Source organism: Oryx dammah, unplaced genomic scaffold, assembly GCF_014754425.2.
Source record: "Oryx dammah isolate SB20612 unplaced genomic scaffold, SCBI_Odam_1.1 HiC_scaffold_2, whole genome shotgun sequence".
In the NCBI taxonomy this organism is placed as follows: domain Eukaryota; kingdom Metazoa; phylum Chordata; class Mammalia; order Artiodactyla; family Bovidae; genus Oryx; species Oryx dammah.
Genome location: NW_024070186.1, coordinates 121,827,649 through 121,899,737, shown reverse-complemented (window position 1 = coordinate 121,899,737; position 72,089 = coordinate 121,827,649).

The window sequence follows — 72,089 nt, the reverse complement described above, 5'->3', positions numbered from 1 at the left end:
GGCCATCCCTACACCACAGAAAGAGATTGGACAGCTCATAGGAACTCAATAACTATTTTAGATGACTATGAATGTAATCATCTCATCTCATTTTAGATGAGAGTGTTAGACTTTGTCTCCATTTGTCAACTTCAGTTAAGATTGTCATGCTGTTTTCAATTTTAGCACTAGAATAGCTATCTGCTTACTATGACTTTAAACATTTTTAATTAAAATATTTTCCATTTTTAGGTAATCAAATATTTTTGTTTTTAGAACTACAACAATGCAAAGGAAGCATGAGATGCTGAGCATGAAGACTTTAAAGTCTTCAGGCAGTTTGCCCAGTAACTAGTTTACATTCCTCCCTTCCAACACCATTTAAAACCTGAGGAGTTTGTATCTAAATCATCCACCTCATTAAGTAGAGGTGCAACTCCTTCTGCCAGTTTCTAAAGGGTTGCTCGAATTGTTTTTGTGTTCTGCTACACTTTGTCTCCACTTCCTCTCCTAATCTATTTTTCAGGGAAATCTAATTTCTTTTCTAAATTGGAGTTGTGTCCTGCCAGGTTTGATATTTTACTATCCACATTCTCATCAGTGCTATCATCTCTAAACTTCGGATTCAAAAGCATCACAAAAGAGAACTGTTTGGGAATATATATTTTGATTGAAGTACCATCTTATTTAAACATATCAGAATTAATTGTTCTTCTCCTAAAAATGCCTGTGTGTGTCTTAGCATATTAGATTGTCATATATGCTGCCAAGAATTATAAACTGTCTACTTAATAAATCATGGAATTTGGTCTGACTTGAAAAATATAACTATTTTTCTTATCAGCAAAACTGTTATGCATACTTCTCAAAGATATTGATTTTTATTTCATACTCCTTGGTGGCTGATGTGGACACAACTGAGTAGCTAACATTTTCAAGCTTTTAAAATTAATATCCCATCATTTTAGAGTATGACATTTCATGGTTTTATACAATAATCATTTAATATATGTTAACTCTCAAAGATTTCTTTATTAGATACAGCCTTCAAATGAGAATATATTAATTATTTTTAATATAAATTTATTTATTTTAATTGGAGGCTAATTACTTTGCAGTATTATATTGGTTTTGCCATACATCAATATGAATCAACCACAGGTGTGCACATTGTTCCCCATCCTGAACCCCCCTCCCTCCTCCCTCCCCATACAATCCCTCTGGGTCATCCCAATGCAACAGCCCCGAGAATTCTGTATCGTGCATTGAACCTGGACTGGCGATTCATTACAATATGATATTATACCTGTTTCAATGCCATTCTCCCAAATCATCCCACCCTCACCCTCTCCCACAGAGTCCAAAAGATGTTCTATACATCTGTGTCTCTTTTGCTGTCTTGCATACAGTGTTATCATTACCATCTTTCTAAATTCCATATATATGCATTAGTATACTGTATTGGTGTTTTTCCTTCTGGCTTACTTCACTCTGTATAATAGGCTCCAGTTTCAACCACCTCAGTAGAACTGATTTAAATGCATTCTTTTAATTGCTGAGTAGTACTCCATTGAGTATATGTACCACAGCTTTCTTATCCATTCACCTACTGATGGACATCTAGGTTGCTTCCATGTCCTGGCTATTATAAACAGCGCTGCGATGAACATTGGGGTACACGTGTCTCTTTCGATTCTTATTTCCTTGGTGTGTATGCCCAGTAGTGGGATTGCTGGGTCATATGGCAGTTCTATTTCCAGTTTTTTAAGGAATCTCCACACTGTTCTCCATAGTGGCTGTACTAGTTTGCATTCCCACCAACAGTGAAGGAGTGTTCCCTTCTCTCCACACCCTCTCCAGCATTTATTATTTGTAGACTTTTGGATAGCAGCCATTCTGACCGTTGTGAGATGGTAACTCATTGTGGTTTTGATTTGCATTTCTCTGATAATGAGTGAAGTTGAGCATCTTTTCATGTGTTTGTTAGCCATCTGTATGTCTTCTTTGGAGAAATGTCTATTTAGTTCTTTGGCCCATTTTTTGATTGGGTCATTTATTTTTTTGGAATTGAACTGCAGGAGTTGCTTGTATATTTTTGAGATTAGTTGTTTGTCAGTTGCTTCATTTGCTATTATTTTCTCCCATTCTGAAGGCTGTCTTTTCACCTTGCTTATAGTTTCCTTTGTTGTGCAGAAGCTTTTTATTTTAATTAGGTCCCATTTGTTTCTTTTTGCTTTTATTTCCAATATTCTGGGAGGTGGGTCATAGAGGATCCTGCTTTGATTTATGTCAGAGAGTGTTTTGCCTACATTCTCCTCTAGGAGTTTTATAGTTTCTGGTCTTAGATTTAGATCTTTAATCCATTTTGAGTTTATTTTTGTGTATGGTGTCAGAAAGTGTTCTAGTTTCATTCTTTTACAAGTGACTGACCAGTTTTCCCAGCACCACTTGTTAAAGAGATTGCCTTTTCTCCATTGTATATTCTTGCCTCCTTTGTCAAAGATAAGGTGTCCATAGGTGTGTGGATTTATCTCTGGGCTTTCTATTTTGTTCCATTGATCTATATTTCTGTCTTTGTTCCAGTACCATACTGTCTTGATGACTGTGGCTTTGTAGTAGAGCCTGAAGTCAGGCAGATTGATTCTTCCAGTTCCATTCTTTCTCAAGATTGCTTTGGCTATTTGAGGTTTCTTTTTTTTTTTTTTTTTTTTTGTATTTCCATACACATTGTGAAATTATTTGTTCTAGCTCTGTGAAAAATACCATGGGTAGCTTGATAGGGATTGCATTGAATCTATAGATTGCTTTGGGTTGTATACTCATTTTCTCTATACTGATTCTTCTGATCCATGAACACAGTATATTTCTCCTTCTATTAATGTCCTCTTTGATTTCTGTCACCAGTGTTTTATAGTTTTCTATATATAGGTCTTTTGATTCTATAGGTAGATATATTTCTAAGTATTTTATTCTTTTCATTGCAATGGTGAATGGAACCGTTTCCTCAATATCTCTTAGTATATTCCCATTATTAATGTATAGGAATGCAAAGGATTTCTGTGTGTTGATTTTATACCCTGCAACTTTACTATATTCGTTGATTAGCTCTAGTAATTTTCTGGTGGAAGCTTTAGGGTTTTCTATGTAGAGGATCATGTCATCTGCAAACAGTAAGAGTTTTACTTCTTCTTTTCCAATTTGGATTCCTTTTATTTATTTTTCTGCTCTGATTGCTGGGGCCAAAAATTCTAGAACTATGTTGAATAGTTTGAGCATTCTTTTGCATTGCCTTTCTTTGGAATTGGAATGAAAACTGACCTTTTCCAGTCCTGTGGCCACTGCTGAGTTTTCCAAATTTGCTGGCATATTGAGTGCAGCACTTTCACAGCATCATCTTTCAGGATTTGAAACAGCTCCACTGGAATTCCATCACTTCCTCTAGCTTTGTTCATAGTGATGCTTTCTAAGGCCCAATTGACATTCCAAGATGTCTGGCTCTAGATTAGTGATCACATCATCATGATTATCTGGGTCGTGAAGATCTTTTTTGTACAGTTCTTCCATGTATTCTTGCCATCTCTTCTTAATATCTTCTGCTTCTGTTAGGTCCGTAACATTTCTGTCCTTTATCGAGCCTATCTTTGCATGACATGTTCCCTTGGTTTCTCTAATTTTCTTGAAGAGATCTCTAGTCTTTCCCATTCTGTTGTTTTCCTCTATTTCTTTGCATTGATCACTGAAGAAGGCTTTCTTATCTCTTCTTGCTCTTCTCTGGAACTCTGCATTCAGATGCTTATATCTTTCCTTTTCTCCTTTGCTTTTCACCTCTCTTCTTTCCACAGCTATTTGTAAGGCCTCCCCAGACAGCCATTTTGCTTTTTTGCATCTCTTTTCATGGGGATGGTCTTGATCCCTGTCACCTGTACAATGTCACGAACCTCATTCCATAGTTCATCAGGCACTCTATCTATCAGATCTAGGCCCTTAAATCTATTTCTTACCTCCACTGTATAATCATAAGAGATTTGACTTGGCCATACCTAAATGGTCTAGTAGTTTTCCCTATTTTCTTCAATTTGAGTATGAATTTGGTAATAAGGAGTTCATGATCTGAGCCACAGTCAGATCCTGGTCTAGTGTTTGTTGATTGTATAGAGCTTCTCCATCTTTGGCTGCAAAGGATATAATCATTCTGATTTTGGTGTTGACCATCTGGTGATGTCCATGTGTAGAGTCTTCTGTTGTGGTGTTGGATGAGGGTGTTTGCTATGACCAGTGCATTTTCTTGGCAAAACTCTATTAGTCTTTGCCCTGCTTCATTCTGCATTCCAAGGCCATATTTGCCTGTTACTCCAGGTGTTTCTTGCCTTCCTACTTTTGCATTCCAGTTTCCTATAATGAAAAGGACATCTTTTTTGGGTGTTAGTTCTAAAAGGTCTTGTAGGTCTTCATGAAACCGTTCAACTTCAGTTTCTTCAGCATTACTGGTTGGGGCATAGACTTGGATAACTGTGATATTGAATGGTTTGCTTTGGAGACGAACAGAGTCATTCTGTCATTTTTGAAATTGCATCCAAGTACTGCATTTTGGACTCTTTTGTTGACCATGATGGCTACTCCATTTCTTCTGAGGGATTCCTGCCCGCAGTAGTAGAGATAATGGTCATCTGAGTTAAATTCACCCATTCCAATCCATTTTAGTTCACTGATTCCTAGAATGTCGACGTTCACCCTTGCCATCTCTTGTTTGACCACTTCCAATTTGCCTTGATTCATAGACCTGACATTCCAGGTTCCTATGCAATATTGCTCTTTACCACATCAGATTTTGTTTCTATCACCAGTCACATCCAAAACTGGGTATTGTTTTTGCTTTGGCTCCATCCCTTCATTCTTTCTGGAGTTATTTCTCCACTGATCTCCAGTAGCATTTTGGGCACCTAATGACCTGGGGAGTTCCTTTTTCAGTATCCTATCATTTTGCCTTTTCATACTGTTCATGGGGTCCTTAAGGCAAGAATACTGAAGTGGCTTGCCATTCCCTTCTCCAGTGGACCACATTCTGTCAGTAAAGTAATGCTCAAAATTCTCCCAGCCAGGCTTCAGCAATACATGAACTGTGAACTCCCTGATGTTAAAGCTGGTTTTAGGAAAGGCAGAAGAACCAGAGATCAAATTGCCAACATCCACTGGATCATGGAAAAAGCAAGAGAGTTCCAGAAAAATATCTATTTCTGCTGTATTGACTATGCCAAAGCCTTTGACTGTGTGGATCACAATAAACTGTGGAAAATTCTGAAAAAGCTGGGAATACCAGACCACCTGACCTGCCTCTTGAGAAATCTGTATGCAGTTCAGGAAGCAACAGTTAGAACTGAACATGGAACAACAGACTGGTTCCAAATAGGAAAAGGAGTGCATCAAGGCTGTCTATTGTCACCCTGCTTATTTAACTTATATGCAGAGTACATCATGAGAAATGCTGAGCTGGAAGAAGCACAAGCTGGAATCAAGATTGCTGGGAGAAATATCAATAACCTTAGATATGCAGATGACACCACCCTTACGGCAGAAAGTGAAGAGGAACTAAAAAGCCTCTTGATGAAAGTAAAAGGAGAGTGAAAAAGTTGGCTTAAAGCTCAACATTCAGAAAACGAAGATCATGGCATCCGGTCCCATCACTTCATGGGAAATAGATGGGGAAACAGTGGAAGCAGTGTCAGACTTTATTTGGGGGGCTCCAAAATCACTGCAGATGGTGATTGCAACCATGAAATTAAAAGACGCTTACTCCTTGGAAGAAAAGTTATGACCAACCTAGATAGTATATTCAATAGCAGAGACATTACTTTGCCGACTAAGGTCCATCTAGTCAAGGCTATGGTTTTTCCTGTGGTCATATATGGATGTGAGAGTTGGACTGTGAAGAAGGCTGAGTGCCGAAGAATTGATGTGTTTGAACTGTGGTGTTGGAGAAAACTCTTGAGAGTCCCTTGGACTGCAAGGAGATCCAACCAGTCCATTCTGAAGGAGATCAGCCTTGGGATTTCTTTGGAGGGAATGATGCTAAAGCTGAAACTCCAGTACTTTGGCCACCTCATGCGAAGAGTTGACTCATTGGAAAAGACTCTGATGCTGGGAGGGATTGGGGGCAGGAGGAGAAGGTGACGTTAGAGGATGAGATGGCTGGATGGCATCACAAACTCAATGAACGTGAATCTCAGTGAACTCTGGGAGATGGTGATGGACAGGGAGGCCTGGCATGCTGCGATTCATGGGGTCGCGAAGAATCGGACATGTTGAGAGACTGAACTGAACTGCTGTTGAATAGTAGTGGTGGGAGTGGGCACACATGTCTTGTTCCTGACTTTAGGGGAAATGCTTTCAATTTTTCACCATTGAGGATAATGTTTGAAGCGGTTTTGTCATATATAACTTTTATTATGTTGAGTTATGTTCCTTCTATTCCTGCTTTTGGAGATTTTTATTATAAATGGATGTTGAATTTTGTCAAAGGCTTTCTCCTCATCTATTGAGATAATCGTATGGCTTTTATTTTTCAATTTGTTAATATGGTGTATTACATTGATTGATTTGTGGATATTGAAGAATCCTTGCATCCTTGGGATAAAGTCCACTTGGTCACAATGTATCTTCTTTTTAATGTGTTTGTAGTTGGATTCTGAATGCTAGAATTTTATTAAGGATTTTTGCATCTATGTTCATCAGTGATATTGGCCTGTAGTTTTCTTTTTTTGTGGCATCTTTGTCAGGTTTCGGTATTAGGGTGATGGAGGCCTCATAGAATGAGTTTGAAAGTTTACCTTCCTCTGCAATTTTCTGGAAGAGTTTGAGTAGGATAGGTGTTAGCTCTTCTCTAAATTTTTGGTAGAATTCAGCTGTGAAGCCATCTGGACCTGGGTTTTTGTTTGCTGGAAGATTTCTGATGACAGTTTCAATTTCTGTGCTTGTGATGGGTCTGTTAAGATTTTCTATTTCTTCCTGGTTCAGTTTTGGAAATTTGTACTTTTCTAAGTCTTCGTCCATTTCTTCCTAGTTGTCCATTTTTTTGGCATATAATTGCTGATAGCGGTCTTTTATGATTTTTTTTCTGTGTTGCCTGTTGTGATCGCTCCATTTTCATTTCTAATTTTATTAATTTGATTTCTCTCCCTTTCTTGATGAGTCTGGCTAATGGCTTGTCAATTTTATTTATCCTCTCAAAGAACCAGCTTTTGGCTTTGTTGGTTTTTGCTATTGTCTCTTTCGTTTCTTTGCATTTATTTCTGCCCTAATTTTTAAGATTTATTTCCTTCTACTAACTCTGGTGTTTTTCATTTCTTCCTTTTCTAGTTGCTTTAGGTGTAGAGTTAGGCTATTTATTTGACTTTCTTCTTGCTTCTTGAGGTATGCCTGTATTGCTATGAACCTTCCTTTTAGCACTGCTTTTACAGTGTTCCACAGGTTTTAGGTTGTTTTGTTTTCATTTTCATTTGTTTCTATGCATATTTTGATTTCTTTTTTGATTTCTTCTGTGATTTGTTGGTTATTCAGAAGCATGTTGTTCAGCCTACATATGTTGGAATTTTTAATAGTTTTTCTCCCATAATTGAGATCTAATCTTAATGCATTATGGTCAGAAAAGATGCTTGGAATGATTTCAATTTTTTTGAATTTATCAAGGTTAGATTTATGACCCAGGATGTGATCTATACTGGAAAAGGTTCTGTGTGTGCTTGAGAAAAAGGTGAAATTCATTGTTTTGGGGTGAAATGTCCTATAGATATCAATTAGGTCTGACTGGCCTATTGTATCATTTAAAATTTGTGTTTCCTTGTTAATTTTCTGTTTAGTTGATCTGTCCATAGATGTGAGTGGGGTATTAAAGTCTCCCACTATTATTGTGTTATTGTTAATTTTCCCTTTCATACTTGTTAGCATTTGTCTTACATATTGTGGTGCTCCTATGTTGAGTGCATATATATTTATAATTGTTATATCTTCTTCTTGGATTGATTCTTTGATCATTATGTAGTGTCTTTCTTTGTCTCTTTTCACAGCCTTTGTTTAAAAGTTTATTTTATCTGATATGAGTATTGCTACTCCTGCTTTCTTTTGGTCTCTGTTTGCATGGAATATCTTTTTCCAGCCCTTCACTTTCAGTCTGTATGTGTCCCTTGTTTTGAGGTGGGTCTCTTGTAGACAACATATATAGGGGTCTTGTTTTTGTATCTATTCAGCCAGTCTTTGTCTATTAATTGTGGCATTCAACCCATTTACGTTTAAGGTAATAATTGATAAGAATGATCCCATTGCCATTTACTTTATTGTTTTGGATTTGATTTTTTATATGTCCTTTTTGTGTTGCCTGTCTAGAGAAAATCCTTTAGCATTTGTTGGAGAGCTGGTTTGCTGGTGCTGGATTCTCTCAGCTTTTACTTGCCTGTAAAGCTTTTGATTTCTCCTTCATATTTGAATGAGATCCTTGCTGGGTACAGTAATCTGGGCTGTAGGTTATTTTCTTTCATCACTTTAAGTATGTCCTGCCATTCCCTCCTGGCCTGAAGAGTTTCTATTGAAAGATCAGCTGTTATCCTTATAGGAATCCCCTTGTGTGTTATTTGTTGTTTTTCCCTTGCTGCTTTTAATATTTTTTCTTTAATATTTGATCTTTGTTAATTTGATTAATATGTGTCTTGGGGTGTTTTGCCTTGGATTTATCCTGTTTGGGACTCTCTGGATTTCTTGGACTTGGGTGATTATTTCCTTCCCCATTTTAGGGACGTTTTCAACTATTGTCTCCTCAAGTTTTTTCTCATGGTCTTTCTTTTTGTCTTCTTCTTATTCTGGGACTCCTATGATTCAAATGTTGGGGCGTTTAACGTTGTCCCAGAGGTCTCTGAGATTGTCATTTCTTTTAATTCGTTTTTCTTTTTTCCTCTCTGATTCATTTATTTCTACCATTCTATCTTCTACCTCACTAATCCTAAATTCTGCCTCTGTTATTTTACGGTTTTTTCCCTCCAGAGTGTTTTTGATATCATTTATTGCATTATTTTTTATATATTAACTCTTTTTTGTTACTTCTAGGTCTTTGTTAAACCTTTCTTGCATCTTCTCAGTCCTTGTCTCCAGGCTATTTATCTGTGATTCCATTTTGTTTTCAAGATTTTGGATCATTTTCACTATCATTATTTGGAATTCTCTATCAGGTAGATTCCTTATCTCTTCCTCTTTTGTTTGGTTTGTTGGGCATTTATCCTGTTCCTTTATCTGCTGGGTATTCCTCTGTTTCTTCATCTTGTTTATAGTGCTGTGTTTGGGGTGGCCTTTCTGTATTCTGGCAGTGTGTGGAGTTTTCTTAATTGTGGAGTTTCTTCACTGTCAGTGGGGTTGTATGAGTAGCTTGTCAAGGTTTCCTGGTTAGGGAAGCTTGTGTAGATGTTCTTGTGGGTGGAGTTGGATTTCTTCTCTCTGCAGTGCAATGAAGTGTCCAGTAATGAGTTATGAGATGTCAATGGGTTTGGAGTGACTTTGGGCAACCTGTATATTGAAGTTCAGGGCTATGTTCCTGTGTTGCTGGAGAATTTGCCTGGTATGTCTTGCTCTGGAATTTGTTGGCCCTTGGGTGGTGCTTGGTTTCAGTGTAGATATGGAGGTGTTTGATGAGCTCCTGTGGATTAATGTTCCCTGGAGTCAGGAGTTCTCTGATGTTCTCAGGATTTTGACTTAAGCCTCCTGCTTCTGGTTTTTAGTCTTATTTTTACAGTAGCCTCAAGACTTCTCCATCTATACAGCACCATTGATAAAACCTCTAGGTTAAAGATGAAAAGCTTCTCCATAGTGAGGGACACCCAGAGAGGTTCACAGAGTTACACGGAGCAGAGAAGAGGGAGGAGGGAGATAGAGGTGACCCAGATAAGATGAGGTGGAATCAAAAGAGGAGAGAGCAAGCTAGCCAGTAATCACTTCCTTATGTGTGCTCCAGAGTCTGGATCCCTCAGAAATGTTCACAGATTTACACAGAGAAGAAAAGAGAGAGGAAAGAGACAGCAGTGACCAGGAGGATAAAAGAAAGTGAAGTCACTCAGTCTTGTCTGACTCTTTGTGACCCCATGGACTATAGCCTACCAGGCTCCTCTGTCCATGGGATTCTCCAGGCAATAGTACTGGAGTGGATTGCCATTCCCTTCTCCAGGGGATCTTCCCAACCCAGGGACTGAACCAGGGTCTCCCACATTGTAGACAGACGCTTTACCGTCTGAGCCACAAAGGGGGAATCAAAAGAAGAAAGACAGATCTAGCCAGTAATCAGTTCTCTAAGTGTTCTCCACCATCCAGAATACACAGATTCACAGAGTTGGGTAGAGAAGAGAAGGGGGAGGGAGGAGATAGAGGCGACTTGGTGGAGAAAAAGGAGTCCAAAGGGGGAGAGAGCAGTCAAGCCAGTAATCTCACTCCCAAGTAAAAATGGATACTGAAGATTGGGTTCGTAAAGGTACAAAATTGACAACAAATACCAAAAAGCAAAGATTAAAAATCTAGAGTAGAGGTTGGATTTTCAAAAATACAATATTAAGAAAGAAAAAAAAAGTCATAACAATTATAAAATATATATATATGAAGTTTGCTTTAAAAAATAGGGTCTTTTTTTTTGCAGGGATATAGTAGGTTATAAAAATTAAAATTAAAGGAGTAATTGAGGACTTAAAATTTTTTTAATTAAAAAAATTAAAGAATAATAGTAAAATAGTAAAAATATATCTAGGACTTTCTCTGGTGGTGTTGTGGGCAGTGTGGGGTCAGTTCATCTTCAGATAGTTCCTTGATCCAGCTTCTATTTCTCAAGATCTATAGGCCCCTTCCTATGTAGTCGGTACTAACTACAGGGTTTTAATCTATTGCACCTGTCACTTCCAAGGAGGTTCCCTCTGTTTTAGTTTCTTCTGTTTGCTGGTCTCTTCAGTGTCTAATTTCCACCCTAACTCAAGCGGCGGTGGTGGACGCGTTTTTAGGCTCACTTGTTCAGTCATGCTGTGGGGAGGGAGGGACGCTGCAAACAAATAACACTGGCGTGTGCATGCAGTGTCTCGGCCACACTGGGTTTGCACCTGCTCACGGCATGTGTGCTTTCCCTGTCTACATTGCTTAGGCTCTAAGTTGCTCTGCTGGGAACTGTCTGAGGCCAGCCATGGGTTGTATGGACTTCTCAGGTCTAAGCTACTCAGGTTCAGGTATGGGGTCCTCAGAGGTGCAGACTCAGTTAGGCCTGCATTTTGTGCCCTTCCCAGGCCGAGGAGCTCAGCTGACCAGGTGCTTGGTGAGCGTGATCACTGCAACTTACCACCTCCCCTGTCCCTGCCACTCGGTTTTCTGAGTGTACAACCAGCGCATCTTCTTAGGCGAATGTTGATGGTCCAGAATCCCAAGAAACCTTGGTTTGGAATGAAGCCTGCTTGTAGTTTGGTAGATAATGCCTCTCTGGGGCCGCGATTGCCCCCTTTCCGCTCTGGCAGCACCTGCCTGCTTGTCACCGGAGGGGGATGGGCCGGTCTGCAGCCGGCTAGCTCTGCTCAGTCCTTTGTTCTGTGAGCGAGCCTGACAGTGTCTTCAGTTCAATTCAGTTCAGTCACTCAGTCGTATCCAACTTTTTGCGACCCCATGAATACCAATACGCCAGGCCTCCCTGTCCATCACCGATTTCCAGAGTTCACTCAGACTCACGTCCATCGAGTCCATGATGCCATCCAGCCATCTCATCCTCGGTCGTCCCCTTCTCCTCCTGCCCACAATCCCTCCCAGCATCAGAGTCTTCTCCAGTGAGTCAACTCTTCGCACGAGGTGGCCAAAGTACTGGAGTTTCAGCTTTAGCATCATCCTTCCAAAGAAATCCCAGGGCTGATCTCCTTCAGAATGGACTGGTTGGATCTCCGTGCAGTCCAAGGGACTCTTAAGAGTCTTCTCCAATACCACAGTTCAAAAGCATCTGTCCTTTGGCGCTCAGCCTTCTTCACAGTCCAACTCTCACATCCATACATGACCACAGGAAAAACCATAGCCTTGACTAGACGGACCTTAGTCGGCAAAGTAATGTCTCTGCTTTTGAATATGCTATCTAGGTTGGTCATAACTTTTCTTCCAAGGAGTAAGCGTCTTTTAATTTCATGGCTGCAATCACCATCTGCAGTGATTTTGGAACCCCCAAAAATAAAGTCTGACACTGTTTCCACTGTTTCCCCATCTATTTCCTATGAAGTGATGGGACCGGATGCCATGATCTTCGTTTTCTGAATGTTGAGCTTTAAAGCCAACTTTTTCACTCTCCTTTTACTTTCATCAAGAGGCTTTTTAGCTCCTCGTCACTTTCTGCCATAAGCGTGGTGTCATCTGCATACTTGAGGTTATTGATATTTCTCCCAGCAATCTTGATTCCAGCTTGTGCTTCTTCCAGTCCAGCGTTTCTCATGATGTACTCTGCTTAGAAGTTAAATAAGCAGGGTGACAATATACAACCTTGACGTACTCCTTTTCCTATTTGGAATCAGTCTGTTGTTCCATGTCCAGTTCTAACTGTTGCTTCCTGGCCTGCATACAGATTTCTCAAGAAGCAGGTCAGGTGGTCTGGTATGCCCATCTCTTTCAGAACTTTACATAGTTTATTGTGATCCACACAGTCAAAGGCTTTGGCATAGTCAATAAAGCAGAAATGGATGTTTTTCTGGAACTCTTGCTTTTTCCATGATCCAGCAGATGTTCGCAATTTGATCTCTGGTTCTTCTGCCTTTCCTAAAACCAGCTTGAACATCAGGGAGTTCACAGTTCATGTATTGCTGAAGCCAGGCTTGGAGAAATTTGAGCATTACTTTACTAGCATGTGAGATGAATGCAATTGTGCGGTAGTTTGAGCATTCTTTGGCATTGCCTTTCTTTGGGATTGGAATGAAAACTGACCTTTTCCAGTCCTGTGGCCACTGCTGAGTTTTCCAAATTTGCTGGCATATTGAGTGCAGCACTTTCACAGCATCATCTTTCAGGACTTGAAATAGCTCTACTGAAATTCCATCACCTCCACTAGCTTTGTTTATAGTGATGCTTTCTAAGGCCCACTTGATTTCACATTCCAGGATGTCTGGCTCTAGGTGAGTGATCAGACCATCGTGATTATCTGGGTCGTGAATATCTTTTGTACAGTTCTTCTGTGTATTCTTGCCACCTCTACTTAATATCTTCTGCTTCTGTTAGGTCCGTAACATTTCTGTCCTTTATCGAGCCCATCTTTGCATGAAATGTTCCCTTGGTATCTCTAATTTTCTTGAAGAGATCTCTAGTCTTTCCCATTCTGTTCTTTTCCTCTATTTCTTTGCACTGATCGCTGAAGAAAGCTTCCTTATCTCTTCTTGCTATTCTCTGGAACTCTGCTTTCATATACTTATATCTTTCCTTTTCTCCTTGGCTGTTCTCGTCTCTTCTTTTCACAGCTATTTGTAAGGCTTCCCCAGACAGCCATTTTGCTTTTGCATTTCTTTTCCATGGGGATGGTCTTGATCCCTGTCTCCTGTACAATGTCACGAACCACATTCCATAGTTCATCAGGCACTCTATCTATCAGATCTAGGCCCTTAAATCTATTTCTCACTTCCACTGTATAACCATAAGGGATTTGATTTAGGTCATACCTGAATGGTCTAGCGGTTTTCCCTGCTTTCTTCAGTTTGAGTCTGAATTTGGTAATAAGGAGTTCATGATCTGAGCCACAGGTAGCTCCTGGTCTTGTTTTTGTTGACTGTATAGCGCTTCTCCATCTTTGGCTGCAGAGAATATAATCAGTCTGATGTCAGTGTTGACCATCTGGTGATGTCCATGTGTAGAGTCTTCTCTTGTGTTGTTGGAAGAGGGTATTTGCATTTTAGTCCATTTTAGGTTAGGTAGGGCTTTTTGTGTGGTGGCTGTCCCACAGTCTGGCTTGCTATCCCAAGTTAGTTCCCTCAGATTCCCTCGGGGCATTCAGGTCCAGTCCTTACTCCAAGCAATGCAGCCCACACCTTCCTGCCCAGGCCCCACCCCTTCCCCCCATCGCCCCCCCCCCCCAGCCCCGCTTGCTAGTGTGCTAATGGCAGATGCAGGCTTCTGTGCTGCTTCTCCACTGGAAGTTACCATTGCTCACGTAATCTGTGTGTTTTAGTTATTTATTTATTTTTCCTCCCGGTTATGTTGCCCTCTGTGGTTCCAAGGCTCGCCACAGACTCAGCAGTGAGAGTGTTTCCTGGTGTTTGGAAACTTCTCTCTTTTTTAAGACTCCCTTCCTAAGACAGAGCTCTGCCCCTACCTCTTTTGTCTCTCTTTTTATCTTTTATATTTTTTACTACCTTCTTTCAAAGACAATGGGCTGCTTTTCTGGGCGCCTGGTGTCCTCTGCCAGCATTCAGAAGTTGTTTTGTGGAATTTACTCAGCGCTCAAATGTTTTTCTGATGGATTTGTGGGGGAGAAAGTGGTCTCCCCATCCTATTCCTCTGCCATCTTAGGACCGCCCCCCAAGAATATATTATTTATATACATATATACACATGCTCAGTTGTGTTTGACTCTTTGAAACTCCATTGACTATAGCCCACCAGGCTCCTCTGTCCATGGAATTCTCCAGGCAAGAATGTTGGAGTCGGTAGCTATTCCCTTCTCCAGGGGATCTTTCTGACCTGGGGATCAAACCCAGGTCTCCCACATTACAGCCAGATACCTCAATGTCTGAGCCATTAGGGAAGCTCCACATATATTATTTGAGGTCAATGTATTTTTGAATTTTGAAGGTGTGGAAGCACTCTTAAATTAACTCTAATCCATTCATGGGATTAAAATCTGTTTGGTAAACTTGTGAGGAACATGCTTTTGAACTGTGGTGTTGGAAAAGACTCTTGAGAGTCCCTTGGACTGCAAGGAGATCCAAACAGTCCATTCTAAAGGAGATCAGCCTTGGGATTTCTTTGGAAGGAATGATGATAAAGCTGAAACGCCAGTACTCTGGCCACCTCATGCAAAGAGTTGACTCATTGGAAAAGACTCTGATGCTGGGAGGGATTGGGTGCAGGAGGAGAAGGGGACAACAGAGGATGAGATCACTGGATGGCATCACTGACTCAATGGACGTGAGTCTGAGTGAACTCCAGGAGTTGGTGATGGACAGGGAGGCCTGGCGTGCTGTGATTCATGGGGTCACAGAGAGTCGGACACGACTGAGCGACTGAACTGAACTGAGGAACGTGAGCGATTTGATTGAGTGCATGTGTTCTTTATGCACATACTTTTAGGCTTGGAGTGTGTAAGTTTCATTGTACGTATTATCTGTGTACCTAGGTAGAATAATAATGGTGCACTACAAAATCTGCCTCACAGCCAGGAATATGTAACGCCTGTCCATCAGGATATTAATTTGTCATCATATGCAAGGATATTTATGCTAGGGTTTAATTTCCTTTTTCTTTATTATTAATGATGCTTTATACTTGAAAGAAATTCTATCTTGAAAGCTTCTTAGAATCATTAATCCTCATGCTATATAAGAAGTAGTTAAGAATTCTTATCCATACTTGGAAATGCAAAAAGTAAGAAAGAGCTAACATAGATAATCCATGTTGTCGAAAGTAATCCTTTCTATTAAAAAAAAGACTTCACAGACACCACAGGACTGAACAGAGACAAGTTGATTGTGGTTTATTCTATTTAAGTGTTTAAGTTTTTTTGTCTGTGTGTGTAGAATAATTTATAGCTTCATAGAGTGGGAGAATTTAGACATAAAAAGATTATTATCTTTGCCTTTGTCATGGACTAGTAAGTACCTGAACTTATCTTTCCTTGTATCCAATGCTGTTTCAATAGTGAAGAATAAAACTGTAAATTTTTGCATGCATAAAGGAATGCATTCACACCTGTCTATTAAAAAAAAAAAAATCTTTGAGACACCTGGTCTATTTAGTGAGTGAACAAGTGAGTGAAAGTCTCTCAGTTGTGTACAACTCTTTGTGGCCCCATGGCCTATACAGTCAATGGAATTCTCCAGGCCAGAATACTGGAGTGGGTAATCATTCCCTTACCTAGGGCATCTGAGCCTCATCTTATAAATTTATGTTTTATTTCAGATGACTTTAAAATTTGATCAGTGGCTTCTTCTTTTTTTTTTTTTTAAATCAACCTATTTTCCAATGCTGAATAAAAATGTAAAAATCAGGAAAAATTCTTAACTATTAATATTCACATATAATTTAAAAATGAAAGATTCATTTAGCAAATAAGGAATTTTAAAGAGGATAATGAGGAAAATTCTGGAATAGTTTTGAAGATGGTAAAAAAATGCAGTAAATATCTTTATAAAAGGGGGGAAATCACTGAAATAAAAAATGGAAAGTGCAGACTCTGCCTAGCTAGAAAAAAATTTCACCAAAGAATGATAAATGGCAACCTATTTCTCATTCTGCCTTTGAGTATCACTTACTTGTTCTTTCTCTCTTCCTTGGCAATTTGTTCATGTTTTTGTGCAGCACTTGTGCACTGCAACTTATGTACTTTGACAATCATCTCTGCCTTTAGTCTACAGACATCATCAGATCAGGAACAGAGTGCAAGACATCTTTATATCCTTACTGCTTCCTCAGCACCTAGGAATTATTAAGGGCTCAATAAACATTTTCTGAACTAAAAAGAGACATAAAAGAAATTACTAGGATGTAGAAAATAATTACATATAAAGACATTTACATTTATTCACAGTGCTAGTGGTTGAGAAATTCAAATTTTTGTGAATAACCAATCTTTTTCACTCTGATTTTTCCATAACCAGGCCTAATTCTTTCACTTGGCTTTGTATGTAAGCAACAGAGAATCTCTACTGGCTCATTTTCTTTTTCAATTTTTTTTAATAGAATTATAGTTGACTTACAATATTAAATTAGCTTCTGTTGTGAAACATTGTGATTTAATATTTTAATAAATTATACTTTATTTAAAATTTCTATAAAATATTGACTATATTCCCTATAATATAGTTGTACCTCTTAATTCCTTTCACCTAGTGCCTCTATCCCCACCCCTCTCTCCACTGGTAACCACCAGTTTGCTCTCTGTAACAATGAGTCTGCTTCTGTTTTATTTTACTCATTTTACTTTTTCGATTCCACATATAAGTGAAAATATATAGTATTTATATTTGTCTGTTGGACTAATTTCACTAAGTATAACACCTGACTGGTCCATCTAAGGGCTTCCCTGATGGCTCCGATGGTAAAGAATCTGCCTGTGATGCAGGAAACCTGGGTACCATACCTGGCTCACAAATCGTGAGATTTCATTCTTTTGCATGGCTGAGTTTGTATGCAACATCTTAATTCATTAATCTGTTGATACATATAGACTGTTTTCCTATCTTGGCTATTGTAAGTAATGCTGCTATGATCATTCAAGTGTTGAAGTGTTAGTCACTCAATTGTGTCAAACTCTTTGTGACACCATGGACTGTAGCTCACCAGTCTCCTCTGTCCAGGGGATTGTCCAGGCAAGAAAATTAGAGTCTTCTCCAGGGGATCTTCCTGACCAAGGAATTGAACCCAGGTCTCCTGCACTGCAGACAGATTCTTTACCATCCAAGCCACCAGAGAAGCCTGTCAACACTGGAGTGCTTATATCATTTTGAATCAATATTTTTTGTTTTCTTCAGCTATATACCCAGTAGTAGAATTGCTGGATGAAGAGGTAATTTTATTTTAATTTTTTGAGGAACTTCCATACTGTTTTCCACAGTGGCTGCACAAATTTATATTCACACCAACAGTACAAGCATTCCCTTTTATCCACAGCTTTTGCAACATTTGTAATTTCTTATCTTTTTGATGATAGCCATTCTGATAGTGTGAGATGATATCTCAGTGTAGTTTTGATTTATGTTTCCTTAGTGACTGACAATGTCGAGAATCTTTTCATGTGCCAGTTGGCAATCTATACATCTTCTTTAGGAAATTTCCTATTTAAATCTTCTCTCAATTTTTAATCAGGTTGTTTGTTTTTTGACATTGAGTTTATGAGCTCTTTTATATTTTGGATATTAACCTCTTATCAAACATATTATTTGCAAATATCTTCTCCCATTCAACATATTGCCTTCTTGTTTTCTTTGCTGTGCAATTTTCTAAGCTTGATCCAATCTCACTCATTTACATTTGCTTTTTTTTCCTTTGCTAGAGGAGACATATTAAAAAAAAATTGCTAAAACTTGTGTCAAAGAGTATACTGCCGGTTTTCTTCTATGAGTTTTATGGTTTCTAGTCTTTCATTTAGGTATTTAATTCCTTTGAGTTTACTTTTTAGGGTATGATAAAATGTTCTAAGTTCTTTGAGGCTGGGTCTGTGAAAAAGATGTTAGATCTGTTCTACTAAGCTGGTCCTCTCCTACCCTGATCTGCATGTGGATATGTATGCCTGAAGTGGTGGTTTCCATCCTGGAGCTGATTTCATTACCTCCCAACTATGTGCACAGAGGAGTGTGCTTGCAATTGCTGCCTCTACCTAGACAGAAGCAGAGCTGGGCTCAGAGCTGGCCTTGTTCCCTCTTAGTGTGCTCACTGTCATTGGCAATGGGAGTCTCCACCTTAGCGGGGCTCAGTGCTCGAGCAAGACGGGCTAGCATACTAGACTTAACATGGAAAGCCAGCCAGAACAGGAGGCAGTTTTCAATCTGCTACCTCTGTGCTCTGACTGGGAGAAAGAAAGTCTGTGCCCATGCTCTTCAGAGCAAAGTCTCAGTTTCTACAGCCCTTCAGTTAAGTCCCACTGGTTTTTAAGCCAGTTGGAACTCATCTTCCCAGTATCAGGCCCCATGGAGGGTCCCCAGGCTTGTTATAATGCACTTTCTTTTGGATCATCAGCTAAGGGTGTGAGTCCTGACTAAATCTCTTTTCTCTCTTCCTACCAGATTCTGTGTGGACCTTTTTTTTTTTTTTTTTCCCTTCCCCACAGTATTTGTTGTAGAAGAGCCATTCTGCAGGTCTTCAGGTCAATTTCAGCAAAAGTTGCTCTATATGCCATTGCAGTTTTGATAAGTTCCTCAGAGGAGTGACTTAGAGTCCTCCTACTCCACTATATTGATCTCACCTCCCAAGTACTTTTATTGTTGTTTGTCTGCTTTTTGATTTGTTTTTTTTTTTCCCCCCACCCTTCATTCTGTTATCTCTTTATTTTTTTAATTTTTTTTATTTAATGTTTAACAATTTCTTTTTTTTTTTTTTTACAGTTTGTACTGTAGTTTTATTTATTTATTTATTTATTTTTAATTTTACTTAACAATTCTGTATTGGTTGTGCCATACATTGACATGAATCCACCACGGGTGTCCATAACCTAGCAATGAAATCATGTAAATTCTCTCTAGATTTGTGTACCTTTCCTAACTCAGACATTACAAAAGGTATCTAGCAAGCTAGTGTAAAATCATGTGTGTTTTTAGCAGTTCAGATATTATATTAGTGGTGGAGTTTAAAAATATAGGGACTTAAATACAAATCCTCTTTTACTTTTGATAAATTGTTAAAGCTTTTGTATTTGTAAAAATAGTATTTGGAAACAAATTTGTCAAGAACTTTCTTGCCTTTCTCAATAATTTTACACAAGTCCTTTCACTTTCTCTTAAATAATATCTTTACATCTCAGGAATTCCTTCAGTTCAGTTCACTCATTCAGTCGAGTCTGACTCTTTGTGACCCCATGAACCACAGCACAGCAGGCCTCCCTATCCATCACCAACTCCTGGAGTTTACCAAAACTCATGTCCATTGAGTCAGTGATGTCATCCAAAGGTTTCATCCTCTGTCATCTCCTTCTCCTCCTTCCATCAATCTTTCCCAGCATCAGGGCCTTTTCAAATAAGTCACCTCTTCACATCAGGTGGCCAAAACATTGGAGTTTCAGCTTCAACATCAGTCCTTCCAATGAACACTCAGGACTGATCTCCTTTAGGATGGACTGGTTGGATCTCCTTGCAGTCCAAGGGACTCTTAAGAATCTTCTCCAACATCACAGTTCAAAAGCATCAATTCTTCAGCACTCAGCTTTCTTTATAGTCATACTCTCACATCCATACATGACTACAGGAAAAACCATAGCCTTGACTAGACAGACCTTTGTTGACAAAGTAATCGCTCTGCTTTTTATTATGCTGTCTAGGATGGTCATAACTTTCCTTCCAAGGAGTAAGCGTCTTTTAATTTCATGGCTGCAATCACCATCTGCAGAGATTTTGGAGCCCAAAGAAATAAAGTCAGCCACTGCTTCCCCATCTAGTTGCCATGAAGTAATGGGACCGGACGTCATGATCTTAGTATTCTGAATGTTGAACTTTAAGCCAATTTTTTTCACTCTCCTCTTTCACTTTCATCAAGAGGCTTTTTAGTTCATCTTCACTTTCTGCCATAAGGGTGGTGTCATCTGCATACCTGAGGTTATTGATATTTCTCCAGCAATCTTGATTCCAGCTGTGCTTCTTTCAGCCCAGCATTTCTCATGATGTACTCTGCATATAAGTTAAATAAGCAGGGTGACAATACACAGCCTTGACATACTCCTTTTCCTATGTGGAACCAGTCTATCGTTTCATGTCCAGTCATAACTGTTGCTTCCTGATCTGCATACAGGTTTCTCAAGAGGCAGGTCCTTACATAGTTACAAAGTCTGTGAAATGCAATTTAATATTCATTTATATACCCTTTGCATTTCCACATATCATTCTTAGTTCTTCACAAATATTAGCTAATTTAAAAATCACCAAGAAGTAGTTGCTATTATTATTAGCTCCATTTTGCTCAAACAAAGCAAAGTAAACTTTCATATTTAGAGCTGCTGCTGCTGCTGCTAAGTCTCTTCAGTTGTGTCCGACTCTGTGCGACCCCATAGATGGCAGCCCACCAGGCTCCGCTGTTCCTAGGATTCTCCAGGCAAGAATACTGGAGTGGGTTGCCATTTCCTTCTCCAATGCATGAAAGAGAAAAGTGAAAGTAAAGTCGCTCAGTCATGTCCGACTATTAGCGACCCGATGGACTGCAGCTTACCAGGCTCCTCCATCCATGGATTTTCCAGGCAAGAGTACTGGAGTGGGGTCTCATTGCCTTGAGCTAGTAATTATTAAAAAACAATTATGGAAAGCCAAAGGAGTCTTACTTCAGAATGCAATGTTTATGCTACTTCCCAAAAAACTATGACAAAAAAAAAAAAAAAATCTGTGTTTTAGCTTAAACGAAATACTTCGTATACCATTCAATCCAGATTTGTCAATAAGTAAACTGAAGCTGGGGCTTCCCTGAGGCCTCAGCAGGTAAAGAATCCACCTGCAATGCAGGAGAGAGAGTTCAAACTCTGAGTCAGAAAGATCCCTTGGAGGAAGAAATGGCAACCCACTCTGGTTTTCTTGCCTGGGAAATCCCATGGAAAGAAGAGCCTAGTGGGCTACAGTTCATAGACTCACAAAGATTTGGATATGCCTGAATACATGACTGAAAACATGACTGATGCACACATGCTAAGTTAAAACTGATTTTGACCATCTATTCCATGTAACAGTGATCTTTCTCTTTCTAAAAATATATCTCTTAAGTAGCTTTTTCCTTAAAATGTCCCAATTCATCCTTTGCTTAGAACGTTCATACACATACATTGCTTATTTACTTGTTTTCCCCCAATCATAATCATGTAAGACCAGGTCTTGGCCTTATCAAACAACTTTAGAAGATAATGAATTTCAAAAAATTATAAGGAAAATATTGTATGCCTATATATTTTTCCTGAATGTGTTTTTATAGCTTTCACCAAATTCTTAAAATGACCAAAAGAAGTAAAAACCTTTTGTTTTACATGTAATTAAATCAAGTACACATAGACTGTAAAGTTCAATGATCACGGGTATTGTGCTGCTTAGTTGTTCAGTCATGTCCAACCCTTTGCAACCCCATGGACTGTAGTCCACCAGGCTCCTCTGTCCATGGGATTTTCCAGGCAAGAATACTGGAGTGGGTTGCCATTTCCTCCCTCAGAGGATCTTTCTGAATCAGGAATTGAACCAGGGTCTCCTGCATTGCAGGCAGTTTCTTTACCAGCTGAGTTATAAGGATGGTTAAGGGGTATTTGGATTCCTTTAAAAAAATAATAATTTATTTATTTTAATTGGAAGCTAATTACTTTACAATATTGTAGTGGTTTTTGCCATACATTGACATGAATCAGCCATGGGTGTAAATGTGTCCCGCATCTTGAACCCCCCTCCCAACTCCCTCCCCATCCCATCCCTCAGGGTCATCCCTGTGTACCATCCCTGAGCACCCTCTCTCATGCCTCAAACCTGGACTGGCAATCTATTTCACATACGGTAATATATATGTTTCAATGTAGTTCTCTCAAATCATCCCACCCTTGCCTTCTCCTGCAAAGTCCAAAAGCCTGTTCTTTACGTCTGTGTCTCTTTTGCTCTCTCACATATTGGGCCAAAATTATCATCTTTCTAAATTCCATATATATGCTTTAATATACTGTATTGGTGTTTTTCTTTCTGACTTCACTCTGTATAATAGGCTCCAGTTTCATCCACCTCATTAGAACTGATTCCAATGGAGTCTTTTTAATAGCTGAGTAATATTCCATTGTGTATATGCACCACAGCTTTCTTATCCATTCATCTGCTGATGGACATCTAGGTTGCTTCCATGTTCTGACTATTGTAAACAGTGCTGCGATGTACATTGGGGTACGTGTGCCTCTTTCAATTCTGGTTTCCTCATTGTGTATGCCCAGCAGTGGGGTTGTTGAGTTGTATGGCAGTTCTATTTCCAGTTTTTTAAGAAATCTCCACATTGTTCTCCACAGTGGCTGTACTAGTTTGCATTCCCACCAACAGTATAAAAGCTTTCCCTTTTTTCTGCACCCTCTCCTGCATTTATTATTTGTAGACTTTTGGATAGCAGCCATTCTGACCATTGTGAGATGGTACCTCATTGTGGTTTTGATTCGCATTTCTCTGATACTGAGTGATGTTGAACATCTTTTCATGTGTTTGTTAGCCATCTGTATGTCTTTGGATAAATGTTTGTTTAGTTCTTTGGCCTATTTTTCAATTGGGTCATTTATTTTTCTGGAATTGAGCTGCAGGAGCTGCTTGTATATTTTTGAAATTAATATTTTGTCAGATGCTTCATTTGCTATTATTTTCTCCCATTCTGAAGTCTGTCTTTTCACCTTGCTTATAGTTTCCTTTGTTGTACAAAAAGCTTTTAAGTTTAATTAGGTCTCATTTGCTTATTTTTGATTTTATTTCCATTACTCTGGGTGGTGGGTCATAGAGGATCCTGCTGTGTTATGTCAGAGAGTGTTTTGCCTATGATTTACTCCAGTAGTTTTATAGTTTCTGGTCTTAACATTTATATCTTTAATCCATTTTGACTTTGCTTTTGTGTATGGTGTTAGAAAGTGTTCTAGTTTCATTCTTTTACAAGTGATTGACCAGTTTTCCCAGCACCACTTGTTAAAGAGATTCTATTTTCTCCATTGTATATTCTTACCTCCTTTGTCAAAGATAAGGTGTCCATAGGTGCGTGGATTTATCTCTGGGCTTTCTGTTTTGTTCCATTGATCTATATTTCTGTCTTTGTGGCAGTGCCTTACTGTCTTGATGACTGTGGCTTTGTAGTATAGTCTTAAGTCAGGCAGATTGATTGCTCCAGTTCCATTCTTCTTTCTCAAGGTTGCTTTTGCTATTTGAGGTTTTTTTTAATTTCCACACACATTGTGAAATTATTTGTTCTAGTTCTCTGAAAAATACCTTTGGTAGCTTGATAGGGATTGCATTGAATCTATTGATTGCTTTGGGTAGTATATTCATTTTCACTATATTGATTCTTCTGATCCATGAACATGGTATGTATCATCTTCGATTTCTTTCATCAGTGTTTTATGGTTTTCTATATATAGGGTTTTTTTTTTTTCTTTCTTTATGTAGATTTATTCCTAAGTATTTTATTATTTTTGTTGCAATTGTGAATGGAATTGTTTCCTTAATTTCTCTTTCTGTTTTCTCATTGTTAGTGTATAGGCATGTAAGGGATTTCTGTGTGTTAATTTTATATCTTGCAACTTTAGTATATTCATTGATTAGCTCTAGTAATTTTCTGGTGGAGTCTTTAGGGTTTTTTTTATGTAAAGGATCATGTCATCTGCAAACAGTGAGAGTTTTACTTCTTCTTTTCCAGTCTGAATTCCTTTTATTTCTTTTTCTGCTTTGATTGCTGTCACTAAAACGTCAAAAACTATGTTGAATAGTAGTGGTGAGAGTGGGCAACCTTGTCTTGTTCCTGACTTTAGAGGAAATGCTTTCAGTTTTTCACTATTGAGGATAATGTTTTCTGTGGGTTTATCATATATGACTTTTATTGTGTTGAGGTATGTTCCTCTAGGCCTGCTTTCTGGAGAGTTTTTATCATAAATGGATGTTGACTTTTGTCAAAGGCTTTCTCTACATCTATTGAGACAATCATATCGTTTTTATCTTTCAATTTGTTAATGTGGTGTATTACATAGTTTGATTTGCAGATATTGAAGAATCCTTGCATCTCTGGGATAAAGCTCACTCAGTCATGATGTACGATCTTTTTAATATGTTGTTGGATCTAACTGTTTGCTAGAATTTTGTTAAGGACTTTTGCATCTATGCTCATCAGTGATATTGGCCTGTACTTTTCTTTCTTTTTCTTTCTTTCTTTCTTTCTTTTTTTTTTTTTTTTTTTTTTGTGGTGTCTTTGTCTGGTTTTGGTATTAGGGGGATGGTGGACTCATAGAATGAGTTTGGAAGTTTACTTTCCTCTGCAATTTTCTGGAAGAGTTTGAGTAGGATAGGTGTTAGCTCTTCTCTAACATTTTAGTAGAATTCAGCTGTGAAGCCGTCTTGTCCTGGGCTTTTGTTTGCTGGAAGATTTCTGATTACAGCTTTGATTTCTGTGCTTGTGATGGGTCTGTTAAGATTTTCTATTTCTTCCTGATTCAGTTTTGGAAAGTATACTTTTAAAGACTTTGTCCATTTCTTCCAAGTTGTCCATTTTCTTGGCATATATTGCTGATCAGTTCAGTTCAGTTCAGTCGCTCAGTCGTGTCCGACCTTTGCAACCCCATGAATCGCAGCGCCAGGCCTCCCTGTCCATCACCATCTCCCGGAGTTCACTCAGACTCACATCCATCGAGTCCGTGATGCCATCCAGCCATCTCATCCTGGGTCGTCCCTTTCTCCTCCCACCCCCAATCTCTCCCAGCATCAGAGTCTTTTCCAATGAGTAGTTTCTTATGATCCTTTGTATTTCTGTGTTGTCTATTGTGATATCTTCATTTTCATTTCTAATTTTGTTAATTTGATTATCCCGCGCCCCGGGTGTTTTTGATGGGTCTGGCTAATGGTTTGTCTAATTTATTTATCTTCTCAAAGAACCAGCTTTTAGCTTTGTTGATTTTGGCTATGGTCTCTTTTGTTTCTTTTGCATATATTTCTGCCCTAATTTTTATGATTTCTTTCCTTCTACCAACCCTGATGTTCTTCATTTCCTTTTTTTCTAGTTGCTTCAGGTTATTTATTTGATTTTTCTCTTGTTTCTTAAGGTAAGCTAGTATTGCTATGAACCTTCCCTTAGCACTGCTTTTACTGAATCCCATAGATTTTGGGTTGTTGTGTTTTCATTTTTGTTAATGTCTATGCATATCTTGATTTCTTTTTTTTATTTCTTCTGTGATTTGTTGATTATTCAGAAGTGTGTTGTTTAGCCTCCATATTTTTGTATTTTTAATAGTCCCCCCCACCCGTAGTTGATATCTAATCTTGCCACATTGTGATCCGAAAAGATGCTTGGAATGATTTCTTTTTCTTTTTTTTTTTTTTTTTTAATTTACTAAGGCTAGATTTATGGCCCAGGATGTGATCTATTCTGGAGAAAGTTCTGTGTGCACTTGAGAAAAAGGTGAAATTCATTGTTTTGAGGTGAAATGTCCTATAGATATCAGTTAGGCTTAACTGGTCCATTTTACCATTTAAAGTTTGTGTTACCTTGTTATTTTTTTGTTTAGTTGATCTATCCATAGGTGTGAGTGGGTTATTAAAGTCTCCTGCTATTAGTGTGTTATTGTTAATTTTCCCTTTCATACTTGTTTGCACTTGCCTTACATATTGCAGTGCTCCTATGTTGGGTGCATATATATATATCTTCTTGGATTGATCCTTTGATCAGTATGTAATGGCCTTCTTTGTCTCTTTTCACGGCCTTTATTTCAAAGTCTATTTTATATGATATGAGTATTGTTACTCCTGCTTTTTTTTTTGGTCTGCATTTGCGTGAAATACCTTTTTCCAGCCCTTCACTTTCAGTTTGTATGTGTCCTTTGTCTTGAGGTGGGTCTCTTGTAGACAGCATATACAGGGGTCCTGTTTTTTATTCCATTCAGCCAATCTTTGTCTTTTGGTTGGGGCATTCAACCCATTTACATTTAAGGTGATTATTGATAAGTATGATCCTGTTACCATTTACTTTGATGTTTTGGGTTCAAGTTTATACACCTTTTCTGTGTTTCCTGTCTAGAGAAAATCCCTTAGCATGTGTTGAAGAGCTAGTTTGGTGGTGCTGAATTCTCTCAGCTTTTGCCTGTCTGTAAAGCTTTTTTTTTTTTTTCTCTCCTTCATATTTGAATAAGATCCTTGCTGAGTACAGTAATCTAGGTTGTAGTTTTTTTCTCTTTCATCACTTTAAGTATGTCCTGCCATTCCCTTATGGCCTGAAGAGTTTCTATTGAAAGGTCAGCTGTTATCTTTATAGGAGTCCTCATGTGTGCTATTTGTTGTTTTTCCCTTGCTGCTTTTAATATTTGTTCATTGTGTTTGATCTTTGTTAATTTGATTAATATGTGTCTTGTGGTGTTTCACCTTGGGTTTATCCTGTTTGAAACTCTCTGAGTTTTTAGGACTTGGGTGGCTATTTCCTTCCCCATTCTAGGGAAGATTTCAACTATTATCTTCTCAAGGATTTTCTCATTGCCTTTCTTTTCATCCTCTTCTTCTGGGACTCCTATGATTCGAATGTTGGGGCATTTAACATTGTCCCAGAAGTGTCTGAGGTTGTCCTCATGTCATTTAATTCTTTTACTTTTTTCCCTCTCTGCTTCATTTACTTTGACCATTCTATCTTCCACCTCACTTATCCTATCTTCTGCCTCAGTTATTCTACTATTGGTTCCCTCCAGAGTGTTTTTGATCTCAATTATTGCATTATTCATCATTGATCAACTCTATTTTATTTCTTCTAGGTCCTTGTTAAACATTTATCACATTTATCATGTTCCTTACCTATTGAATATTTCTCTACTTTTTCATCCTGTTTAGATTGCTGTGTTTGGGGTGGCCTTTCTGTATGCTTGAAGTTTGTGGTTCCTCTTTATTGTGAAGGTTCCTCCTTGTGGGTGGGGTTGGACAAGTGGCTTGTCAAGGTTTCCTGGCTAAGGAAGCTTGTGTCTGTTCTGGTGGGTGGAGCTGGATTTGTTCTCTCTGGAGTGCAATGAAGTGTCCAGTATTGTGTTTTGAGGTATCTATGGGTTAGGTGTGACTTGTCCCCCTATATTTTAATGCTCAGCATTATGTTCCTGTGTTATTGGAGAATTAGCTTGGTATGTCTTGCTCTGAAACTTGTTGGCTCTTGGGTGGATCTTGGTTTCAGTGTAGGTATGGAGGCTTTTGGGTGATCTCTTATCAATTAATGTTCCCTGGAATCAAGAGTTTTCTGGTGTTCTCAAGTTTTGGATTTTAGCTTCCTGCCTCTGGATTTCAGTTTTATTCTTACAGTAGCCTCAAGACTTCTCTAACCATACCACACTGATGACTTCTCTAACCATACCAAACATCTAGGTAAATGGTGAAAAGATTCTCCACAGTGAGGTACACCCAGAGAGGATCGCAGAGTTACATGGAGAAGAAAAGAGGGAGATAAAGGTGACCAGGAGGAGAAGAGGAGGAATCAAAATGGGAGAGAGCAATCTAGCCAGTAATCAATTCCCTATTTGCTCTCCACAGTCTGGAACACTCACAGAGGTTCACGGAGTTACATAGAGAAGAGAAGAGGGAGGAAGGAGATAGAGGTGACCAGGAGGAGAAGAGGGGGAGTCAAAAGGAGAGAGACAGATCTAGCCAGTATTCAGTTCTCTAAGTGTGTTCTCCAAAGCCCAGAACACCCAAAGAGATTCACAATGTTGGGTAGAAAAGAGAAGGGGAATGAGGAGATAGAGGTGACCTGGGGGAGATAAATGACAGTCAAAATGGGGAGAGAGTAATCAAGCAAGTAATCACACTCCTAAGTAAAAATGAGTACTGAAAATTGGATTCTTAAAGGTATAAAATTGATAACAAATGCCAAAAAGCAAAGATTAAAAATCTAGAGTAGAGGTTAGACTCTCAAAAATACAACATTAAAAAAACACAAAAAGTATTATATATATATATATATATATATATATATGAAATTTGCTTTAAAAATAGGGTGTTTTTGCAAGGTAATATTGGTTTATAAAAATGAAAATTAAAGGAGTAATAAAGAACTTAAAATTTTTTAAAAAAATTTAAAAATTAAAAAGTGATAATAGTAAAATATATTTCAGAATTTCTCTGGAGCTGTTGAAGGCAGTGTGGGGTCAGTTCAGTTTCAGATAGTCCCTTGTTGCAGCTATTGCTTCTTCTCAAGGTCTCTAGGCCCTTTCTAATATAGTCAGTGCTAACTACAGGGTTTTAATCTGTTGCACCTGTCACTTCCAAAGTTGTTCCCTCTTTGTTTATTTTGGTTTCCTATGTTTGCAGATCTCTTCAGTGTCTAATTTCTGCCCTGACACAAGGGGGCAAAAGTGGTCACTTATTTAGATTTACTAGTTCAGTTGCGCTGTGGGGAGGAACACTGCAAACAAATATCACCAGCGTATGTGGGGAGTGCTTCAGTATCTGGGCTACACTGGGTTTGCCCCCACTCACAGTGTGTGTGCTTTCCCAGTCTACACTGCTCAGGCTCCAGGTTGCTCTGCCTGGGAAACAGTCTAAAGCGTGCCCTGGATTGCGTGAACTTTCCAGGACTAAGCCACTCAGGTTTAGCTTCTTGGGCACTTCTCAAAAGCACAGACTCGGTTGGGCCAATGTTTTGTGCCTTTCCCAGGTCCGAGCAGCTCAGGTGACCAGGTGCTTGGTGAGTGCACTCTCCTCAGGTGGGCAGTGTGTCTTAGCACCTCCCCGGTCCCAACTCCTTGGTTTCCTGGGTGCTCTGCGAGAGCTCCATCTCAAGTGTGCCGTGTGTTTCCTCTGGGAAGCTGATCTCTGGCTGTGACCCTCCTGGCGGATGTCAAATGCCTAGGATCCCAGGAAGATTTGGTTAGCAACTGGGAGCCTGCTCACAGTTTGGTGGAGCATGCTGTCTCTGGAGCCGAGATTGCCCCTTGCGCTCTGGCTCTGGCTGGCATGCGCCTGCCTCTCTGCCTCAGGTTGGGGGATAAGCCTGTCCACAGCTGGCTAGCTCTCCTCTGGTGATTGTTCAATACTTTGTTCTATGAGCAGGCCAAGCTGTGCCTTAGAGGTTTTCACTGGAAAGTTATCTTTCTCTCTCTCTCTCCTTCTTTTTTTTTTTCTCTCTCTCTCTCTGGCTATCCCACAATTTGGGTTGCTATCTCATGTTAGCTCCCTCAGATTGTCCTCAGGGCATTCGGGCCATTCCTTACCCTAAGCACGCTACCCATGCCTCCCTGTTCAGCCCCCCGCTGGCTTCTGGGGGACGCAAGCATCTGGGCTACTTTTCCATTGGGAGTTGCAGTTAGGCAAGTATTCTGTGGTTTTTGTTTTTTTTTCCCCTCCCGGTTATATTGCCCTCTGAGATTCCAAAACTCCCCACGGACCTACTGGTAGGAGGGTTTCCTGGTGTTTGGAAACTTCTCCTCCTTCACGACTCCCTTCCCCAGATAGGTTTCCATCCCTAACTTTTGTCTCTATTTTTATCTTTTATATTTTGTCCTACCTTCTTTCAAAGAGAATGGGCTGCCTTTCTGGGTGCCTGGTGTCCTCCGCCAGCATTCAGAAGTTGTTCGTTTGAATTTGCTCAGCATTCAAATGATCTTTTGATGAATTTATTGGGACAAAAGTGGTCTCCCCGTCTTATTCCTCTGCCATCTTAGGGCTGGCCCTGAATTCCCTATTTAAATTGAACTGATGAGAGTGATTCTTAGAGGACAGATGTTTTGTGAATCTTTGTATTCTGACCCTTAGGTTTTTGTCAAGTTTTGAATGGCTAATGCATACGTTTAATAAATTAATAAAATGTTTGGTGCCTGTTTATATATCATAGACAGTATGCACAAGATTCTCCAACTGTCTTCCAGCAGCAGAGAAACTGGATCATTAGTGCCAGATCCAATTATCAAAAAAATTCCTCCATTTTCAACTGAGTCATTTTAGTAACCATAATATGATATTAGTATATTTTAAAAAGTATAGAGTCCATTAGTTATAAAGTCATTACATAATTAATATGATATCTCTTTGAGAACAGCCATCCCTACATGTGCGAGGTGCTATCTTATCATGATCATCCCACATTCTACAATTGCTGTATTTGCCTTGAACTCTGTAGGTTTTTCAGACCACAAACACTGCAGATTTTATAATTTAGATTTTATCCTTGGGCTAAAAGCAGTAAAAATGGTGATTTCCATTTTTAGATTTTGTTCTCTCTCTATAATCTGTCTGATTTTCTTTTCTTTTTCTTTTTTTTTTTTTGAAGGTTTTTGGAAGGGTTTTTTTTTTTTTTTTTTTTTTAATGTTTGTTTGGTATTGTGCTTAGAGTTGTGCTTACTATCTGATGAAGGTCAGTCTTCCAGGTATTTACTCAGCTAAAACTGAAATAGAACTAAAGAGTCTACATGTTTCAAATATATAAAGAGAAGAGAAATATTTTACTTTTATCCAAGTATTTACCAGTTGTAGTATTCAGTTTTGTTTTGTTTTGTTTTTTTCCCCACATATACAAGAGATTTGTATCAGTTGAAATTCTCTGGAGAAGCAGGTTCAATAGGATTTAGATATGTGCTGAAGTACATAGATATATAAATAGAGAAAGACAGAGACAGAGATTTTAAAGAATTGGCTCCTGTGTTTATGGGCCTGGCACACTTTAAAATCTATAGGACAGGCCAGCAAGCTGGAAACTCAGGAAGGATTCCTATGTCACAGTCTTGACACAGACATCCTTTTTTATGAAACCAAAGTTTTTGGGTTTTCTTGTTTTGTTTTGTTTTGCTTTTAAAGCTTTTAAGTGATTGTGTGTATGTTGCTCAGCTGTGTCTGACTCTTTGTGACTCTATGGACTGTATCCCACCAGGCTTCACTGTCCTTGTAATTCTCCAGGTAAGAATACTGGAGTGGCTTGCTGTTTCTTTCTTCAGGGTATCTTCCCAAACTGGGGATCAAACCCAGTCTCCTGCACTGCAGGTGGACTCTTTCCTATCTGAGTCACCAAGGGAGATTACTTAAATTCAACTGATTGTTAATAAAATACAAAACTACACTCATACTAACATCCACACTAGTATGTGAACAACCAGCTGGGCATCACAGCCCAGACAATCTGCTAATAAAATTAACTGTCACAGGTTTTATCTAGAGTTATGTTCCTACAAAAAAAACTCCCACTATTTCTCAGTGCATATCTACTGGTGGCAGATGTCTTAGCCCTTGGTTATATAAAATCATTTTTATTTTGCCTTATTTTTAAATTATATTTTTGCTGAGCATAGAACACAAGTTTGATAGGCCTTTTTTCAGCATTTAAAAAAAAATGACTTTCCATTGATTTCCCAATTTAATTTTTTATGAGAAGTCAGTAGTGTTTATTTACTTTATGTAATATATTTCTTTTTTAAATGGATTTTTTTAAGTCTCTCTCTCTCTGTTTCTCTTCCCTCTCACATCTTATTTTTTTTCTTTTATGGAAATTAACTGCACCATTTCTCTATATAGATTATTTGTGTTGTTTTTTTTTAAACATTTTGGAACTTCTTGCTACTGAGAGATAGATTTTTATGTTATAAAAAATTAACCATAATTACATTTCTGCCCTCAAATATAAAAACTGTTCATCTCAAAATTTTTGTCATCTCTAGAAATGTTGCTAATTAAAGGTGGCAATATATTCTTTAGGTCATATTCTCTTGTTTCTTCACATGTAATCATTTTATGCTGGTTGTCTTGGATGTTTAATCATTGAGTCTCTGTGTTGATGCCTTCCTCTAAATAACTTTGATTTTTGTTTTAGCAAGCTGGTGGACCATCTGGGTCATTTGATGGCTTTTTGTTGTTGTTTGTTTGTTTCAGTGTTTTATCAGAGTCCTGTTTTCTCAGCCCTGATGTCAGGGCTATTTCTAAAATAGAGCCTTTCTGGCATCTTAACTGAATGTCTGTTGGGTTCAGTGCAGTTTCTCCAACCTTTTGTTTTGAACATCATCCATGTGAAATCCAAAATTACAGATTTACCAGCTCTTCCTAAATGTTCTGCAGGTCATTTGTTACAATATGTATGAAAATTAAGGGCATTATGCTGAACAAAACCCTACTCCAGTACTCTTGCCTGGAAAATCCCATGGACAGAGGAGCCTGGTAGGTTGCAGTCCATGAGGTCACTAAGAATCAGACACGACTGAGCGACTTCACTTTTGGACTTTTCACTTTCATGCACTGGAGAAGGAAATGGCAACCCACTCTAGTATTCTTGCCTGGAGAATCCCAGGGACGAGGGATCCTGGTGGGCTCTGCCATCTATGGGGTAGCACAGAGTCAGATGCAACTGAAGTGACTTAGCAGCAGCAGCAGCCCATGCTGAACAAAATAATTCAGACAGGATAATTAATACTATATGGTATTTCTTATACATAGAATGTAAAAATATTAAAAGTTGATCTCACAGAAACAGAGTAGAATGGTGGTTGCCAAGACCTGGAGTAGGGAGGGGAAAATGGGGAGATGTAGGTCACAATGTATGTAGATGCAGTTATAATATGAATCATTTCTGAGAATCTAATGTACAGATGATGACGTGTGTAACACTGTACTATATATTTGAAATAGCTGAGAGTAGATCTTAAGCATTCTCACCACACAAAAATGAACTAACTATGTAAGTTTATGGATGTATTAATTATCTTAACCTTGATAATTATTTTACAGTGTATAGGTTTATCAAATCATAACATTATATATGGAATACAATTATGTTTATCAGTTATTCCTCAAAAAATATGGACAAAAGTTTTTTACTTTGTAAGACCATATATTCAATATTATCAAAGGCATATTTATATGACATAAAAAATCTTTAGTGAAAAATAAAAATCATCATATTAATTAAAAATAATGACACCTGGAATAAAGCTACATGATTTTAGACCTTATTCTATGTTATCCTTCCCTCAAGGATTCTAGTCCTGGATCTGTGTCACCCAGCATCTAAAGGAAATGCTCTGTACATTTTATGCATGTTATAGTTGCTCACAATGGGAAGGTGAGTGTACTATCTATTGCTCTGATATGGCTGAGAGAGAATAAATTTTACATTGTGTTTTTATGGAAATCACCTCTAATTTTCCATAGTATTTCTTTTTGTTTGACAGGCTGAGGTTATCTGTCCTACAGATAGATAAATATTCATTTTCTATATATATATATATATATATATACTCATTAGATATGTGTATATATACTAATTTTCAGAGTTGTGTTTATCCTTTGATATAGATGTTTTAATAGAAGAGAAAGTTCTACAAAGAAGGAAAAGTGTCATTTATTTCCAATTCATCTGTTGATGTTCACTATTTTCTTTTAAAAATATTAGGTATTACAATCAGGAAATTTTCATGCTCACTGATGACACTGACTTTCCAGCTTTATTTATGGTAGTTTTGTTGCAATCTATTTGGTGTTAATACTTTCATATCTATGTTTTTATCACTACCATCAATATTATCTACATCATGGAGCAACTATGGTAAAAAATATCCATATCTGAATACAATAATGTAAATATAATGCAGTGAATCAAAGGTGACAATATCTGAAACTGTCATTGATATGTAATACTAACATGACATGATTTACTTTATTTTTCCATTAAGGAAGGATACATTTAATTTTTAAAATGTTGCTTAGATATGGATGTAAAACCTATACAACATGGCATTTAATGTAAAATGGAAGTTGAAGTCAAGATTTAAATAATCCTATAAAATGCTATTTCAATTAATTTTAAGGAATACATTTTACATTTAAAATATACAAAATAGAATACTTGTATATACTGATCACATGGATCACAGCCTTGTCTATCTCAGTGAAATTATGAGCCATTAAGTGTAGGGCCACCCAAGATGGACAGGTCATGGTGGAGAGTTCTGACCAAACATGGTCCACTGGAGAAGGGAATGGCAAACCACTTCAGTATTCTTATCTTGAGAACACCATGAACAGTATAAAAAGGCAAATATATATATGACACTGAAAGATGAACTCCCCAGGTCAGTAAGTGCCCAATATGCTACTGGAAAAGAGTGGAGAAATGACTCCAGAAAAAAATGAAGAGGCTGAGCCAAAGCAAAAACAATGCCCAGTCACGAATGTGATTCATGATTGAAATAAACTTCGATGCTGTAAAAAACAATATTGTAAAGGAACCTGGAATGTTAGGTCCATGTATCAAGGTAAATTGGAAGTGGTCAAACAGGAGATGGCAAAAGTGAACATTGAAATTTTACGAATCAGTGAACTAAAATGGACCGAAATGGGTGTATTTAATTCAAATGACCATTAAAGCTAATAATGTGGGCAAGAATCCCTTACAAGAAATGGAGTAGGCCTCATAGTCAACAAAGGGTCCAAAATTCAGTATTTGGGTGCAATCTTAATAATGACAAAATCATCCCTCTTCATTTCCAAGGCAAACCATTCAATATCACAGTAGTCCAAATGTATGCCCCAACCACTAATGCCAAAGAAGCTGAGGTTGAATGGTTCTATGATGACCTACAAGACCTTCTGGAAGTAACACCAAAAAAAGATGTCTTTTTCATCACAGATGACTAGAATTCAAAAGTAGGAAGTCAAGAGATACCTGGAGTAACATCAAGTTTGGCCTTGGAGTACAAAATGAAGCAGGGCAAAGGCTAATAGAGTTTTGCCAAGAGAACACACTGGTCATAGCAAACACCATCTTCCAACAACACAAGAAATGACTCTGCACATGGACATCACCAGATGGTCAATACTGAAATCAGACTGATTATATTCTTTGCAGCCAAAAATGAAGAAGCTCTAAACAGTCAGCAAAAACAAGACCAGGAGCTGACTGTGGCTCATATCATCTTAATTGCCAAATTCAGACTTAAATTGAAGTAGGGAAAGCCACTAGACCATTCAGGTATGACCTAAATCAAATCCCTTACAATTATATGGTGGAAGTGACAAATAAATTCAAGGGACTAGACCTGATAGACAGAGGACCTGAAGAACTAAGGATGGAGGTTCAAAACATTGTCCAGGAGGCAGTGTTCAAAACCATCCCCAAGAAAACGAAATGCAAAGAGGCTAAATGGTTGTCTGAGGAGGACTTACAAATAACTGAGAAAAGAAGAGAAGAAAAAGGCAAAGGATAAAAGGAAAGATATATTAATCTGAATGAAAAGTTCCAAAGAATAACAAGGAGAGATAAGAAAGCCTTCCTAAGTTATCAATGCAAAGAAATGGAGGAAATGATAGAATGGGAAAGACTAGAGATCTCTTCAAGAAAATTAGAGATACCAAGGTACTATTTCATGCAAAGATGGGCACAGTAAAGGACAGAAACAGTATGGACCTAATAGAAGCAGAAGATATTAAGATGAGGTGTCAAGAATACACAGAAGAACTATACAAAAAAGATCTTAATGACCCAGATAACCAAGATGGTGTGATCACTCACCCGGAGTCAGACATCCTGGTGTGTGAAGTCAAGTGGTTTTCAGAAGTATCACTGCAAACAAAACTAGTGAAGGTGATGGAATTCCAGCTGAGCTATTTCAAATCCTAAAAGATGATGCTGTAAAAGTGTTGCACTCCATATACCAGCAAATTTGGAAAACTCAGCAGTGGCCACAGGACTGGAAAAGGTCAGTTTCTATTCCAATCCCAAAGAAGACCAAATGCCAAAGAATGCTAAAACTAACGCACAATTGCACTATTTCACATGCTAGCAAAGTAATGCTCAAATTTCTCCAAGTTAGACTTCAACAGATATTCAAGCTGGATTTAGAAAAGGCAGAGGAATCAGAAGTCAAATTGCCAACATCTGTTGGATCATTGAAAAAGCAAGAGAATTCCAGAAAACCATCTGTTTCTGCTTCATCAACTATGCTAAAGCCTTTGACTGTATGGATCACAACAAACTGGAAATGTTTTAAGGTGATGGGAATACCAGACCCTCTTAGCTGCCTCCTGAGAAATCTGTGTTCAGGTCAAGAAGCAACAGTTAGAGCCAAATATGAACTTTTTCTAATATTAGTACTTCTAATAGTTAGACATGATGGTAATTTAAGTTTAGAAACAACCTCTGTAAAAATATAAACTTTAATTATAATACACTTAAAATATTGGAGTTTCAAGGGTACTGCATCAAAATATCAATATCTTCTTAGTACAATATAACTATATTTAAGAGTAGAGCAAATTAGTCTAATGACTAGAAGAGATAACAGGAGAAATCTGATTTTTCCTGATTTTTGCCAGAAAGATATTTCATCTATCTTAAATGTAATACCTAAAACTGAAACCATACAACACCAATTATTTTATATTTATTAATTTTATTGTCTAAAATATTTGCACATTTATGTTATTTGGAGAACTGAAGTAATATTTTTTTATCTATCTATAATCAGGGTAGATATATGTTTAAACAGCTTAATTAAGATAAAATCCATAATGTGCTGCTTCTGATGTCACTCTCATAGGGCACAGCCCTGACCATGCTTACAGTCACCCTGGGAGGCAATGGTTTTGGAGGGCTCTGATTGTCTTTTCCCTGATCTCTCTAAAATCATGTGCATCCACTTGCATCACACCAGCTGTTAGCCTCTACTAATCACCAGCTAATTGATCTATTATTTTCAAAAATGCTCTGGAAATTGTTGCAGTTTCACAATTAAGTCTTATCCCTTTGCAGCAATAGTCTTTGAGGCCAGATTTTGAGACTTGTTCCAATCTTAGTAGAATGCTAAAATTCTTTCTGTACTTCTCTCTGTTAAAATTCTAGCTGCTCTGTGGTTTAGCATGTCATGCTTATGTAAACATTAATTTTTCACAGAACATAGTAAAGTAAGGAATAATTTCCTGGAGGAATAAAAATGTTGCCTGCCTGATGTTTGCAGATACAGGATTGGCACCATAAATGTACACATATTAGAGTGACAAATTTAAAATGATAGGATTTTATTTCATTGTAAGAATAAATGCAAGAGGGCAGTGGGCAAAAGAAGATGAGACAGTTGGATGTCATCACTGACTCATTGGAAATGAGTTTGAGCAAACTCAGAGAGATGGAGAAGGACAGGGACACCTGGGGTGCTGCAGTCCACAGGGTCCTAAAGAGTCTGACATGACCTAGAGACTGAACAACAACAGCAACAACAAAGAATAAACACAGTGAAATTAGTTAACCAATTCAGTTCAGTTCAGTTCAGTCGCTCAGTCGTGTCCAACTCTTTGCGACCCCATGAATCGCAGCAGGCCAGGCCTCCCTGTCCATCACCAACTCCCAGAGTTCACTCAGACTCGCGTCCATCGAGTCAGTGATGCCATCCAGCCATCTCATCGTCTGTCGTCCCCTTCTCCTCCTGCACCCAATCCCTCCCAGCGTCAAAGTCTTTTCCAATGAGTCAACTCTTCATATGTTAACCAATAGTAGCAACTATTCACCCTATTTATATAATACATAGAATGGCCTTAGACCTACATTACAAATCTTTTCTTTATGCTAGTTAATTTTTAATGTTTTTTATATAGAAGTTGATGACTATCATTTTATAAATTTTAGCACATCACTATAGGTATATTGTATGCAACTTCAAATATGTATGTATATATATATATACACATACAAATATATATAAATATTCACAGTTGCATAGAATGTAATTTTTAGATAGTTCAGCCTAAAAATTAAGAAACTGTGGTGAAATATCTATATTATAATATTCATATCTTTTAAGAAGGCTTGATCCCTCTAGGAAGTAATAGAATTTATAATACATTAATTTATAGAAAAAAATTTTGTATAGTTTAGATAAAGCAAAAATATATGACAGGTAAGTAAAGCAAATGCACTGCTTTGATATAATTTTTATTATAATGATGATGAGAGTTGCATTTGGGGATAAAATAATGACACATAAACGTAAAGAGTTATAAATGATGACTAGAGAAACTATAGAATTATTTTATAATTTTTTCTAAAATCACTTAATTAACAATATTAACTGAATATATTGTGTAATGCCAGCGTGCAATTAAACTTAATTCTGGATTTTAAACATTTAATGGCATAATATTGTATATAGAACCTATAATAATTTCTCTGTAGTAAGTAAAGAATATAAACATTAAAAATGAAAGCATCTAAAATTCTGCCTTATTACCACACTAGTACTTCACTGTAAGTAGAATGAAGCTATAGTTCCTGTCAGGAACAATGATGGGTTTTGGGAATAACATTTTGCCTCAGGTTGATCACTTCTTTTCAAGGATTTGGTTTCTCATCTTATGATTCAGAAAGCTTAGTTGCCAACAAGCCCTAGGATAATCAGCTCTTAGCAGACATACTTGACGAAACCCAATTCATGAGAATAAGTTTTGTAGTTAAAGTCAATTAATTTCTAGTGACGGTTATACCTGCCTCAGGTAAAATGCAATTCTCCAAATTCCTGAAAGAAATTATCCAACACAATTATTCTGTATTAGTCAGGAGTTTTGGTCTCAAAATCTCCATTCCATACATTAGAAATGAAATTGAAAAACAAAAAAGCAGTGAAATTGCTATGTGTATAACAAATCAGAAAGTGGATTGTGACATTTGCATTCACTGCACCCAAACTTTAAGAACTATCAAATAAAATATACTTGTAGTAGTTGACAAAATTTTAAAAATAATAAGTAGATGTCCATTTTCTAGAATTGCATATCTAGACTGAATTAAACTGTTAATTTTTCTGAATTAGCTGAGAGCTTAGTCTTTTTTGTCACGTCATCTTTAAATTGAAGGGTTGTTCAGATGTATTTTATTTGGTGGGAAGGAATGGACTCGCTTAAATGTCTTAAACATGGGAGCAGGGATTATTATAAGGATGTACACACTTATGACATTAACAGAATATGTACAGTTGACTCAGGAAAATGATTGATTGTAGAAAGAGTGCACTATCTTCCCTGTAATATCAGAACATTGATTTGGCTGTTCTCCCAATGGATTCTTTCTCTTTAGCTATTGTGCCACTTTTCAATTTATTGTATCTCAACTCCAAACACTCATTTACTTATCAGTTTTGTGATACTCAGGCTTAAATCCTGTAAACCACATTTATTATTTATTACTTAGTTTCTAAGAAGCTCTGTCAAAAGATACCAGAATGAGATAGCAAATTTGGACAAGGAAGAAGACACTTGTTCCTTCCTTTTCATTTCCAATTTTCTTCCTGTCCACTTCCTGTTTCTGTTGGTGTCAGCCTATCTATTCTTATTCACCAAGCCTGCAGTTCTTTCTTTTAGCCGCAGTGAGTACAGTGTGCAGATTTTCCTGCACTGGCAGGTGAGTTCTTTACCACTAGTGCCACCTGGGAAACCCTTGTATAACCAGTTTAGTTGTCCCTCCACCAAAGACAACAATACCCAAGAAATTGGCATAACCTCCTTAGGGCTATGGTTCTCAGGTTCATGAGGTCTCTTCTCTAAGCTTCTAATTTAGTAATTACAACCTCTGTCTTTTATTCTTACAGTCCTAGGTAGCAATTACTTTCTATAATGTAACCTCTGTGAAAACATAGTATTTTTTTTTTATTTCTTTTTAGCTAACTAATCAAACTTTATGCCTAGTTAAATTTTTCTTAGGTTAACTTCTCTCTACTCAAATAAGTGGTGTGGCTTCTGTCTCTGGACTGGACATGATTAATGAAGAAATTGTGTAAACTACAAAATGGCATTTGCCATGGGTGCTTGACAACTACCTCTGCAAGGATTAAATCACATGCCGCTGTATCTGCTGACCTATCATACACCCTCTTCAGGGTGTAGAGCAGAAATGAGGCACTCTGTGCTCCAGGAAGCTGGTAGGACAGTTGTTTAGGTAGTTAGATATTCTCATGGAGAAGGCAATGGCACCCCACTCCAGCACTCTTGCCTGGAAAATCCCATGGATGGAGGAGCCTGGTAGGCTGCAGTCCACGGGGTCGCTAAGAGTCGGACATGACTGAGCGGCTTCACTTTCACTTTTTACTTTCATGCATTGGAGAAGGAAATGGCAACCCACTCCAGTGTTCTTGCCTCGAGAATCCCAGAGACAGGGGAGCCTAGTAGGCTGCCATCTATGGGGTCTCATAGAGTCGGACACGACTGAAGCAACTTAGCAGCAGCAGCAGCAGATATTCTCAGGATCTGATTTTATAAGCCCAATTCTTATATCTCCTCACATCTAGAAAAGCTCTAAAATCTTTCATGGTGATGATTGTTTCTTGTGACTAGCAGAAACTTCATGAGACTAGCAGAAACTTTCTACAAAAAATATGTGCAGTCAGTGTGTACCCCACCTTTGCCAAAATCACATATATACTGTCTTTTCCCCCTACATCTTTGGAACAGTTTCTCAGAGCTATCTGAGGTGCTGTCTCCTGGGCTGCAGTCCACACATTGCCCCAAATAAACCTTAACTTGCAACTCTCGTGTTGTGCAATTTTTTAGGCTACAGTTGCAGCAAATAATATTATTTGGGTATTGTATTGCTCATGTTATTGGTCTTTAATGCAGTGACATGTATTTTTTGCAATGGAAAATAAAATACTAGTAATCCCTGACACACATTATCATCTTACATAAATTCATTATTACATGCCTGTCTTGAAATGCCTCCTGTAGTAAGTGCCTCAGCAGATAAAATAGCTACTGTACTTTTTAATTATAGCAGTGCCGATTACTACAAGGTCTATACTTCTGATCTGCTAAGATAATTGATGTGTCTACAGAAACAAAATGACATGTTCTCATCTTTAATTTCTTGGGCCAAGTCACCATCAGCAAACACAGTTTCTGTGACTACCATAAGGCAGTTAGGGCCAATATGTTTAAAACTAAACACAATGTATTATTGCTTGGATTGCAAGATTCCAGTATAAGGATAAATTCACCTAATTGCAATTTTTTCAGATCCATGCTAAAGCAAAGACTATAAAGGATTGAGCATCTAAACTTGAATGGACCTAGAAGACACTGAGGACCTTGAACTCTGTCACTCTGAGTTTCTGGAAGAAACTTCCCTTCATCTTCCTTGCTTGAATATCCTATAATAAAATCATTTGTAGCAGCTTTATTTAAAAGAAATTCTAGTTTTATCTAAAAGAAACCCTTGTAACATCTTGTTGTCACTAGGCCCATAAGTAGGGATGCATTGTAGCATGTTTCAGACAGGCAAGTATAAAAATACCCCAGGAAGAAATAGCCTATGTGGCAAAATAATTTCAAGATTTTGCTGGTTAACATGTGAAATATATGTGGGAATATATTCTAAGAATATTAGATCAATTAGGCTATGATAAAACACTGAATCTGTTGGTGTGAATGCACTCACCAGAGATTTTGGATTAATGTGTTAACCTGTACTCCTGGAAATGATTGTGACAGTTTACTTAGTTGACTGACTAAAGTATGAACTTAATTATGACCTTCATTTAAGATGTTAAAACTTCCCTGAAATAATTAAGGGAAAGAAATTCAAATACTTAGAGTGTAAGGAGTATTGTTATTGAATTTTCATATGTAATATACATTTCTCCTCTCCCAACACATAACCTCATAGGTCCAGAGGACTCTTCATTGCTTAAAATATCAAAAAAATGTATTAGTGAGTGAAACATCAGTATGCTTGAAATGTTCTGCATTAGTTATTCTTTGTAGAACATGTATGATGATGGAGATGATGCAATAGAAATGAGCCTTTGCTTTTAGTAGAGATAAGTGGATACCAGGAACATAGATGCTGGGGGGCAGGACTTAACATATTTCACACTGAAAAGAATAGCAGGGATAAAGGATAAAGTGGGAATTAGAAAGTATTGATCCACAGGGATGCAGTTGATAGTTAATTGATCATGATTTCCTCTACCAGTGAATATGTACTCTGGTTACTAAAAATTTATTTGATCTACAAAACAAGATTCCAAACCTGGTGGTCAAAAACATAAATTGATTCACCACAATAATAAATCATTGTTTTTTAGTTTCTAGGACTATGTCTTTCCATAGATCTAAAGAATATGGATTGAAGGAAAGTCTAGATACCCTTGAGGAAGGACATGGAAACACTGTCAGAAGTATATGCTCCATATGCTTATTTCAGGATTTCATTTAATTGAGCAATTGCACAGTGTGAAAACATCCAGACCTTTTGGAAATTACTGAACACTTTCTCTGAATTATCACAAATCATTAGAATACAAAAATCCTGTAACTGTTTATGGTCCACCAACTAAAATACTATTTTATTTGATTCATATAATAAATAAGATTTTGACCTAAGTTTATATCACATTGAGTCCAATATGTTTGAGGTCTCTTCCTACGGTTATTTCTCCAGTTCCTCAATATATAATAGAAACAGTTATAACTGGCAACTGGAAGAAACCCCACATTTGCCGTTTAAGCAATAATGTAGAGCTATTATAGGAGGAAAGATGACGTGGAAGACAGACCCTAGAATTTTCTTTTCTTCCAATATAGTAGGCTAGAAGCAGTCTTCCACCATTCTTGGAGAACTGCAGATATTAGGGAAAATATCAAAATCTTGAAAGATTTATAATCATTCTTATGAGAGCACTCTTCTAACTTGCCCCCTTTAACTGTTCAGAGAATGGATGATTCTTCCAGAACATGAATTACTGTATCTGAATCAGGCAGAGATTCCACTTGCTCCCACTGTTGCAGACAGTTTATTTAATGGAGCAAACTGACACATTTCTGTGTATTTTATATGCAGCTATTGACCTGAATAGTACAGCCTGGTGGGCTGCAGTCCATGAGGTTGCTAAGAGTTGGACATGACTGACGTGACTTAGCAGCAGCAGCAGCAACAAGACTAATAGAAGAATCACAGTTAAGTTCTATGATGTTTTGGGGAAATCCTTGCTCTCTTCTGCAAACAGCTATTTATCCCTTCGAGACACAGTTCTTGCTTGCTACCGAGCCCTGCTGTTGCTGCTGCTGCTAAGTCGCGGCAGTTGTGTTCGACTCTGTGTGACCCCCATAGACGGCAGCCCACCAGGCTCCGCCGTTACCGGGATTCTCCAGGCAAGAACACTGGAGTGGGTTACGATTTCCATCTCCAATGCATGAAAGTGAAAAGTGAAAGGGAAGTCACTACCGAGCCCTAGAAGACACTAATCACATAACCATGGGACAAATGACTATTTATGCGTGCTTCTTATTATGAAATGATAAATTTGGGCATTTTCAGCCATCAATCCACAAGAAGACATATAAAGAACATATTGAGAAAGTCTGGGAAGCACTGTTCTAGTATTTGGAACTTCACCTGTAATATATATTTGGCTATTCACCTTGTCTAGGCCAAATGATGGTCAAAAGATCAAGTCTGTTAATACATTAATGCACATGCAGATGCTAATGATTTTCAGATACTTAGAAACTTGGAAAGGACAGGATTGAATAATTGGTGAGAGTGAAACCTGGGTAAGAGGTGTATGGATGGATCTGTCAGACTAGTTACAGATTTTGAAAGCAATTAAGTCCTATTTGAATGCTCCCTACAGGTCATCCACTGCAGAAGAGGTTTTTAGGTTGACAAAATTATACATTCTATGAACTTTACTTGGCTTCTTTATTCAGCCACTTTTTCTGTTTTTTGCTCAGTTCATCTATGGTAGCCATAATGGCAGGGGTGGAGACTATTCATGGAAGGGTTACCCACGTGTATGTCCTTCACCAATGTTAAATTACCTAGTTACTGCTGAGTTCCTTATTTGACAGCTGCAAACCAACAGTGAACTCTGGTATGGATTCATTCTCTGGGGGCACCAAACAATCACCTGATGGCAAGTTTATTATGCTGGACCACTTCCAGCAAGGAAGGAACAGAGCTCTGTCCACACGAGAATAGACATGTATACTGGATATGGGTTGGCTTTCTCTGCCTTTAATGCTTCTGCAACATCACCATCCAAAGATTTCTATTATGGCCTATTCATCATCATGACATTTGTACAACATTGATTCTGGTGAAGAAACTTATTTCATAGCAAAATAAGAGCAGTAAAGGGATTTTGCTCATGGAATTCATTGGTCTTAGAAGTAGCTATCCTAATCCATTGATGAAAAATGCCTACTGAAGACTCAGAGTGTCAATTTGGGGGTGGGGGAATCACAAACATTTGAAAGAATAGCCTTTTATATGTTACGGCACAACATGTTTTAATCATTGACCAACATATTTGCTGTTTCTCTTATGTCCAGAGGATCAAGTCCTGGGTGTGACTCCTCTTGCTACTAAAACAGCTTAACTCACAGAGATTTTGTTTCTCATTGTATCAGCATAGGTCTCTGCTATTTTTGGAGGTGTCTCCAAGGAATGAAAATCTCCACCAAAGATACCTTTGTTCTATTCAACAACTTGAGAGGCTACCTAGCCCTTTCCTGCTTTCCATGCCACTGACCAAGGGGTAAGCCAGGTGGTTACTTTAATCACTGGAGTGATTGATACAGATTACCAAGAGGAAAGTTGGTTGCTGATACAAAATAAGGGCAGAAAAGATTATATTTGGAACCTAGAGAATTCCTTGGGGAGTCTCATAATACTTTAATATCTAATAATGTAAGTTAATAGAAAAATAGAGCTTTGAAAAAAATTAAAACCACTAAGGTTTTAGATCCTTCAGGAATGAAAGTTCAAAGAACCACAATAAGAAGAGAAACATGACAAGATTAGCTTAAGGCAAAGAAAACATAGAAGGAATTCTGAAAGAAAAAAAGTCATAAATATCCATTGCAGACTAAAGCTTATGCTTAAGGGCAAAAGAAAAATGGAATAAATAACTTAAGGTTGAAGATATCAATTATATCCTCAAGATCAGTTACAGAGTGTGGAATTCCTTGCTTTATATATTTATATTGGTATTTATATAAGTATTTATATATTTTCCTTTTCGTTGAACATATGTGTGTACATGTGCATGTATCTGTGTACAATTTTCTTCTTTCTTCCCCTCACTATTTTATCCACACTTTGTAGAAGGTTAAATTTATAACTCAATATCAGAACTCACCAATCAGGTAAGGGGATTTATAACTCAGGGAACAAAATATGCAGATGTGACTGCAATTGAGTTTGAAGGCAAATTAGCATAGATCAAAGACAGGTAACTGTTGATATTTTATACCTTTTTATTTCAGCAGAATGCAAGGATATCTTCACTTGAATACAAGATAGTTGCATCTTATTACATGAAAACATAAATGACCTTATTGTTTTATGGAAGTTAAAATATGTATTTATTTATTTATTTTTATTATTTATTTATTTATTTATTTATTTATTTTACTTTACAATTCTGTATTGGTTTTGCCATACATTGACATGAATCCACCATGGGTGTACATGCGTTCCCAAACCTGAACCCCCCTCCCACCCCCCTCCCAACATCTCTCTGGGTCATCCCTGTGTACCAGCCCCAAGCGTGCCATATCCTGCATCAGACATAGACTGGCAATTCGATTCTTACATGATATTATACATGTTTCAATGCCATTCTCCCAAATCATCTCACCCTCTCTCTCTCCCTCTGAGTCCAAAAGTCCGCTATACACATCTGTGTCTTTTTTGCTGTCCTGCATACAGGGTCATCATTGCCATCTTTCTAAATTCCATATATATGTGTTAGTATACTGTATTGGTGTTTTTCTTTCTGGCTTACTTCACTTTGTATAATCGGCTCCAGTTTCATCCATCTCATCAGAACTGATTCAAATGTATTCTTTTTAACGGCTGAGTAATACTCCATTGTGTATATGTACCACCGCTTTCTTATCCATTCATCTGCTGATGGACATCTAGGTTGTTTCCATGTCCTGGCTATTATAAACAATGCTGCGATGAACATTGGGGTACACGTGTCTCTTTCAATTCTGGTTTCCTCTGTGTGTATGCCCAGCAGTGGGATTGCTGGGTCATAAGGCAGTTCTATTTGCAATTTTTTAAGGAATCTCCACACTGTTCTCCATAGTGGCTGTACTAGTTTGCATTCCCACCAACAGTGCAAGAGGGTTCCCTTCTCTCCACACCCTCTCCAGCATTTATTGCTTAAAAGCATATATGAAAGCTGAGTGGCCAAAGGAACAGGATATAATGTTATTAAGTTTTTCTTTCTCAGATTCAAATGCATCCATTTAGGATCTGCTTTGTGATGCTGGTGCTGAAATTCTGAAATCCATAGATCTGTTTTGCTCACTCTTTGTTGGCCTCTGTCAATAGGAAGTATCAGAAGAGAAAAGGCAAGAGGAGGAAGAAAAGATTTGTTCCTTCTTGGTTGTTTTCTCTTTGTTTCTGTGAGCCTTATCCTAGCAATGCTTACTCCAAAAGACCAGTTCCTTTCTGTGGGAGATGAATCAAGTTTTCAGTTTTATCCACCCCATGCCCCACTCCAAGACTTCAGTACCAGTGCCCCTTTTTTAAAGGTCTGGCCTGAGTATCATATAATTATATTCCTTCTTCAAAGTCAGGGATTTTAGCAACATTGGCCAACGATTCCTCCTCAGAAGCCAGGGTTTCAGCTTTGTGATGTCTCTTGTCCAAACTTCTTGTCTTAATAATTCAAATTTTTTTCTGTTATTCTCCAGTGCTAGGGGTGGTAAGTGGTTCTTTCTAGGAATGATAAACTTAATGCTTCTTCCTGCCTTTTAAAAGTTGTTCCTGTGGGTTAAGTCACTTCAGTCATGTCTGACTCTTTGCAACCCTATGGACTGTTACTCACCAGGCTCCTCTGTACTTGGGATTCTTCAGGCAAGACTATTGGAGTGGGTTGTCATGCCTTGGTCCAGGGGATCTTCCTGATCTAGCAATCAAACCCGCATCTCTTATGTCTCCTGCACTGGCAAGCAGGTTCTTTGCTGCTAGCACCACCTAAGAATCCCTTACATATCTACCAAGTTTCTATTTAACTTCTCTCTATTCAAATATCTGGTGTGGCTAATCTCTTCTGACTGGACCTTGACTGATATAGCTACCCACCAATAGATTATTTCTATTTGTCCTTTGAAATCCCCATAATAATACTTTTATTTTTTGTCTAGAATATCTTTTTCAGCTGGTAGCCCATGTTTTGACTGATCTTGGAGGAGGGGTCTATTCCTGAGCAAAGCTCATCTAAATGAGGGTAGTGCAGTGAAAGTCTCCTGGTACAACTTATGACCACCTAAGACCATATTTTTAAAGAGGCTTGTATAATAGATGAAGCATCTCTTAAGAGTCTAGAAGCATACCAGAAACTGTGGCTTACAAATTTAGAATAAGCTATTACATCCTAATCTGCAGGTGAATTTGGGATAGTAAATGAACTGTATACAAAAATGTCCTATACGATAACTGACATGTGTTTAGTGTATCATTAACTATTTTATCTTCCAGTTAGATGTTTACAAATAGCAGTATGTATGTATTAACATATATTTATTTCTTAAACTTAAAAACTATATATATCATGGACAGAAGATATATGAAAATCTCCCAGGTGGCGCTAGTGACAAAGAACATGCCTGCCAATGTAGGAGACATAAGAGACTAAAGTACAGTCCCTGAGTTACGAAGATCCCCTGAAGGAGGGCATGGTAACCCACTTCAGTATCCTTGCCTGGAGAATCCCCAAGGACAAAGAAGCCTGGTGTGCTATAGTCCACAGGATCTCAAAGAGTCGGACACAACTGAAGCGACTGACTTAGCAGGCAAACCCTCTGTGTGTACTATTGTCTGTTATTTCTTGGAAGGTTATGTTTCCTGTGTCAAGCTGATCTAGGTGTTGATTATATTCTAATTGGGAGATTAGATACTGGTGCTTCCAAATTAAATTCCAAATAAACTATTTGTTTAACTGCCCTATTGATAATAACACTTGTTTAATCATGATGCATCTGAGTTTCAAATGTGTAATGTGTATGACATTTTTATAATATTGTGACTATATTATGAGACTTTCAATTTTTAATATTGAGGCCCATTAGCATCTATTTGTGGATCTGTCAAAAATGCTGGCATCCACTTTTCACAATTCAGATAAATTTAAGAGAACAACCAAGTTAAAAATCTGTGCATACTCTCTCAAGGAATGAGCAGCCTTGATGATTTTTAGAAGCTGCTCACTTTTGTGCCAGAGCCATTTTTCTGAATGAACTGTATGCAGTTCATTTCAGATATATTGATTTCACTCATTCTACTTCAGTGAAAAGATAAGGAAATGGGAAAAAGATAAGGAAAGGTTTAATTTCTCTGTCAGTGAAATCTTTAATAATTTCTAGAGGTTCCTCTTTATTGGATTTCAAACTTGGGTTTACTTATTAGATTTATAAAGTGCTTTTCCTCCTAAGAACACAGAACTCCATGCAAACGGTTTAGAAAGAGTAACATTTAATGTAATAATAGTGAAAAGACACATATAAAATATGAGAAGGTGCTGTGTAAGCAGGAGGGTTGAGATGAAACAGTAAGAAAAGCAAGAAACAGAAAATTTGCAAATTCTCAGTAACAGTGTTTGTGCCAAGTCCCTGAAAGATAGTAGGTGTAATAATCCATGAATCTCCATATAAAGAAAAAATAGGATAGTGATTCTTTTAAATTGATTATGCTTTATCTACTATCTGTTTTTAAAATGTTGTACCCTATTATATAATATTTATGAATAAATACTTATGAATAACATTTGATGTGGAACAATTTAACTAGGAAGTCTATCTACAATTGTTGACTAAGGTTTCAAGCTGATAAATGGAAGAGAGAATTCAGTAATCTGACCTCTTTCTATTAATGCCCTGATCACTTTCTCTCTTTTCTCTTTTTTATTATGTTCTTTCATCCTCAGAAAATCCATTTAAATGTCAAGGACAGATGGGAAAGCAATAGGGCAGTGAGACCAGTTGATGCAATTTCTTTTTAGTAATTATGCTTAAGAAATATAAATTGAGAGCTTGTATCAAAGAATTCAAAATAATTAATCTATGCAAGTGCTGTACAGAAGAAATATGACTTTCATTTATTACATAGTATTCTAAAAATCTTCAGTTTCCAACAAACTATGCAAGTTACTGACAGAAGATGATAAACTAATGTGTAATTTAATATATATTATAGCATCAATGAGGAAAGTTAATTTCTCATTTTATATTATTACTCTTTTAATTAATTTTCAGAATATTTATGCAGATGTCAAAATTGAATACTAAAAATTATTAAATGCTGCAAAATAATAGTCACTATTTTAGACCCTTGGTAAATGTATTTCATTTAATCTTCTATAAAAGCCTACAGTTTTGGTAGTTCCACTTCTGGAAAAGATGGTGTGTAAGTATTTTTTCTTATTCCTCCCACTAGATAGAACTAAAAGATATATATATATATATATATATAAAACAAACTGAAATGTGGAGAGAAGACAGACCAGCTAGGAGCCTTGGACTCAAGGAATGACATATTGGTGAGAACACAATTCTTAAAATTTTGTCCTATTTTCCCCAGTCTTGGTGCTAGAGAAGTTAGCAATTCAAAAATGTCAACATCCATAGGCAAAACAAACAAACAAATAAAAGCTGGCTCTCCACAACCAAAGGACCAGGGGGAAAAGGGCAGAGTAGTAAGACAGAAATGTTTGATTGAGTCAAAACTTTGTCTATTTGAAGCAAACACCACAAAAGAATCTGTGGCCCCATCTCCACCCCAGCAGCAAAAGGTGAGTGAGGAGCCAAGACTTCCATGACTACAAGGCTGTAATATGACACCCAAACCACTGCTGGGGTTACAAAACAGAAGTCTGAGTAAGAAGCTAGCATTTCATCCTGTCTCCCAGCATTAATAGAGACCACGTGAAGAGTCTATACTCCACCCTTACCCTGTGAAAAGGAGGCATCCCTGTTTCCTGGGCTGTCATCAGAAAAAGTCCTTATGAAAAGACAATTTTTCGTCACCAATCAACATTAATGAGCCCTCCCTCTTCCAGCAGGAACAGTGGAATTCATCTGAGGAGGACTAACAAGGCATTCTTGCCTCTTCAGGCCATCTTGGTCCTCCCACAGGCATATCTGCAGTTGAAAATTCCACCCAATAATAAGGAACTCTCTCCCTAGTCAGTGGAGGCCAATAAGGGAACTTGGAATTTCACAACTATCTGGAAATAAGGAGGCAGTACTCACCCTCCTTCTCCTTCAGGAATGATGTCAGAAACACTAGTTAAAACAAAGAAGCTACAAAGTTAAATAAAATACAGAGTCTCATAATACTCAAAATGTCCTGTTTTCAACTGATAATCACTTGTCATATAAAGAAACAAGAAAATTCCAACTTGAATGAAAAAAGTCAGTCAATAGAAGTCAACAATAGTATGTGTGACAGATATGGCATGACAACAACTGAAAAGCCATCATAAAATATTTCAACTAGCAATTATGAATGCTCAAAACTAATCAAAAATAAAATATCTCCTCAAAGAAATAGAAAAAAAAAACAAGAAAAGAGAAATTAATAAATATAAAATCAATAAATAGACAGTGTAGTAACAGCAACAATAAAGAATCCACAATGATATATTTAAAAATAGAATGGATGGGGCTGAGAAAAGAATCAGTGAACTTAAAGATTAGAACAATAGAAACCACTCCATCTTAACCTTAGACAAAATATTGGCTGGAATGATAAACATAGCCACAGCAACTTGTGGAACAAAAAAAATATGACAATCATGTGATAATAATTCATAAGAAGGAGAGGGTGAAGCTGAAAAAGTTTTCAGAGAAATAGTGGTGGACTATTCCAAATATGACAAGACATTAACCAACAACAATGAAATTCATGAAGGGGATTAAAAGGCACAAAAGGAAGACTGAGACAGACACATACACACTGCCATACAAAATATAGATAACTAATAATTAATTCCCTACTAGATAGCACAGGGAACTCTCTACAATACTTTGTGATGGTATATACAGAGGAAAAAGAATATAAGAATGGGTTATGCACGTGTGTAGCAGAGTCACTCTGTTGTACACCTGAAACCAATGCAATATTGTAAACCAATTATACCCAATAATTTTTTTTAAATAATAAACTTTATTAAGAAAAAAAGAAATAAGTTATGGGGATGTAATGTACACATAGGGAACACACTTAATAGCTCTGTAACAAGTTTTTCTTGTGAGAATGGTAATTGGAGATATTGTGGTGATTATTTCATAAAATGTAAAATATTAAATCACTATTTTGTGCACCTGAAACTTTTATAATATTGTATGTCAAGTATAATTTAATTTAGAACAATATTTTTTTAAAACAATGCAAAGCAACAGATTCAAGAAGCTGAGCAAACTCCAAACAGTATAAAACTTATATATATATATATATGCCAAGATATATCATACTCAAAGGTCAGAAAGTTAAAGACAAAGGGAAAAAGAATGAAATCAGCAGGTAGAAGAAAAAAAGGCATCCAGATCAGAAAAAAAGAAATAAATCTGTCCCTATTTGCAGATGACATAATCAATTTTAAATCCCAAGCAATCCACAAAAATGACTCCTAGAATTAATTAAAGAGAACAACAAGTTTTCAGGATATAAGATAATATACAAAAATCAATTGTATTTTTAGTAGTGACTATATAGACATCAACATTTTAAAATATAATGCAATTTACAAAAAAATGAAAAAAAGAGAAATTCTGAGATACAAACCCAGTAGAACAGACCTAAAACTTACATTCTGAAAACTACAAAATCCTAATAAAAATCAAAAGAGGTATAAATAAGTGGAGAGACATATTTGTCTATTTATTGAAGATGATATATACTAAAGATGTCAATTACACAGGTTTAACACAGTTCTTATCAAAATCTTCAGCAAGACGTTTTGTAGATTTGGCAGGATTATTCTAAAAGTTATATTTCAAGACAAAGGAATTAGAATAGCTAAAAAAATTCTGAAGAAAAGAGAATAAAGTGGGAGAAATTATACTATATTAAGAAATTTGAATAGCTAGAGCAATCAAGATACATTGTATTGATGAAGGAAAGGACAAAATATCAGTGGATCAGAAGAGAGGACCCAGAAGAAACACAATTTAATTATAGTCAACTGTTGTTGTTGTTCTTGTTTTTTTTTTTTTTAAGTTGCCAAAGGAATTAAATGAACAAAAGATAATATTTTCAACAAATGGAGCACTGAGATATCCATGAAAGTGAAAGAGAAGTCGCTCAGTCATGTCTGACTCCTTGCTACCCAATGGACTGTAGCCTATCATGCTCCTCCATCCATGGGATTTTCCAGGCAAGAGTATTGGAGTGGGTTACCATTTCTTTCTCCAGAGGATCTTCCTGACCCAGGGATCGAACCTGGGTCTCCCACATCATAGGTAGACACTTTACCATCTGAGCCACCAGGGAAATCTAAGTCTTACAGGTCATGTAAAAATTACCTTGAATGATCACAGTTTTTAGTATAAAATGGTAAACTATATAATTTTTAGAAGTAAACATATGATAATATTCTTGGTCATAGCATTTGGTGAGGTACTCTTAGACATCCCTCAAAGACATGATCATAAACAAATAGATAAATTGAGTTTCATCAAAATTAAACTTGTTGCCATGTTAAGAGGATAAAATGAAAAATTCCACATTGAGAGGAAATATTTGCAAACCATATATCTGATAAGAGATTCCCATGTAGAATACATATAGAACTTGCAAAACTCAATTGAAATATATATAAAGTATAATTAAAACATAAATGAGACATTTCATTAAAGATGATATGAAAATGGAAAATAAGTATATGAAAGGTGTCTAACACCACTAGTCAGTAAGGGAATGCAAATTAAGATGAAGGAGCTATTACTATTACTGTGTTGGGCTTCACAAGACCACTTCAGGTTGCCGATTCACTAGGAGTACTCACAGGACTCAGCATATAGGCATACTTAGTGCTGTGATTTATGAGTGAAACAGTAAAAGTACAGTGAATAAAGGGAAAATTTGTTTGGAAAGAATCCCTGTAGAAGTCAGATGTAAACCTACAACAGTTATCCCGCACTGTGGTCACACAGGACGCACTTCCTCTGTCAATGAGGTGTGACAACACAGGTGAAATGCTATCAGGGAAGGTCATTAATTACTCAGTGCTCAGGGTTTTAACTGGGAATGGGTTATATAGGTACCCTCTTCCTGGAGTATATCAACATTCCAGACTCCCAGAAGGGGAGAAAGTGTTCAATGCAAACTAAATTGTACCAAGAGTTCAGGTACCATGAGCTGTTCTTATCTGGGAATAACAGGAACTCTTTCAAATTTAAATTCCAAGATGCCACACAGGAACCAATCTTACAAGCAGGCCTATATAATGATAGCCATCTTAGATCTGCTATGTTAATGCTTCTGAACAACTGCATACCTGTTTAGAACAGCTACAAAGTAATGACAGTGCTAAATTCTCTCAAGGATGTGGAGAAACTGGATCTCTCATAAGTTGCTGACAAGAATGTAAAATATTACATCCATTCTGGGAAAACTGCATACATTTACCATATGACCAGCAATTATATCTCTGAGTATTTATCCAGAGATGTAAAAAACTTGTGGCCACACAAAAATACAAATCGTGCATAGCAATTATGTAACAGCCAAAAGCTGGAAACAACTCAGATGGCCTTTAATTGGTGAATAATTACACTGTGGTTTATACATATAATTAAGTAGAAGTCAGGAGTGAAAAACAATGAATTATTGATGCATACTACAACTTGGACAGATTTCAAAGACATTTATGCTGAGTAAAAATCCGCAATCCTAAAAGGCTTCAAGCTGTATGGTTTGATTTATAAAATATTTTCAGTGACAAAGTATGTATGTGTAGAGCAGATCAGCAATTGCCAGGAGTTATGGACAATGAGCAGGGCGGGAATGAATGTGATCATAACAAGACAGGATGGGAAAATCTTTGACATGATGTAACAGTATACACCTTGAATGGTGGTGGTTAGACCAATTTACATATGTGAGAAAATGACATCTCACTATTAGATATATTTCTCACTTTGATTTTGTATTATAGTATGTAAAATGTAACCTTTGAAGGGAAATTGGGTGAAGCATTATCTACAAGATTTGAAATTTAAAACACAGTAAAACTTTATTGAGAAGAATATTTAAATTAGAGTATGTCAAATAAATGACTCATCATGTATGGCAAAATGAAAAATGTATACAATGTAATGCTAAATCAAGCAAACAAAATGTGGAGTATGGTTATAATTACAACAATATATGTGCATTTATGGGTAAGAATGGAAAGGAAGTATGTATACCTAAAACTCAGTATTTCTTTAAAAAAATCTGAATTATAACTCTTAAAAGTTTTAGCTAATGCTATGCTATTTTATTATTTTTTAGTAATATTAAGGAATTTTATTTAATAACATTTAATTTTAGAAAGATTAATTGGTATAATATAAGATATATTTAGTCATATAGATACAATTTTGTGTTTTGTACATTATGCCAGCATTAAAAAGGAAAATGCACAGTTGTTTAGAAATATAGGGATAAAAAAGTAAGCTTATATTAATAATGGCCAATAATATATGAAAATGAGTAGTCATTGAATAAACTATAATGACTATCACAAATACTTTCGGAACCAATAACAAAGGACAATAAGATGTTTGAGTCATAGTGGGATGGCTTTCAAGAGGGCTCTGGGTAGTTTTAGTAAGATTTATTTTTATTCTAATACTGATGTTATATGACTACTGTAAAATAGGCTTTATAAATTCTCATAACATTTATCTTACCTTACTACTGCTTTATTGTTTCTAACTTATATTTTCTAGCTCCATAATTAAGCAGATTTGGTTTAAAAGTAATCACTTGGCTGGTAGGAAAGGTTTACACTTGCCCTTCTCCACTTCATCAACAATTTTTTACATCTTTATGATATAAACTCTCAGCCTTTTAATGTGAATTCTTGGAGATGAAAACTAAAGAAACTATGGGAAATTTTTGTTGGGGGGGTGGGGGAGAGGGGTAGCCATTACATTTCTAGAACTTTCCTGATGGATGCTGATACTAATAAGAATGAATTCCTGAAATAGTAAAATACACTGTGCAGTTTTTCACCCATCTTGAATAAGTTTCTCTCCCACTGTCTGAAAGACAGAGAAATCTAAGCTTTCAAACATATCATATAAAATAAAGGGCAAAAGCTATTAAAAGTTTCTAATTATGAAAGTTTCTAAAATGTGAAGGCCACTGTAGGAAAAAAATACATTTAAAATTCCTATATTTCACCAATTTCTGAGTTAATTTTGATCTTTTGTTGAGATTTTTCAACAAGAACACTGTAGATTTTTGCAATTACTGTCTCCAAGGGTAAAAATATAGAACATATTTTTAAACCTTACCCTTATACTGGCATACTAAGAAGGCACAAATCACAATTGGTGGTAAAGGAGGGTGTATTTTACTTCAGCAGGCAAAACTCAATCCATAGTTAACAAAATATATTACTGTCAATGAATTTTATCCATAAAATCTTTTCTGCTTGCTACTATACTTAACTCTAGAATAAAGAAATAAACTTGATTAGTGAAAAGGTAGCAAATATAAATTCTAAAATTCACATGTGAAAACTGAGTTTCAATATACCATTAAATTCAGCAGATTTATTCAGTTACTTAACAAGCATTTGTTACTACTTCTTTTATACTAGTGATTATGTTAGATGTTAAGGAAAAGAAAAATAGATGGAAATGAACATTCAAATTGTCTTACCTGTTAAGACAGAAGAATCAGAAGACAAGTTAAAATGCAAGGTAAAATATATTATATATATATAAATAATATAATATAATATATATATAATATATATATAGCTTTATTTTGATACATATACAGTTCTAAAGGAGCACAGAAAATAGAACAACTTTTCTTGGGTCTTGCAAAGAATATCATAATGAGAACATGATATCTGATCTGGGTCTTTAATTTGTTCCAACCTGTAGACTATGAAAGAGCCTAATGTGTCTAAGGATTGTAAAAAGTTTCATGGACCACAATGTAAGAGATGGAGTAGGAAGACTGGAGAGATCTGTAGCAAACGAAGTTGAAATACATAGATTAGGCTTATGCTACAAAACGTATGCCTACATTTTAGACCTAGCTAGGGGTTTCAGAGTGTCAACACCATTTTAATTGGATGATTTATTTGCATTTGAAGCATGGCAGCTGGAGTGGCTGCATGACAAGTCAAGTGGAACTAGATGAATTGGCTGTATATAAACCAACTAGAAGTTTGTTTTAAAATATTTCCAGTGGCAGATATGAGGGCCTGATCTCAAGCAGCAACAATGGAAGGAAAGAGGAGAGGACAGATTTTTAAACATCCATTTGGGGAACATTTGATAAGTTTCTATTTGAAAGATGATGAACAGTATTACCATTAAGTGAAAAGAATAGAACAATTCCGTTTTCTCTTTTCACATTCTTTGAAATCAAAGAAATCATTTTTAATTTTATTCTTGGGAATTGAAATATAATATTTAGCTGCTCCTTCATTCTAATCCATATGAGACTCTTTCTAGGATGGTAAGCATTAGTGATTGGCTATTGAATAAATGAATGAATCAATAAAAATGTAAACTTATTCTGTACATTTACTTTACTTAATTTAACATATTGCTAAATATATGCTTTATTAATTATTTGACAACATATCTTGGCTTCCTGTCAGATTAGAATATAGGCTCCATCATCAGTTATGTTGTCTATACTGATATTTAATGCCAGTATTTTCTGTCTCATCGCATAGATTTGCACTATCTGATGTTCACTCCTATCTCTGTGTCATGTCATTAAATTGCAATTTCTATGTCATTAATAGATTTAGTAAATTTATTCCAAAATATTTATGAAATTTAAAATAATTTTTCAATCATGTTCATCAGAAGAATATCCTATTATTAAGAATTTTTCATTCAACAACTTATTTAGGGGCAGGCTAATAGAAATTGTGTAAATGTGTATTTCTTTTTTAGAACATTTTCTCATCTCATATAACTGCATATTTACCAAATCTTCAAAGTTCATGTCAAATGTTCCTTTTTATAGCTTGTCCTCATTTACCTCAATATATATACTTGTTACTCTTCTGATTCTCATAATCATGGTACCTCTCCCACTGTATAATATTTTCTATTATGTTTTATTTTACTATCTCACTAGAAAGTTCTTAGAGAGTTAAGACAGCATCACATTCTCCTCTGTAGATATTATAAAAAATACACACATTTATGATGAAAACTCCAGAAAGTGGGCACTGAGGGAATATACCTCAACATAAGAAAGGGTATAAATAGTAAGCCTACAACAAACATCATTCTCAACCGTGAGAAGGTGAAATCATTTCCTCTAAGATCAGGAACAAGACAAGGATGTCCACTCCTTCCACTTTTATTCAACATAGTTTTGGACATTCTAGGAATAGCAATCAGAGAAGAAAAAGAAATAAAGGGAATCCAAATTGGAAAAGAAATGAAACTGTCACATTTGCAGATGACATGTTACTATACATAGAAAAATCTAAGGATGCTACAAAAAACTACTAGAACCTATTAATAATTTTGGTAGAGTTGCAGGATACAAAATTAATACACAGAAATCTGTTACAATTCTATACACTAAAAACAAAGGATCAGAAAGAGCATCTCAAGAAACAATCCCATTTACCATTCATCAAAAAGAATAAAATACCTTGGAATAATCCTATATAAGCAGGTAAATGACTCATACTCTAAAAGCTAAATGATGCTGATGAAAGAAATCAAACATGACAAACACAGGTGGAGAGATATACCATGTTTTTGAATGGGAAGAATCAATATTGTTAAAATTACTGTGCTACACAAGGGAATCTATAGATGCAATACAACCCATTTCAAATTACCAATGACATTTTTCACAGAACTAAAACAACTATTTTTTTATTTGTATGGAAACACCAATGATCCCAAATGATCAAAGAAATATTGAGATAAAATACCCAGAAATAAACCCGTGCATCTATAGTCAGTTAATATACAACAAAGGAGGCAAGACTATACAATAGAAAAAAGACAGTCTCTTCAATAAATGGTGCTAACAAAGCTGGATAGTTACATATAGTAAAATAAAATTAGAACATTCTTTATTATTACACACAAAATTATATTCAAAATGGATTAAAGACCTAAACATAAGACTGGATATTGTAAGAGTCTTAGAGGAAAATATAGGCAGAACACAGTGTGACATAAATCACAGCAATACCTTTTTAATCTGTCTCATAGTAAAATGTAAATAAAACCAAAAATAAGCAAATGGGACCTAATTAAACTCAGAAACTTTTATACAGCAAAAGAAACCATAAACAAATTGAAAAGACAACCCACAAATTGGATAAAGTTTTTGCAAACAATGTGACTGACAAGGGAGCAGTCTTCAAAATTTACAAATATCTCATGTGGCTCAATACAAAAAAATCCAAACAATTCAATAAAAAAAAAAATGGGCAGGAGACTTAATTATGTTTCTCCAAATTAACCACATGAATAGAAACCACTTTTCATGATTAGGCACATGAAAAGATTTTTGACATTACTAATTATTAGAGAAATCAAATCAAAATTACAATGAGGTATCACTTTACACCAGTCAAAATGGCCATCATCATTCTACAAACAATAAAAGCCGGAGAGGCTATAGAAAAAAGAGAATTCTCCTACACTGTTGGTGGAATGCAAATTGGTACGGCTCTATGAAGAACAATATGAAGGTTCCTTTTTAGTTCCTTAGACACTAAAATAGACCTACCATGTGATCAAGCAATCCCACTACTGGGAGAATATTCAGGGGAAAATACAGTTCAAAAGGATACATGCACCCCAATATTCATGGTACTGCTGTTTAACAGTATCCAAGAAATGGAAGCAGCCTAAATGTCCATGAACAGATGAACAGAAAAAGATGTGCTATTTATATACAATAGAATATTACTCAGCCATTAGAAAGAATAAAATGACACTTGCATCTACATTGATGGACCTGGAGATCATCATGCTAAGTGAAGTAAATCAGAAAAAGGAAGATAACTATATTTAAAATAGATAACCAATAAGGACCTACTGTAGTGCACAGGGAAGTCTGCTCAATACTTTGTAATAATCTAAATGGGGAAAGAATTTGAAAAAAGAATATATACATATATATGTATATATACATGGTCCATCTAGTCAAGGTTATGGTTTTCCCAGTGGTCATGTATGGGTGTGAGAGTTGGACTGTGAAGAAAGCTGAGCACCGAAGAATTGATGTGTTTGAACTGTGGTGTTGGAGAAGACTCTTGAGAGTCCCTTGGACTGCAAGGAGATCCAACCAGTCCATTCTGAAGGAGATCAGTCCTGGGATTTCTTTGGAAGGAATGATGCTAAAGCTGAAACTCCAGTACTTTGGCCACCTCATGCGAAGAGTTGACTCACTGGGAAAGACTCTGATGTTGGGAGGGATTGGGGGCAGGAGGAGAAAGGGACGACAGAGGATGAGATGGCTGGATGGCATCACTGACTCGATGGATGTGAGTCTGAGTGAACTCCAGGAGTTGGTGATGGACAGAGGCCTGGCATGCTGCGATTCATGGGGTCGCAAAGAGTCAGACACGACTGAGCAACTGAACTGAACTGATATGTATAACTAACTCACTTTGCTGTACACCTGAAACTAACACAACATTGTTAATCAACTACATACCAACATACTGTAGCGTGTAGCCTTTCCCTTCTGCAGGGGATCTTCTCAACCCAGGGATCAAACCCACGTCTCTCACACATTGCAGATGGAATCTTTACCAGCTGAGCCAAAAGGGAAGCCCAAGAATGGACTGGTAAGAAGGCTTTAAAAGTTTATGTTAATAATCCATAGTTCAATTATCAACATATTATTATATAAATGTATATATACCCATGGGGAATCATTTTTGAAAGACTATCAAGTATAGATTCTATTCAGGTGTTAGGGAACATATATCTATAATTCTTAAGGAAATGAAGACTATTAAGAGATATAACAACTTAAAGATACTTAACAACTGAATACAAGCTTGGACAGATGGAAAGTTACACTGAGACCGAAATGTCTGTCTCATCCCTCAAATTCCTCATTTCCTCTTCTTGATGAACCCACTGCTTGGTTACACTGCCTGGTATCGCTGGTGGTAGTCATGTGACCAAATTCAAAGCAAAAGAATGTTAGCACACAGAACCACATCACCTTTCCCATATAATCCATCTACATGTTTTCCCCTCATGCATCCGTTGATACTCACACTCAGGCAAAGCATGGAGTTAAGCTGCTCGAGATGGCATCGTGCCCAGCAGCTTCAGTCCTTGAGACCCTGTGTGCAACATTTAGGTCTCCATCAACCTCTCTCACACCTCAACTTTGTTAATCTGGCCCTACACTGAATCACTCAATGCAGTTAAGCTCAGTCACTCAGTCATGTCCAACTCTTTGCGACCCCATGGACTGCAGCACACCAGGCTTCCCTGTCCGTCACCAACTCCCGGAGGCTACTCAAACTCATGTCCATCGAGTTGGTGATGTCATCCAACCATTTCATCCTCTGTTGTCTCCTTCTTTTCCCACCTTTAATCTTTCCAAGCATTAGGGTCTTTTACAGTGAGTCAGTTCTTTGAATCAGGTGGCCAAAATATTGGAGTGCCAGCTTCACCATCAGTCCTTCCAATGAATATTCAGGATTGATTTCCTTTAGGATGGACTGGTTGGATCTCCTTGCAGTCCAAGGGACTCTCAAGAATCTTCTCCAACAACACAGTCCAAAAACTGAATCATTGGTTGAGCACAAAATAAACTTTTACTGTGTTATCAGGCCACTGAAATTTTAGTATTCTTATTTTGGCAATTAGCCTCATTTAAAGTGATTGGGCTTCCCTGGTGGCTCAGATGTAAAGAATCTGCCTGCCATGTGGGAGACTCAGGTTTGATCCACTGGTCAGGAAGATGCCCTGGAGAAGAAACTTGCAACCCATTTCAGTATCCTTGCCTGGAGAATCCCATGGACAGAGGAGCCTGGTGGACCATGGGGTTGTAAAGAGTCAGACACGAGAGAGTGACTACCTGATGTGATCTGATGTACTATCTTTAAGAAGGCACTGTTATAAAATCTCTAATTTGCTTATGGATCAGCTGTCAATTGATAGGCAGAGGACAAACAAATACAACAAGCTGGAAGACTATGGCACCTGTTATTACTATGTAAAACATTTAATAAAAGTATCTTCAATAATAAATAGGAAGGCACCTCATGTGCCTATTGAATTGTGGCTCTAAGGGAAATGGTTGGAAAGAACAGTAGTGTTATCTGTGTTCCTGATCATTTTCTATCTTTTAATGTATCAACCCAAAAAAATGTACTCTGGCAAAAATTGGCCATGAAGAAAAGAAATAGAAGAACCCAGAAATGAAGGGACTTAAAGGCTTAAAAAGTCAATAGATAAAGAGTAAACGATGTTCGAGTCTTTTCAGTGTGCTTTTCAGAATGCTAGGTATTGCTCTGTGGTACTGCGTGCCTATGTTTTCTTTATAGGTAATAAATAAGTTAGACTTTGGGGCCAAATAAATACAGAAAGTAATACATTCCTCAAATTTAAAAGAAAAAGTGAGGCATGATTTCCATATGTGTTAGTTTTTGTTCACTGCAAAATAAATTACCATAGCCACAATGGCTTAAGAAGTATTCAATTATTAGTTCTTAGTCCTCTAGGTCAGAAATCCAGCATGATGTTCTGGGTTCTCTGCTCATGGTACTGCCAGAAGGTATAAAAACATTGGGCAATATGAATTCTCACCCATAGACACTGGGGAAATTTTTTCTTCCAAGTTATCCTTGTTGCCAGTATTCAGTTCCTTGTGCTTGAAGGACTGAGATTCCTGTTTACTTGTAGGCTATCAGCCAGTGGCTACTCTCAGCGTCTAGAGACCATAAGCATTCCTTATCATGTGCCACATCTATCTTCAACTCAACAATAAAAATTATATTTTTCTTGTGCTTCAAATCTTTGATTTTTCTTTCCTTCAATAAGCTAAAGAAAATTCTGTCTTTTTAAAATCCTCACCTGACCACATCAGTCCCCTTACGTTATTTTCCTAACTTAGAGATAATTGATTTATTATCAATTTAGGAAACTTAATTGTGACTGCAAAAGCTTTTCATAAGAAAACCTAGATTAACGTTGATTTAATAACAGAGAACATGTATGTGTACACTAGGGACCTGGAATCTTGGGGGTCATCTTAGAAATCTTCCTACTTGATTACAACCATCAACACTCATCTTATTCACCTATTAACACCTCACTATTACTCTGCATGGGGTGGCTATATTCTGTTTTCCAGGTCAACTTTCTATTTGCTGAAGCAAGCTGTAAGTGTGGTTGGGAAAAGAGAGGGGAGTTAAATTATTATTCTTGTATTATTATTTTGTGAGATAAATAATCTCTTAGAGTCAAAGGCAAAAATTTTTCTTGTCATGTAGAAAAATAACTGTTAAAAATCTTTCTATGTGACACTATCAAATATCTAGTCCCTCAGCAGCTGTAACTCACGAATAGCTCAGTGACCTTATTGCTTTAATAGATAATATGTTTTCATTTTTATATTTTATTGTTTTCTAACTTCACTGAATTTGTCATCACTTCATCAACCTCTAGCATAATTTTAATTCTAAAAATATGTAAATAGTGATATAAAATTGAGAGAGAGTTAAAATTTTATTCTCAGCACAAACACTTCTAACTTGATTTAATTTTAAATTTTTAAATGCTTAGTAAACAAGATGTTGATACATACAAAATGAATATTTTTTTTATATTTTTGGATATATCAGTTATATCAGATAATATCATTCCATCACCATATAGTTATAATTTTTTGTGTGTAATGAGAGTTTTTAAGGTTTACTCTCTTAGTAACTATCTAATATGAAATAAAATAAAATATTATTGACTGTAGTCACCATGCAGTACATTACATCCCAATACTTATTTACTTTATAACTGGATGTTTGTACTGATGCCCCTTTCACTCCTTTTACCCAGTTCCCAACTCTCCTCACCTCTGACAACCACCAATCTATTCTTTGTATATATGGGTTTGTTTTTGTTTGTTTGTTTTGCCTTCTAAATGAAAAATCAAAAAGCAATTGAATGTTTCTCTCCACATGGTGAGTAAATATTTTTTAAATAAAACAACCCTAAAAAGAGGTGATATTTTGATGGCGATCTAGATGTATCTTGAATCTGTGATTTCTACTCTAGATAACAAGTGTCTTCCTCTATAGAGAAAGATTTTTGTTACTGCCCAACATTCTTGCTAATCTTTTTGATCAATGAAAGGAAATGATATCACAGGATGTATTATGAATTTTCAAGGCTTGAATATTGGAATAACAATTGGTTATCAATGTATAGTTGGAATGACATCCAAATTAAGCAACTAATATTTTAGTTAGAAGCTAATAAGGATACAGTTCACTAATGTATGTAAAGAGAACAGTAAGCTACAATAAAAACTTAAAATCTTGCTTACAATATTCTCAAAATTATTCATCTGATATCAACAAACACTATAAGTCTATATATTGGTACTGTAAATAAGTACAGTTTATATGATCATTTTAAATGTATCTATGATTAGTCTTTAAAATGAAGATTAATTTCTCTTAAATTACCTATTGGCACCATAGCAAACATACTGAAAATTCAAAGAGAGCATTCAGAATAAATTAAAAGTTGAAGTATTTTGCATATCATTCCTATCTTTTATATCTTAGAACTGTTACTCATATTCAGCTGACAGAGGGAAAAATGAGGTCTAGGAAGGGTGCCTTGCCAGGCTTGATTAAGGTGAAGCATGTGGAATGCATTGCTCCATTCAGGCACTCACAATTCCTTAGCTCACTCATCTGGCATGATTCCATTTTTATGTCCTAAATGCTATAGAATGAGTGAATGCATGACTGCTGTATCAGGAAGTCTGTGCAAAATACATGACTTCAGCAAATCTTTGACAAGCACCATTCATTAATCTTTGTTTCATAATTCTCACCAGTATGCACACCCTGACTTTCTGTTCCTATCTGCAAGTAAATTGGTTTTTAAGAAAATGAAGAGGTCAGCAGAAGATATTGGAGTACACATTTTTCTGTTGAAACCAATCAGTAGACCTGGGCAGCAATGTTAATGGTTAAAGTTAGTAGAACTTATCCATATTTCAACTGAATCATTAATTTATATTAGCAATAATATTGTTTGGATGCCCATTTAACAATAGAAATAAACAAATCTACAGCAAAGATATGAAAAATGTTTAGCCTACAGACTTTTATGGTCTTAAAATATAGTTATGTAAAACAGTTCAACTGTAGTGAAATGTTAGGAGCAGTATCTGGTTTTCAGGTCCAAATTTTAAAAAAAAGGTTTAATTAGAGTTATTTTCCCTATAACAATGAATTAGGTTAACTTGAACAAATTCTTATAATGAGAATAAATAGAAAATCTATAAAATATATATCTAAATATGTTATAATATATACAGCTACATGGTTATAAGCAAAAGCAGAATTGAAATATGAAAGAAAAAAGAATTCTACAAATATTTGATGACTTTTTTCTATCTTATGAGGTTGAGAATTTGAGAGAAACTTTAATCACAAGGCTAAGAGGACAAAAATTGAAATTTATGACCTACCAAGAAGTAAGAACACTGATAAACCCAGAAGGCACTATGAAAGAAAACCAATGTTCTACACCTTAGGTGTACAGGTTAACTGGAAACAAACCATCCTAAGACTGAAGCACAGCTTCAAATTATTTCAAAACTAGATTGGATTAAGTTGATTTGAGATTGCTGTTGGCCTTATCCCTCTGGGAGAAGAAAACAAAAATGTGAAAAACTAAAATTATTTTGGAACTCAAATTATTTCTACTATTTTTATCTATAATTTCCAACACTTAATCAAAAATAACTGCACATATAGAGCTAGACAATTTGATATTAGAGATAGATTCATAGGGAATGTAGATGAGGAAAGTATTTCATGTATTAAACAAGTAAATTCTGCTTAAAATGTTGAAAAAAACCTAGAGGAGTTTTATAATCCTGGCAGGAGTCTTAACCTTTCAAAAAGAACCAAATGAAATTCCTAGAGGTGAAATATACAAGTAACAGAAACTAAGACTGTGAAGGATGAAATTAATAGATCAGTCAAAACTGGAAAAAATAGAAAATGAGAATATACAACAGAAGAAGTGCTGAGAAAAAAGATTGAAGTGAATAAAATAATGCATAAAAATGTAAAAGAGACACAGAGGTTTTAGTGAATTGTCTATCATATGTTTCAATTGGAGTCTCAGAGAAGACAGAATAAAAATTTAACAGATGTAATATTTGAAGACATAGTGGTTGGGAATTATCAAAATTTTGCTAAGTGATACCAATCAGAATGAGCTCAGTTAGATAAATGCAAAACAAATCATGCCTAGATGAAGCATGGTAATTTTGTTGAAAACCAGAGTAAAGGGATGGAAAATGTTAAAGAATTTTCACCAAAAAATACAAAGCAAAACTATGTCTGACAGGTGAATCTTATACTGGAATCAAAAATGCTAGAGGAGTCCATCTTCTATTTTATAATCTGTAATGCCATTTCTTATATTTTAATAAATAAATTGTTCCATGTATTTGTACTTGAGCATTAATAACATAATGTTTGATTTAATAAAACTATTTAATATATCCTCTCCTTCCTTGAACTTCTTTTATAGGAAAATTTTGCTTACACATGGTTCATTGTTCTAATATCAATTTCCGCAAAATAGCTGGTTACTATTTCATTGACATTGAACTAAACCTCTAAGTCAATCTGTGGAATACAAATATCTTCATAATACTGACTTTTCCAATGGCTTATATAGATATTTAATTTATTACACTATAGCTCTTGTACAACTTTTGCTGGATTTATTTCTAAACAGTGTTTATTGATTTTTAAATATTACATTGTTTTCTTTTTAAATTCAATTTTTGACCATTTATTAATAAAAAGGAATGCATCCAACCTCTTCTCAATGATCTTATAACTATAACTTGGACTATAAAATTTTTGTTTCAGTTAACTTTCACTCAGGATAACTATTATATACTTATCATTTTGGTTAGCTGTCTATTCTTAAAATTAAGTATTAGAGATATTTTGAAGTCTTTTCCTCTTAGACTATTTGATTAGCTTCTCTCAGGTAAGTAAGGGCAAAGACCTGCCTAAGATAACTTTCAACTAGATCATTAACTTATAGTTCGGGCAGTACATAATAGAGTCAATTTTTATGTCAAGTATATTTGACAGTAGACTATGTTTAGGAAATCCCAGGAGAGAGAGAGTTGGGTTTTTTAGGCAAAAAAAAAAAAAGTGTCCCAAACATATTCTGAATTGTAGTATTTTTTTTAGTTTTACCCAACTGGGAGAAAAAAAAAAAAACAAACTTTTTCCAAATAAGAATTTTCTGATTTAACCTACTATTCAGGTCTTGCCTTATATGTAGTACTCAGGCAATTAAAAGCTTCCTGCTACTTTATATGAGCTCTTGACTTGCATTTTTTGTATGTTTGGTGATTGTTACAATTCCCTTACTTTTGTAGCAGCATACCTTTTTTTTTAAGGGATAAATTATTGTATTTATCCAGCATAATTTTTATCACATATTGGAAAGTTTTATCTTAATGTGTGATCTGCTTAAAGAAGAAACATGATTATCTCAAGTTTATAGATTTTTTTGAGCTGGATGATTGAATTAAAGCATAAATTTAGTTGAAATTTTCAATTAAAAATTTTAGACCCTTATTGAACTGAATTTCTTCTTAATGAAACAATTTTATTCCCCTTGGGACCACAGTTCAGTTCAGTTCAGTCGCTCAGGCATGTCCGACTCTTTGCGACCCCATGAATCACAGCACGCTAGGCCTCCCTGTCCATCACCAACTCCTGGAGTTCACTCAGACTCACGTCCATTGACTCCGTGATGCCATCCAGCCATCTCATCCTTGGTCGTCCCCTTCTCCTCCTGCCCCCAATCCCTCCCAGCATCAAAGTCTTTTCCAATGAGTCAACTCTTCGCATGAGGTGGCCAAAGTACTGGAGTTTCAGCTTTACCATCATTCCTTCCAAAGAAATCCCAGGGTTGATCTCCTTCAGAATGGACTGGTTGGATCTCCTTGCAGTCCAAGGGACTCTCAAGAGTCTTCTCCAGCACCACAGTTCAAAAGCATCAATTCTTCAGCACTCAGCCTTCTTCACAGTTCAACATCCATACATGACCACTGGAAAAACCATAGCCTTGACTAGACGGACCTTAGTCGGCAAGGTAATGTCTCTGCTTTTGAATATGCTATCTAGGTTGCTCATAACTTTTCTTCCAAGGAGTAAGTGTCTTTTAATTTCATGGCTGCAATCACCATCTGCAGTCATTTTGGAGCCCCCAAAAATAAAGTCTGACACTGTTTCCCCATCTATTTCCCATGAAGTGATGGGACCGGATGCCATGATCTTCGTTTTCTGAATGTTGAGCTTTAAGCCAACTTTTTCACTCTCCTCTTTTACTTTCATCAAGAGGCTTTTTAGTTCCTCTTCACTTTCTGCCATAAGGGTGGTGTCATCTGCATATATTTATAAAACCAAGCTACTTTTCCTTTCCTTGACATTGTAGAAAGCCATCTATCTTGTTTTTTTCTTTTTATTTTTTTAAATCTTAAGGCTTTATTTTGTATTGGAGTATAGCAGATTAGCAAAAAAAGGTGTTGTGATAGTTTCAGGTGCCATTTACCTTCTAATTGTCACTCTTGCCTTCTTTTTTTTTTTTTTTTAATTTAGATACTGCATTTCCAATTTGTGTTATATGGAATTTTTTTCTGAATGAAATAACGTTCAAACGTGTTTTAAGAATTAATAGAAAATGGACTCAATAAATAGAATTTTACTATTTTGGGTGGAATACTACAATTATTTAATATATCAAAGAATACTTCTTCTCAAATAGAAATAATGTACAAATAAAGAGATTACATGTGGTGAATTTGCAATGTTTTTCATGACTCTTTTTTTGCACAGAATAAAAATAATCCAAGTTCTTGCATTGTGCTTGGACATTCCAGTGAGTAATACTATCTCTTCCATTTTGTCTTTGGACTCCAGTGTATCTTTTATGTTAATTTATCATGTTTAATAGGTGAGAGGTTTGTGTTTGCCTTAGAAAAGAACTGATAAAATTTGCATTGTACAATACCCAAGAGATGATGATAAAATATTTTCCTTTGTTCCTTTTTCTATTACCAGTGTCCTGAAATGTATTATCGATAGAACTCCACACAGAAAAACTGCCCAAGAGATCACACTGTTCTTCATAGAATAGTAATCTGTTACATACTACAAGCTTACAGTTACTGAATGCCTTTAATTATTAAGACTATGCCTAAGTAAAATAGATTTAGAATTTTGACATTACAGTTACATTTAAAACACAGAGGAAACTAAGAATATAATGTACTCTCTAAACTTTCTGAAATTCGCTAAATTATGATACACTGAAATTCTATTGGAAAACTAACAAAAATACATGCACCAATCTTTATTGACAAGATATTTAAGTAGATACTTTTGGATGTTTATAGCATTTCATTATTAGTTATAGCTTTTATGTCTTCAAGTATAACTTTTTAAAACATCTTTTTCAGATAAATTGATATTCTTTTTTTGGGTGGACACAATAAATGACAAAGTATGACTTACGTGCTGATAATAGGTTACACTTTTATAGCTCTGTATACTTCACAAAGCACTGAACTTTTTGCATTACCCATCACAGTTAATATATTCACTGCTCTGCTGTTTAATCGCTTCAGTCATGTCCAACTCTTTGTGACCCCGTGGACCATAGCCCTCTAGACTCCTCTGCCCTTGGGATTCCCCAGGCAAGAATACTGGAGTGGGTTGCCATGCTCTCCTCCAGATGATCTTCCTGACCCAGGAATCAAAGCCTTGTCTTCTGTGTCTCCTATATTGCAGGTGCATTCTTGACCACTGAGCAGCCCAATATCCTAAATAATAGACTCTCAGACATTTTGGCAGCCTGCTGGTAGTGGTGGGTATATTTACAAGTAGGCTGGTCTACTATTCGTCACCTTTCTACTCTACCCTACAGAGGAGGTCAGTGACCCAGAAATGACCTTTACAGAACATAAAGCATGCAAGCTGACTGAATGTTGCATAGATGCCTCTTCACTTTTGCATACTAAATATCAAATAAAACTCCAAAATTGTGCAGATAAGATATCCATATCCATATGGAGCTACAAAGGTATGTATCTATACTCATCTACCTATCTACCTGGAGGCACTTCAAGTAAAATGACATATTTCTTTTTTATTTTTTCTTACTTTATTTTACTTTACAATACTGTATTGGTTTTGCCATACATCAACATGAATCCACCACAGGTGTACATGGGCCCAATCCTGAACCCCCCCTCCCACTTCCTGTAGAAATATAGTCTAAAAATTCTTAATGCTGCTTAATTTTTAAATATAATGAACAACCTGCATCCAACATATGGTCTAGAGTTCACTCAATCTTTGCCATTGCTATTTTAATTCACTTTTGCACTATCTATTCTAGTCAGTTTCTTGCCATTTTGTGGATAAAATAAACATACTTAATTTTAATATATCATTAAAAAAATGAAGGTACCAAAAAGTATTACAATCACTCTGCTGTTTCAATACCTAAGTTGCACTCTCAATCATGTGATTAAAAACACTTTAAGTAAAACTTATTTTAGTTTATAACTGATGGAAATTAGCAATCATAGATTCTGATGTAATATCAAAGTATTAAAGTTTTACAATTTCATTTTAGCCAACAGAAAGCCTTTGGAATTATTTAACATAAGATCTCTGTAGATTTATATTAAAGACATACTTGAGATCATCTACTTACACAATGTAATAGCCTTTAGAAAGGAAATATCTAAATTAGGGTTTCTCCAGAATATTATTAAATGAAAACAAATAATGAGCAAAACTCAATGTTATCAGAGTAGAAGAGAAAAAGAATGTAATTTATCCAAAATACACAACTTGAATCTTTCTACCTGTACATTCTTTAAATTATACTTAGAAATAAATATTCATTAGGAATTCAAATTTGGTTTTATATATATGAATACTATATTTATAAAAAAGGAGACATTTCTGAATTTGTGAATGTAACCTTATCTGGACTTACAGATAGTTAAATTAAAATCATTCATTAACCAGAAATTAATCCAATTGTTACAATAGTCTGGTAAGATGCTCTTTATTAGAAAAAAAGTTCATTGGAATTTTCTGTTTTAAGAACAAGTATTTTTTTTTTTAAGTTCAAGTTATGTATTGGGACTCTGTATCTATTTTTATAAAGAAAGTAAGTTTGTTTACATAAATATTAAAAAATATGCTTGAAATTAAATCAAATTGCCAACATCCACTGGATCATCGAAAAGGCAAGAGAGTTCCAGAAAAACATCTATTTCTGCTTTATTGACTATGCCAAAGTCTTTGACTGTGTGGATAACAACAACCTGTGGAAAGTTCTTAAAGATATGGGAATACCAGATCACCTGACGTGTCTCCTGAGAAATCTGTGTGGAGGTCAGGAAGCAACAATTAGAACTGGACATGGAACAACAGACTGGTGCCAAATCGGGAAAGGAGTACTTCAAGGCTGTATATTGTCATCCTGCTTACTTTATATGCAGAGTACATCATGAGAAATGATGGGCTGGATGAAACACAAGCTGGAATCAAGATTGGTGGGAGAAATATCAATAACCTCAGATATGCAGATGACACCACTCTTATGGCAGAAAATGAAGAAGAACTACAGAGCCTCTTGATGAAAGTGAAAGAGGAGAGTGAAAAAGTTGGCTTAAAGTTCAGCATTCAGAAAACTAAGATCATGGCATCAAGATCATCTGGTCCCATCACTTCATGGGAAATAGATGGGGAAACAGTGGAAACAGTGTCAGACTTTATTTTGGGGGGCTCCAAAATCACTGCAGATGGTGATTGCAGCCATGAAATTAAAAGACGCTTACTCCTTGGAAGGAAAGTTATGACCAACCTAGACAGCATATTCAAAAGCAAAGGCATTACTATGCCAATAAAGGTATGTCTAGTCAGAGCTATGGTTTTTCCAGTGGTCATGTATGAACGTGAGAGTTGGATTATAAAAAAAGCCGAGCACCAAAGAATTGATGCTTTTGAACAGTGGCGTTAGAGAAGACTCTTGAGACTGCTTTGAACAGCAAGGAGATCCAACCAG